Raw genomic sequence first — 66,026 nt, 5'->3', positions numbered from 1 at the left:
TCACCTCTGCCCATTCACCTCTACCTTGTGGGATTGGGCGGCCTCAGTCTTTAGGAAAATGACAGGTGTTAAGGGAAATGTTCCCTAGGGCTTTTGGGTTGAAACCCTAGCAGACTGAAAGTTGTCTATACAGAGAAACACACATTCACACAACCATTATGCTATTATAAGCAAATTCTATGATAAGGGGGAGTACCTTAGGTCCTACGTTTGAGAAGGTCCTTTAGGGTCCAAACCCTTCTTCGAGTTCTCTTGCTCCTTTGTCCTGCAAAACAACAGCACAACAATATATGGACAAAACCTTTAAAGAAACCATTTTCATGTTATAAAGAAAAAGTAGTTAGTTATGAAATATAACAACCATTCACATATGAATTCTAACATGAATATCATAAACATAAAGAAGATTTATATCAGGAACCAAGACATATGTTTCTTTTATTATAGACAAATAAAGTACAGAAAAGGAATAATTTCACCTGAGTCCTTTTACAGACTCCAAGCAAAGCTTCCTTCGGGATTCGTCCAGCCTCAAGCCTTTAACAAACTCCTTCCATGACTTACTCCATGATGTCACAAGTAGTGGATGAACATCAACACACAAGGAAACAAGGGTTTCCTGTACAAATGGTGGAAGTGCAGAAGGCACAAGGGTCTTCAGACCTGGTCAGGGGAAAAATCTCATCATAATAACCTTTCTCTCTCTTCTCTCCTCCTTTAGGCCTTCCCATTGAGGTCTTTTTATACCTCTCCCAAAGTAGTTTTTTAGTTGGGAGTTGGTTGGGAACAGTTGGGCCACGGGCACTAATAGGTGATCAGCAGGTAAAACCCGCGATCTCCGCCCGAAATTAAGGAGCTTTATATTTTTTTAAGTGTTTTAATACATACATGCGGGTTGGGTATATGCCTACCTGCGTATACATGCGTTTAACTCAGGGCAATGTCGCGTATAAGGGATAAAACACTGTTTTTAAAATTTTGTGGACCAGGTCTGGAAGGAGGGGTTGCCCTAGGCCATGAGTGCAGCATCACAAACCATAAGAGTGAGATTTGGGCTAAACAGATGCCCCTAATATATGAGGTCAGAAGGGGTACATGATGGCCGAAATGTATTAAGCAAGTACATGGAAAGGAAATCTGTCAAAAACCGAGGAGGACTTCACCAGAATTCAGCCTGCCAAGCCACAAAAGGAGATCAGAAAGAAACACTGTCTGAGGCGGGCATACCCATGCTCAGAAAAAGTAAAGCATGTCCGCATATCAAGTACAAGCGGATCCACTAAGTATACAAGTATAAATGACTGGAAAATACATAATGGATCATCTGATCATGATCGAACAAGTACATGTCTAAATATCACATATAAGACTGTCAATGATGCTGAAAGATGCAATGGATCACTGATATCAAAGACTGATCCCAAAAGGTACCAACTGAACATGATGGAATAGGATGGTACTACACTGCAAACTCAGGTGCCAGCATATAGAATGTCGCCATGACTGACTGCAACATATAAGGTGGAGTGGTATCAACTAGCAGCAACAGGAGCAACTGTCAAGTGAACCAATGAATGCTGATATAACCTGAGGTCTTCACCGACCGCCGTGGTACATTTCTACACCATGGAATAAATGATCTGAAGTCGACCATGTGAGAAATCGTTTGATTACCGGTCATTGATGTATACCGTTAACAAACGCGAGACTACTCACCGATAATGATAATGAGCGTCAAGGTACCCAGTACAATCTAACAAGTGTGAATAGATGAGCTGGAGTCGAACACCTGTAAGAATCTATCGATCAGGAGACAATGATGGTTTCCCATTGTTGATAGCGAAGGATATGCCACTAATGACTGCAAACCCCAAGGTACTGCCAAATGGACTCTAGATCTTTGCCCCAGAGCAATGAGTCGGAGTCGATAGGGAAAGATCCACTAGAAGGAAGGCATTAAGGCATCCTTTATCAATCTAGCGCGAGTGTAACCCGTAGGCCAGTAATGTGGAAGGAATCAGACGAAAGAGATGTAGTAACCCAACCGAAGTACGGTTTCAGCGTACACAAGATGTGGCTAGCGCACGACAGAAACCCTCTGAACCAATCAATAATGGATGCTGACACAGAAGTATCCACCGATAGGGTCAAATGGAAACCAAGGTACTGCACGAATCCCAATGTGTGATAATGTAAGCTAATGTCGAACACAAGGGAAACCACTCAGTCAAAGACCCATGATACTGATCGATGCTGAGCACAAGGTGACCTATCAATAATGAAAATAGGGCCAGGGTGCAGCTCTAGGCCTGTCCTCAGAGCAAGATGTCGTCGTCGATAAGGACAAGACCCGCCAGCAAGAAGTCAATGGAGACCTTCTCAAACCGGCACGAGTAAAGGACCAATATAGCTGATGTGATGATAGACATGATACTGACAACCAGGGATGGCCGACTGAAAAATGAGTCAAGAGACACCGCAGAGAGGCCGACTCAGGCTAACTTCCCTTGAACAAAAGCACGACTCAATGTGACTATGTGGCAGCATATGATGACTCTGTATAAGTTCATCATGCAGGAGGCACGAACGAACCCTCCATATGATTGGAAGAGATAACCAATCGGGGAAGAACTGACTCAATAACAAGGTTAAGGCGTACCTAAGTCAAACTAAATCTCGCCAAAACGGAGGGGACTTTGCTTTGAGTGCTATGTTCAAGGGCGACACGACTGACTCTAGCTACCAACAATAAATGGAAATATTGTCCCGTTCCCGCTCTTTTTGGAATATTTAATTTTTTTGTCTTTTTCTGTTAAGCTTGAAAAAGAATAAAAGAATGCTATGGTATAGTGGAAAGAACGAGTGTCGGTGAAACAGATGATCTAGTTCCTGGGAATGGAACATTCCTATGCTCAATGCAGGGAGGTGAAAACTGGTCAGTGACACTCAAAGGTGCGTTCCTTCCATGGGTCAAGGGGTGTCAAGCTGCAGAAGTCGAAGGTATGCAAGGTTGATTTTGCAGTCGTCATGGTCAAAAGTTGGCTTAAACACGAGTCCAAGTGAAGCTGGCTCTAGGCCAAAAGGTGCAAGTGGTCAACATGCAATGCAGTAGTACAACTCAACACAAAGGAGCCTCTAGGGTATAAGGCCAGAACGAAGCGAAGAAGCGAAGAGGAATGAGTCTTCAACGCATAAGTCATGGCGGGACTACAGAGGACTCCCGAGCCTACTCAAATCGGAGCAGCATGGGCAACAAATGTCAGTGAGGTGCTAACTACGATGCCCATGTAAAGGATGGCTCTACCATCGTGTCATGATTTAAAGATTCGGCGAGTGAATATGGCTTACGAACCATAACACGATGGGGTCGACCCTATGGCAGATGTATCGACAAATGGAGGCTAGTATGCATAATGCAATGGAAAAATGGTGTCCCTAACCTATATGCCAGTGAGAAAACGATACCTGCCATGACAGGTCAGCAGTCATGGAACCGTCTCGAAACTATCGAAAAAACGTCCAAAATGTCCTGAAAATCAAACCATTCTCGACATTCCAAGCTCCCAAGTTAAAAGTCACATGAGGCCAAACAAAATAAAATTTTGAAAATTTTTTGCATTTTCAAAACCTATAAAAGAGCTTTTGGACTCACCATTTTCACCATTTGAGTTTGAGAGCAAAGAATTGGAGCAAAAGGAGCAAACTTCCCATACGCCAAATTCAACCGTTCAGATTCTTCAAAAACCTCCAGGTAACTCTTATACTTAGCTTGCAATTGATTGTGACTGGTTTTAAGATTTTTAATTAATGTTTCACCATTGAATTTTTTGCCAAAAATTTCACCGCGGCGTATACGCGGGTTGGTAATATGAAACCCGCATACACGCGGGACATATACGCGACTGTGTGCACAGGGACCTGCGTATACGCCGCGAACATTTTTAACCAAAAAACTAATGGTTGAAAATCATTTTTTGCTCAGAATGTCGGTCACCTGGCGAGAAAGAGAGCATGCAGCGGTGGATAATGAAGTCATGAACGATCCTTATGCTTTGGAAGCCCTACGGGGATGCGGTTTGCTTAAATTCTTCAAACTGCCGAATATGAAAGCAAACACACGTCTGCTTGAGATGCTCATTGATTATTGGGATGTCGAGGAGGATGTCTTTATGATTGACCAGATGCCACTCAGGATAGAAGTGGAGGATATCTATTTTATCACGGGCCTTTCCCAAAGGGGAGAGGTAGTACATTCCCGGGGCAGGACACAGAGCAGTCTCACGATCGAGGACTACGTACAGATATATTGCCCGAGACATCCCAAGAAGGTTGAGAGCTCCATCACACATGTGGCGAGTTTATCACTGAGGATAATCCTGTTCACCATAGCTCGAGTGAACGGATCAACCTCTCTGCATCAGGCATCACGGCTAACCATGAGTGTTGCAGTTGATTGTCTCACCACTGTATTTGACTGGTGTACTCCTCTTCTGGCCAACATGAAGAGCCAACTCACTTCTATCAAGAGGGGACATACCAAAAACTTTGGATATGGGACTATCCTGTGTTCTTTCTTTTTCGAGAAGGTTCCCGCACTCCGCCCTAGGGTAGCAGTTTCCATCAGCACCCCACGAGATCCACGCATGGGCCGGTGGGCTGACCTGATGAAACGTCTAGGGGGTGGGGAGGTCCCAAGGACTGCCTTTGACGATGACTTCTTCACCTGGTGGGATCAGCAGATCATCGCCGTAGATGACTACCCCTATGCTGGGTTGGATTTTCGAGGAGATCCTGATCTAGCATTACCACCAAACGCAGCATGGGGCGACATTGGTAAGAATTTTTTGATTTTATGATTTTTTTGGATTTTTCAAATATAATGATGAATTTTGAAAAATATTTTTGATGGGATTCAAATGACTAATATGATGATCATGTTCCAGATATTGGGCCGGTACGACCAGATGGGTTCCCGCGGCATGGACGACGCGGTCGAGGAGCCGAAGAGGTGGCTGCTGATACAGAACGAACTCTACATAACGTCCAACGACACTTGGCGAGACTGAGCTGCCGAGTACCGATGGCTGCCATAGAGGACCTTCCTGAGGATATGCAGCGTCATGTGGTTGGCATGCCACGTGATTGGGTTCGCACTTTTCGGCGTGTGGCCAATGCGATAGTTACCTACTTAGCCGCTCATCCTGAGCCGGGGCATTAGATATGCCGGACATGATTATGGGCATTTGAGTCCAAATTTTGAAGAATTGGAGGAAAGAATTCTCAGGCACTGAAATCATCAACAAATCTTGGACTCTGGTTCCAGGCTTTATTATCTGGGATGTCTGGAAAGAACGCAATGGCAAGATTTTTAAGAACAAAACAGGCTCGACCCAGAACATCATTGCCCAAATATTAAGACAACTCAAAGATACAATTGGAGCCCTTATGTGGAAACTTCCTGAGAACCCTCCTTCACCCCAGAATGCCCGCACACTGCTGTAGTTGGGTCTCCATTCTCTGGTTCCCCAGGGCATAAACAGGGGTGTGAGCCAAACAACTGCTGGTAAAGATATCTAGCAGCCTCCTCCTCATGGTTTTTTGAAAATTAATATAGATGGAGCCTCTAAGGGCAACCCAGGGATGGCTGGATTTGGCGGTGTCATAAGAGATGAGTAGGGGTGCATAAAGGATATATTTCATAGTCATTTGGGGACTACCACTAATGACATGGCGGAGCTCATGGCTTTAGAGTAGTGCCTAGAAATCCTGATTGAGTCAAATTTACACAACACCATCATTGAAGTTGACTCTGAATTGGTCATTAATGCAGCCAAGAAGATATGTAATGGAACGACACCTGGAAAAGTGTCGAAACATTGGAGGCCATCACAGGTCTTTCAACGTATTCATTCCCACTTGTGAACCCTGAGAACTGCCAGCTTCGTTCATGTGCGAAGAAAAGTCAATATGGTAGATGATCGTTTGGCGAATGAAGGAGTGCTTTGTAAGAAGAGTTATATTGTATGCTTGGGATTCGACACCCTCGGGTAAATTGCGTGATGATTATCAATGACAGGTTGCCAAAGACATGGAGTACTTCCAGACCATAAGTAATGAGCAGGAGGAAGACTAGTGGAAGTTGGAGAGAGCGGAAGTAGGAGTAATTCCTAACTGTCGATCCCACATTCAATGCTAAAGTTAGAGCTAACTACAGGGGAGGAGTACATGGTAAACAATGGGCTAGTTGAAGGGCCGTAGACCATAGGTTTTTATGGCCTTCGTTATCAAATGGCTATCGGGTTTGAAAATGATCAGAGGTTAAGTCTACAAGCGGACCCGAAGATTTATAGATCAATGGTTTATAATCTTTATTGGCTCCGTAAAGCGGGTAAATGTCGCGCTAGTTTCCAATGCAATATCATTAAGGATCGTCGAATCAAAAGGGGCTTGATCGAATGGATATCGGGTTTTAAAAGTGATCAGAGGTTAAGCCTTAGAGCGGACCCAGATTTTTATAGACCAAACGCTTATAATCCTTATCGGATCCGTGAAGCGGGTAAGAGTCGTGCATGTTTGCAATGTGATATCATTAAGGACTGTAAGATCAAATGAATTCTTGATCGAAAGGATATCGGGTTTCAAAATTGGCAGAGGTTAAGTCCAAGAGTGGACCCGAAGTTTTATACACCATTAGTTTATTTTCTCTATCGACTCTGTAAAGCGGGTAAGGGTCGTGTAAGTTTCTAATGCGATTTCTTTAAGGATCGTCGGATCATCGGGGCTCTTATCAAATGGCTATCGGGTTGTATAATATTCGGAGGTCTATGTGTAAGGTCTTGGGTTTTGTTGACCCTGTTGACTGATAATCATCAACAGGTCTGTCTTTTGTTGGTCTTTACACTTGTAAAGACGTGTACCATATGTAATCCTTTTATTGGTTAATTGAAGGCTACACTCTTACTTGACCAAAAAAAGAGTAAACTATACAATTCAAACATGCAATTCCAATAAATATCTACTCTGTTTAGAACATAATTGGCTAGAAAATATACCCTAACGAGAACCAAAACATAGAACAATTAATCTATGCCTTAATTTTATACCTTTTTTATTTAATTAACTGAAAAAAAATACCCCATTCCCAAATAATTACTAGCCCGACCATAAAAATGACAGGAATCCATAATAAGCATCAAAACAATACATGATACATGTCAAGTTGCTAAAATTTAAAAAATTATAAAAACTAATAGAATTCTAACTTTATTTTAAATTATTATGATTATTATTAATTTTAAAAAGAATTAATATATAAGGTAAACATATATACATTTAAAGAAACATGTAACATAATTAGTAATCATGGAGATTTACCCCCATCTTATCATGGATATTCTTAATGTGTAAGTAGACTTTGTTACAATACAACTTATAAATTATAAAAACTAATAGAATTATAACTTCATTTTAAATTATTATGATCATTATTAATTTTAAAAAGAATTAATATATAAGGTAAACATATATACATTTAAAGAAACATGGGACATAATTAGTAATCATGGAAATTTACCCCAATCTTATCATGGATATTCTTAATGTGTAAATAGACTTTGTTACAATACAACTTATTAATACCACATCCACAAAAACCTATAACTCACTTCATGTGACACTTGTTCATATGACTACTTTTTTTAATTAATCAATTTAATTAAAAGGGCAAAAATGACATAATTACTTTGGAGATAAGTCTTAATCTTTGATCTTTGTATAGTACTAAGAATATTTTAGAATATTCCATGGAGGTTAAATCTACCATCCACCTAATATTATTAATTAAAATTCTAAAAATCCTATTTCAAAATGGAATCGGCCAAAAGTGTTCGGAATCTGGGCAAAAAAATTTCAAAAAATCTTGTAGATGGAGTGTTTGAATCATGTTTTTGATGGTGGAAATAGATTCAACACCATCAAAAACGTCTAGGGCACCTAAAATTATGAATTTTGACAGCTTTTACTTGGATTTACAAAAATCCCTCTCGTTTTTTTCAAAATATGACCGGAATTTCCATAACTTTAAGGGCAAATAAGCATAATTTTTAGACTACGACTTTCAAAATAATTAATCTCCATTCCTTACTTATTTTTACTATTTCAATTTTCTATTTTAAAACGTTTTAATAATTCTTTCCTTACCTTATTTTAATTATATATTAATTGTCCATCATTATTTTATTAATATAAAGAACAATTTCAAAATATTTTAATTTCTACTTAAGGTGTGTAGCACAGAGGGTGACGAGGTGTTCAATTAAGGCACTTTGTAGTGAAAGGGTTACGGGGTTGAAATTTTATAGGCAAAAGTTTAGGGATAATTCTATAAGTAGAAGTTTAGGGATGTGTAACACAGATGGTGATGAGGTGTTCGATTAAGGCACTTTGTAGTGAAAGGGTTAATGGTTTGAAATTCTATGGGCAAAAGTTTAGGGATGCTACGTGTTGATGTGGTTGAGATCCCTAGATGATATTGATGGCCTAAATGCCCCTGGGTATTAACTACTTAACCCACATATTAGGCATCCTAGTCATCTCAAGACACACATAAACTAGTAAAAAAATAAAGAATCTCTAAATCCTATACTTTTAGACTACTAATTTTATTCATATATATATATATATAACTGAAACTATATATTTTATTTTTTGATAATTAGTGTGTCCGAAGTGATGGAATTATAAATATTAAGAAAAGTTAATATTGCATAATTAAGTTAATATTACGTAATTAAATTTGGGTATTGGAGAATACAAAACCATTTTTACATTGAAAATAATAATTTCATTAATTTATTTAATTAAATCAAATATTAATTTGAAATATGAAACCAATAGTGAATAAATGTGAAATATTGAATTTAAAATATAATTGAAATTAATATCAAATATTTTCTAGACTAAATCATATAATTTTTTTTTGGCTGAAATACTTGATATTAATCATGAATCAGAGAAATACGGAAATACTTGATATTAATCATGAATCAGAACACTATCTGAATCTCGATAATGAATCACAGAACACTATCTGAATCTCGATAATAAACCACACTAAATAGTTCAAAACACGTTAAGTGTTAAAAATAATTGATATTAATCCTGAATCACAGATCGTTTAGTGCGGAAATACTTGATATTAATTATTAATTATTTACGTAGGTCAGAGGCGTTGCACTCACTCTTGTTCGGTAACGAACGCGATGACCAAAGTATGTGCAAGAACCTCCGTTGGAAACCGGTATTTGTTGGACAAGATACTCAGGACTATAATATTGATTTGGTTAAATTTGATTATTTAAACATTTAAATTTAAGTATTTCCTTATTAAAAATTGATTAAATTAATAATTTAAATAGTTAATTTAATAATTTTTAAATTTGTTCATTTTGATTTGTTAAAATGAGTAGTTTAATTAATAAATAAATTGATCTTTTCTCTAGAAACAATGATAAGATGAGATTGTGATTTTTTGTTATTTTTAAAATATTTTTTTAATGCATAAATAGATTTATAAATTTGAAAAGCGCCAAAAACACTTGAATGTTACAAATTAAATAGTGTAAATTTATAATTCTAAAATAAAATTAACCAGAAAAATACTAAAAAATAGTCATTTTGTCTAGTGTCTATTAACTAGACTATACTGGGATTAATTTAAGTAGTTATTACATTGTTGATTTGGTTAAAAAAGTTATTTAATTAATTAATTTTAATAATATAATTAATGATGATAATTTTTAATTAAATAAAATAAAAAAATATTTTTTATTTAATTTTGACATTTTGATTAATAAATTTTAATATAATATTTATTAAATAAATAGATAATTATTTTTCAATAAAAATCATTTTCAAACTTTAAAAAAGGAAAAATAAAGATAGGGATTATGTTCATTGTAAACCTAACTTCTCTATTATTAGAGAAATGAAAAATACTTTTCTAAATTTTTAAAAATTCTTAACAAACTTATCAAATTTTTTCACAAATTAATGTTTTTCACTAATAAAATTAAATATTATTAATATAAAATTAACGAAATCTCCCTTACCAAATAACATTATCAACCACTAATATACTAAAAACAAACTTACAAAAAAATTATAGCGAAACTTACCAAAAACACCTTAAAATATCATTTCATTTCATTATTGTCAATGGCAACCATTAAAGCCTGGTTGTCATTAGAACCATAACCATAGTGTGGAATTGTGAGTGGCCCACCCACTAATGATTCCAATGTGGATAACGTTTGCATGGTGTAGGGTCATTGCCATATATGCTACAGATAACGACCTGCGCCAACAAAGGACTATCCTTTTTCGTGATCCACGTGTCCTAACGACAGTGGGTTAAGTGATGTTTATGTGCTTACACTTTTTTGCTTTAATGCCACGTGTCTTTACGTCACTGCTTTAATGGCTAGACTCTGTGAACTTTCTGTTTCATGCCACGTGTTTCGTTGCAAAATTAATATTGTTTAACGCCGATAGCAACCGGGTCTCGCCGGCGACGCTTTCGGCCGTACTTGGTATTAAAATATCCGACATAAAGACCGGACGACGGGCCACGCGCTTCACGCCGACCGTCACTGGCAGTCGCCGGTAACTTAATATTTTTCGGTGGCCCACATGCGGAGTGGTGGGGGCCACTCGGGCTGACGGAATCCTTGAACTTTCTGATAAGATGGGCCGGCGCCGGGCGGTATCTTCTTCTCTCGGCTTTGCGGCTTGAGCACCCTCGCGGATTTCCAGCGTGCCCTGCCGATTTTGGAGTTTTGGTTTCAGTCAGCTTCGGCTTCCCGATCACCGTTTTTTTTTCCCTCTACGTTAAAACCACGATGGACGAGAGTAATAACGCTCGTCGGCACCACCACCACAGCGGAGGAGGCGCGGTTGAAGTCGTCGCCGGCGGCAATACTGGTGGTGGCGGTGGTGCATCAAACGGCCTGAGTCTTTCTTTGCCGCTGCCTTTGCCCGGTTCCTCCTCTGTCAAGCCTAACGCGTCACCACCCCCTCCCCCTCTCCCTCCGCCTCAGACCACCGGAGAGCTCGCCGGGGGGGATCGTGTGGCAGCAGGCGGGGGTAGGGACGATATCTGGAGCCAGACCGCCACTCTGATTCTGATCGATGCTTGGGGAGAGCGTTATCTGGAGCTGAACCGCGGGAATCTGAAGCAGAAGCACTGGAAGGAAGTAGCGGAGGCCGTCAACGGCCGGCCGGGCAATAACAAGCAACCTAAGACAGACGTCCAGTGCAAGAATCGCCTGGATACACTGAAAAAGAAGTATAAGGTGGAGAGGAACAAGATCTTCGCCGGCAGTAACACCAAATGGCCGCTCTACACCAAGATGGACGAACTTATTGGACCCGCTCGCAAACACCACCACCACCCGCAACCGCTTTCCCTCCCGCCACCGCCGGCGTTGAGGCCACGGCGCCACCAGATCGAATCTTCCCCAAACCCCCTCAACACGGTCACTTCCCCTGATATGACCGAGAGCTGTCTCAATGGCTTCAATGGGAACCCTTCTTCGGCCAAACGACGAAAGACAGTGGCGGCGGCGGTGGAGAATCCTGATGGCAGCCCGTTGAAGGAGCTGGCGGGCGCCATCCTGAAGTTCGGGGAGGTGTACGAAAGGACAGAGGTGGTGAAGCATCAACAGATGATGGATCTGGAGAAACATCGCATGGAGTTCGCCAAGGACTTGGAATTGCAGCGAATGCAGTTGTTCGTGCAAACCCAACTGGAACTCGCCAAGATCAAGCACGCCAAGCATGGAAACACAGGTGAAATTTACTGCTTTCTATTGTTTCGGAGAATCCCTAATTTTGTTTGCTCAATGTTCACTTGTGGGATTTGCTCAATTTGGAAAAATTTGGGCAATGGAGCCCGGCAGCAGAGCCGCTCTATAATTTAATTCGCTGCGTTGTTGGTGCATAAAGTCAACGACGCAATTTTTATTTATACCGGAGCCTGTCCACCAGGATTAGAACCTGTGGCATTCTTACAAGTGCTCTAACTTGCACATATCTCACAGCCCTACGGATTATGGTTCATGCATGTTTTTATTTCGTAATTGTTTTTGAAAGGGTTCAATACACATATCACGAAACTTGTGACCACTTTTTTGTCCCATACTGTCTATGGCCTCGTGCACAACTAATAAAAGTCAATCTATCGATTCTGGATGAGGCTTTTCCTTACAAGAGCTTTCCCACAGATTTCAACCCGGGTCATCCATGCAACAAGTGTTCCAATTTGTCTTTAGATCACAGGCCTAAGGACTACAATTTACTCAATACGTCAGGGTTAATTTGAAAGCTCTTACCTGATTTTGGATGCAGTTTTTACTGGAACAAGTTCACTTTGTATATGAACCTGGGTCATCCTTGCAACAAGTGCTTCAATTTCTCTCAAATCACAGCCGTGCAGACCCAAATTTCCTTAATCCTTGAGGGTTTATTAGAAAGTCCATCACCTAATTTTGGTTGCAGTTTTTCTACTGGAGCGTGTTGCTCGAGATTTGAACCTGAAGTCTCCTTACAACAAGTGCTCCAGTTTATCCCTACATCACAGCCCCACTGACTCCAATTTGCTCGATTCCCTGGGCCATATTTGAAAGCACATCAACTGATTTCGGACGTAGTTTTTTCTTCTGGAGCTAGCTAGTGCACAGGGTTTTGAACCTTGGTCCTCCTTACAACAAGTGCTCCATCTAGTCTCCAGTTTACATCCCGTGGACTCCAGTTTGCTCAGTCCCTCAGGGTTTATCTGCACATCACCTGATTTTGGATGCAGTTTTTGTACTGTAACCTGTTCACTGGGATTTGGACCTGGACCATCTGTTTTGAACAAGTGTGCCAACTTGCCCCTAATTCACAGCTCTACGGACTGAATTTAAGGGTCCATTTAAATGCCCCTAATTCACAGCTCTACGGACTGAATTTAAGGGTCCATTTAAATGCGCATGCTCTGATTTTGGATTCAGTTTTTCTGTGGAGGCTTTCACTGAATATGGATCAGCTGTACAACAAGTGCTCCAGGTTGCCCCTAGATCACAGCCCCGTGGACTCCAATAAGCTCAGTTCCTCAAAAATTATTTGCAAGTTGATCACATGATTTGAAATGCAGTTTTTCTACCAGAACTTGTACACTAGGAGTTGAACTTGGATCATTCTAACAACAAACGTTCCAGCTAGCCCCTAAAACATACGAGACTCCTATTTGATCAATTCCTCAGGTCTATCTGAAAGCCCATCACTTGATTTTGGATGCAGTTTTTCTACCATGGGCTGTGGGACAGGGATTTGAACCTGGGCGATCTGTAGACTGAGTCTTCAACTCGCCCCTAGTTCACAGCCCCATGGGATCCAGTTTGCTCACATGACCTGATTAGTAATTTCAGAAGCAGATTTTCTACTGAAGCTTCTCCATTGGTATTTGAAACTGGGTCATTCTTACTACGAGTGCTCCAACCTGCCCCGATATCACAGCTTCACAGGGTTAAATGTCACAGATTCCTCTTTGGAAGCTCATTCCAATGCCTATTTGAATGCATATGGTTGCACTGAGAGAAACACGGTACGCTATAGTTTAAGTGAGTGTGCAAGGGACTTGGGGAGATGTATTCGCGAACATGTATCCCTGTATATAATACTCAAAAAAATAGCAAATGTACAAATCAGTAAAAAGCCAGTAGACATGAAAAGTTGGAAAGAACAGTAGTGCAGATACATTTTAACCTCAGATTTATTAAGTGCCAAGAGGGATTGAAAATTCCCAGGAGCCAACCTTCTAAAGACTATCTAACCACATTGAAATTGGCACCTCAAAATTTTGATCACTTAATGCTTAATATATCTGGGGTTAAGATATATAATAGTATGTTAAAAATCTCATGTGTGCCATTGTGGGAAGGCAATGGTTAACTGATGAGGTTAACAGAGTGTTAAAGCTAAAGCCATTTACCTAAGATCCATAGACTTTGAGCTCTTGGAGTTTTTCAATTCCTCTCAATGCATAACAGATAAGGGGATAAAATGGATTTCTGTTAGTTGATTAAAAATAACTCACGGTTCACCTGTGCCAATTAGGCAGGGCAATGATTCACTGAAGACGTAGACGACTTAAGTGATTCATTGAGGACGTTGACGAAGTCTTCAGCTGTCTACAAGGATTCCATTCTTGCTGTGGTCTCTCTCCCATATGTCTGGTATGAGTTTTCAAGTAAATGAGGCTGGGTGAAATTCCGGGTGATTCTGGCAAGAGTAGTGTATAGTTTGTTTTCTTGTCAGGCAAGAACCGCATAGGCTGTAAACCTTTGGCCAAGGAGCTGCATGGGGTGCTTATTCAGCCAAAATTGTCCACGATTTGCACCTGGGTTCCTCCTATTTGGGACAAACCACCTAGGCTTAGCTAATTATGATATATGACAAAATAACACGACAAATTGGTTGCATTTACACGAAAGCATGTCGCTAGGGGGTTAAGCTCAGGCTTTTGTGAAGAAAGCTCAATTTACGGTAACGTGCTTGACTATTTTAGCAGAATAATTACTCCACAGGAATTTTTACCAGAGCCTTCATGGAGAAAGAAGCTTACTTGATTTATCACTCGACCACAAACTGCTTGAATTTTGGGCAGAGTAGTTACCTGCAGGCTTTTTGTTTGGATTTGTTTTGAGAAACATGCTCGAGATAGGTGGCTGGACTGCAAACTGCCAAAATTGCCCAGGACTTGCACTTGGCTTGGTCCCTTTTTTATACATTCAATTGAGGTAGGGTAGATTGCAGCAAGAATGGAACTCCGGTGGATGGCTTAATATCTTACCAGTGAACCAAGATCCAGTTGGCTAATACTCAAACTTGGCACCTAGTCAAGGAACTTTGGTCTTTGCGATTGGGAAGTTCCGGGATGGATCTTCATGCTTGTAGCACTTTCCCCAAAAAACAAAAAACATTGAGTGTGATAAAGCCTTTTCTTTTTTCAATTTGCTTAGGATTCCAATACACATTTGTTTAGTTTGACCTTACTGATATTTTTGCATGTTATTTTAAGATGGTTTCTTATTGTAATATTTGTTAAATTGGCTCACAGAAAAAATCTGACGGAGAAAGTGGTCTGATTGCTCTAATCCACTCTGCATCTCTTCATACAAGTCCACTGATAATTTAGACGTGTTCAAATACAATAGCTTCAATAACTTTTTTATTTTGAGCTGGTGAATCTCACGGCTTAAATAAAATCCCATGCTCATTAGGCCCCAACATTTCACTGCGGCTTGGGAGGTCTGCACTAGCCAAGTTGCTAACAGACTTTCAATATCATCAGCTCTGTTTACAAGTTTGCTCATAGCAGTCCTAGTAGAGCAGACCGGAAGTAAGTGTAAACAATGTTTACTTTTTCCTAAGTGTCTCAGCTGCCACTTTAAGAACATGGGTGGGACTACTTGCAAATCGATTCTAAATACCAAAACTCCAGAGGCCAAAGTTGGTGATGGGACTTGCATTCATATTGCTTGTATCCTCCTACACTATGGGCATATGGGTGACACCTCCAGAGATTTGAACACGGGTGGGACTACTTGCAAATCGATTCCAAACACCAAAACTCCAGAGGCTAGAGTTGGTGATGGGACTTGCATTCATATTGCTTGTATCCTCCTACACTACAGGCGTATGGGTGACGCCACCTGAGATTTGAACATGGGTGGGACCACTTGCAAATCGATTTCAAACACCAAAACCCCAGAGCCCAGAGTTGGTGATGGGACTTGCATTCATATTGGTTGTATCCTCGTACACTACGGGCATATGGGTGACGCCTCTAGAGATTTGAACACGGGTGGGACCACTTGCAAATCGATTCCAAACACCAAAAGTCCTGTGGCCAGAGTTGGTGATGGGACATGCATTTATATTGCTTGTATCCTCCTACATTACGGGCGTATGGGTGACGCCTCCAGAGATTTGAACACGGGTGGGACTACTTGCAAATCGATTCCAAACACCAAAACTCTAGAGGCCAGAGTTGGTGATGGGACTTGCATTCATATTGCTTGTATCCTTCTACACCACGGGCGTAAGGGTGACGCCTCCAGAGATTTGAACATGGGTGGGAGTACTTGCAAATTGATTCCAAACACCAAAACTCCAGAGGCCAGAGTTGGTGATGGGACTTGCATTCATATTGCTTGTATCCTCCTATACCATGGGTGTAAGGTGGCGCCTCCATAGATTTCAACACTGGTGGGAGTACTTGCAAATCGATTCCAAACACCAAAACTCTAGAGGCTAGAGTTGGTGATGGGACTTGCATTCATATTGCTTGTAGCGAATCCCTAAAAGCTGTATGGTCAATCAAGTTTTGATAGCTTTAATCATGGAAGAATAGGATTTAGCCAAATTTAGTTGAAGATTGACAAAATTTTGTGCGAAATTATTAAATCTCTGATTTGTGCTAGGTAGCCTTAACTAAGGAAAGTCTTAGAGAGCTCTAGGGCTTGAGCTACACCATAGCCCGTGAGAACATTTATGTTAAGAATGAATTTCACCAAGCTTGACTAAATTCTGAAGGTTCTTACGTACTTCTAAGCAAACTTTTCGGATCTTCTTTTTTAAAGTGTGTTTTAATTCATTTCTTCACACTGCATGTTACTGCAAATTATCTGAAGTATATTATGTTTGAGAGAACGTGTTAAATTAAGATTCTCCTAATGGAATGCTATGAGATGCTTTGTGAGCTCACAATTCAAGTGAAATTGTATAACAGTCGAGCTTAAAGGAAACTTTAACAGCCTTTGCATAGTGGCCTGTACCGGGCCTAATTACTTTGTTCTTTGGCTTAGAATAATTTGGCTAACATCCTTTTGTTTCTTCTAGTTATATATTGAAGTGTTTTGACATATTCCTTACGGAATTCTCTTCTTCGAGTCAAATTTGTATTTATCCACTTTGAAGGCATATTATATTTATTCTGAGAGGCACAAGGAATTTGCTTTGATAACTAACTTTGGTCTTCACCTTGCAGAGCATTATCTCTAAGCTTTCCATGTCAAAGAGTCCATTTCATCGACAACCATTCTTGGATAGCTCCACGGAAAAACAAATTCGGCTCAGACTTGGAGCTTTTGGAACAGTTGCAATTGTAGCTTCAAAAGCTCGGGTGATTGAATATATTGAAGGTGTTTTGTGCTAAATATTTACATGGATGGTTGTGGCCAATTGCATGTACTATCTGGCCTGTCTATGTGTACTGATGAACGACAAAAACCTTTAGCCTTTGAGAGTTGCATGAGCCAAACAAATTTACTTGGTCATTGACGATTGGCATAATTCCAAATCAACTTTTTCACTGCTGCCCGGCAAGCTTGTGAATTGCCTTGTAGCAAACTCAACTCTGTATTGTGTCCTCAGATTTGATGGCCAAGGGATTTGCCTTTAGGTGACTTGTCTACGTTGGTAAACCTTGCAGCCTTGATTCTTTCCTTCCATGAAGAATGCTTTACTTCTCAATGGGATAGCCTTTCAGTTCACATGTAGTTACTAAGTTGGTTGGGAGGACTGTCTTCATATCCATATCATGATCTAGGCAAACTTCTGTACTGGAGGATTATTTGTGAAAACCGCCGATGTAAGTAACTTGGCTTTGCTAAAAACATGTGAAATGTTCAAGCGAATGCAATATCTCAAAGATGTTACGGCATTTTTTTTATGGCAAGTATTTTTTATGGCAAACATTGGAAAATTCGTATAACATGAACGAAATCTTAATCATGGAATATACTAATTTAATAGTAAAGATTTGTAATTATAATGGATCTCATATAGATAACTGCAAGTCGAAGAGGGCCCACAAGGCATGACTCTGAAACTTTCTGTGATTACCGGAGAGAGGATGCTGTCACGTCAACTTGGGGACTCCCACGTCAAAGTTAGTTATTGGATTACCGAAGCTTCTGTTGTGAATAACGCCTTTATAAAGCAATTTAGTCTTGCAATTGTTTTGCATGTGGAACAGAATTCACACCCAAACCACATAATTAGGAGAGTTTTAATGTGGAACAGAATCTCAATCATAGGATGTGCCACTGTAGGAGTAATCTTTACAATTATCATTGACATAGAGAGCAACTCTGCATAAATAAATTAAAATTTGTGGGCTTGTATAACAATTACTTTCCGGATATAATCATTGAATTAACCAAGAACTCCGACTTTTGTTTGTTGAGGGGTGGTTCAAGTGTTTTCTTTTAATTTTAAAAACTATGGAATAATGAGCTATCAGACAGACAGCAACCCAATTTCTATCCTGCAACAGTTCCAAATAAATTGCAGTACTTCTGGTTTGGTTTGTGAGATGTATTATAGCTAATTATATTTTATATTTATTAATTTTCTTATGGTTTGTTCCCAATTTTATTGGTTTGCATGTCAGATTAAGTTGGGCATTCAAAATACAATGCTCTTGGGAATCCTCTCCATAGAATAAACTTTGTAAGATATATTGATTTTAGGAATATAATGCTCTTAGTTATCCTGAGTGCTGGGATGATTAGTACCCCTAAGATTGTCAGCAGTTTGGGGCAGGTTGATGTTTCTACCATTGTTGCAAAACTCGGTTTGATGAAAGACTTGCTGAGGTCAGAGAATAAGAGTGACTTAGCAAAAACCTGGTAGATAACTGTGGAAAAAATTGGAGTAGAATGGCTTTTTGGTTCCCTCTGGTAGACAACTGCGGGAAAAAATTGGATAGGATGGATTTTTGGTTCCCTCTAGTTGGGGTTTTGTAAAGGATCCTACAAAGTTGGGGTTTTGTAAAGAATCCTACAAATTTTTCAATGAGCTTGCATGTCAAGCTCTTAGACCCAAGAAAAACTCAGGTCAAATTCTGATCTGCAGCTGCTTACAAGTTTGATTTCCAGGTGATGAGTGAGATTCTTTGGCAATGAGGTTCAATCGCTAAGGGGTCAACTTTGTTTTTATTACGTCTAAAATGGCTGACTCTACAGTTAGTGAAAGTTAGTTTTATAGCAGTGCTTTTTATCATTTCTTTTTTAGGAAAACTTATCATAACTTAATTGTCAAATCAACAGTGGGGATATCTGTCATTGGCTGCTATCTGCTAATGCAGACTGACTCATCATTGTTACTCAAGGAAAACCATGCTCCCTGTTGGTTGTCTGTAAGGGGATAAGTTACTCATCATTGTTATTCAAGCAAAACCATGCTCCCTGTTGGTTGTAAGGGAGTCAACTTTGCTTTTGTTATGTCCAAAATGGTTGACTCTACAGTTAGTGAAAGTTAGTTTTATAGCAGTGTTTTTTATCATTTTCTTTTTAGAAAAACTTATCATAACTTAGTTGTCAAATCAACAGTGGGGATATCTGTTATTGGCTGCTATCTGCTCATACAGATTGACTCATCATTGTTATTCAAGGAAAACCATGCTCCCTGTTGGTTGTCTGTAAGGGGGTGAGTTTTCACTCCTGCGAGATGCCTCAGGTCTTGGCCTGATAAACTGTTTCCTTATTTCTGAGGAAGATAACCTCTTAGTCAAACAAAAACAGTTTAAAGCATATTCTAGAATTTGTTTTTTTTTCTTTTTACCATTTCTTTAATATAGTTTAGATTGTTTTTTATTTTTATTTTTGTAACTTATTTTAAATTCTATTTTAAATATTTTTAAAGCTATTTTGAATTAACAAATCTTACGCTTAAATGACAGTGTATGTTTGTGGAATACTCATGGTCTTGCCGACGTGGAGTCTCTTTGAAGCTTAAATCTCTTTGCTTTAATGATTTAAAAATTGATTTCTTTTATTTTTAAATCCAACAGAAACTGACATATTAAATTAACTGTTTCACACGAGCGTACAACTTTGCACTAAATTAATATGTAAAGAACTTTAATATATTCATTATGTTATGCTTGTCTTTTTTATAGTTTCATTTAATACATTATGGTTAAGAGTGAACATGTTATATTTTTCTTCTTGAAATAGTTTTATAATTTTAATTTATTTGTTCTGGTATGCTATTTTAAAATGATAGTTTAACTATTATATAAATAGTAGTGTTATAATTGTTGTGTAAATTGGATATTTATAAAAGTAGTGACATTTTTATTAATATAAGAGTAAATTGGATACTTATAAAAGTAGCGAAATTCTTATATTAATATAAGAGTAAATTGGTGGTAAGATGAATATGTATATTTATTTTGTGTGATATAGGTAAATAAAAAACAATAAATTAAATATAATAAATGCATTTTATTTGGTATTTTGGTAGAGTTTTTATGAGTTCAATTTTTTTTCCTGAAAAATAATATTTTTGTGTTATGTAGATAACAATGAATTAAATATAATAAATATATTTTGTGTGATATTTTGGAATGATGTCTGTAATTTTAAATCTGGAACTTTTGTACAATTTCAAAACTTACATGGAAGACTCGGCCGATTTTATGTATTATTTGGCCTATTTGTGTGCATTTTGTGAATGATGAAATGCCAATTTCATGTACTATTTGGTCTATTTGTGTGCATTTTGTGAATGAGGAAATGGCAATTTCATGTACTATTTGGCCTATCTGTGTGCATTTTGTGAATGAGGAAATGGCAATTTCATGTACTATTTGGCCTATCTGTGTGCATTTTGTGAATGAGGAAATGGCAATTTCATGTACTATTTGGCCTATCTGTGTGCATTTGTGCATGAGGAAATGGCAATTTCATGTACTATTTAGCCTATTTGTGTGCATTTTGTGGATGAGGAAATGCCAATTTCTTGTACTATTTGCCCTATTTGTGTGCATTTTTTGAATGAGGAAATGCCAATTTCATATACTATTTGGCCTATTTTGATGAATGAGGAAAGACTTTAACAAATTTACTATGTTATTGAGAATTTGACATAATTCAAAATCAATTTATTGTTGCCCAACAAGTTTGTGAATCATTTTCAAAGCGATCAACAATGTATTGTGATGGCCAAGGACTTTACCTTTAGATGACTTATCTACTTTGGTAAACCTTGTGGCCTTGAGTCTTTTCTTTCATGAGGAATGCTTTACTCATCAATGGATAATAGTCTTTAAGTACACATGTGGCTACCAAGTTACTTGGTTGGTAGGGTAGACATTTATTTAGTCAAAGTTCTGTACTACAAGTTTATCTATGAAAATTGGTATTGTAAGTTCTTTCACATGCTAGAAACACGTGAAATGCTCAAGTGCATGCAATACTTCAACGACTCCACAACATTTTTTGGCAAACCTCGGGAATGTTGTTGTATAACATGGAATAAAATTGTGATCGTGGAATGTATGTATTGATCTAACAGTAAAAACATAGCAATACATAATAGGCATCTCACATTATTAGATTGGGAAAGGTTTTTGTGTGGGTGATGCCTCTATAAAACACTTTTTTTCTCACATTTATTTTTTTTCACGTGGGATTATTTATAACACATACACCCAAAGTGCATTTAGAAGGAAATTCTTATTTTGAAACAAAGTGCCAATCATAAGATATGTCAGTAATAAGTCTTGAAATTATCTAAACATTACATGGAGAGCAAATATGTAGAAGTAAATTTCCAATTAGGAACTCATACACATTTTCTTGATATAATCATTTGAATCAATCAATGACACACACTTTTGTTTGTTAGGGTGGTTAAGTGTTTCTCTTTAAATTTCAAATATAAAAACTATATCATAATGTTAAGCTTATGATATTAACAATAGCCTCATTTTTAACTTGCAGTGCTTTTGGTTTGGTTTGTGAAATATATTATAGCTAATTGTTTCAAATTTTATTGGTTTGCATCTTGGGTTAGGTTGGGCACTATAGACATTGGAAATTCAATGCTCTTGGAAATTTGCTTCCAAAGAATAAACTCTGTAAGTATATTGATTTTAGGATTATAATGATTTTAGTTACCATGTATTAATTTTAGGATTATAATGCTTTTAGTTACCATGTATTAGGATGAATACTCTCTAAACTTGTCATCAGTTTGGGGTAGGTTGGTGTTCTACCAATGTTATAGAACTTGGTGAGGTGAGAGAATAAGAGAGGCTTAGTCTGGACAAAAACCCAATAGAAAATTGTGAAGTAAACACGAGTAGATTGGGTTTTTCTGTTACCAAATGTTTGGGTTATGTAAATTGTCTAGACTTTTTCAACAAAGTTGAGGTGAAGCTTGTTTACCCAAGAAAACCTCAACAAGGGCTCATAAGTCAAATTCTGGGGAATGAGATTGGTCTATAGTGAATTCAATTACCAATAGATCAACTCAACACGTGTTGTGTCAAAATGGATTTGACTCTAGAGTAAGTGAAACTCAAGTTTTTAAATCTGTTTAGACATTTTGACGTTTTTATTACAAATCTTTTGCACATTTTAACATTTTTAATGAAAACTATTTTGAGTTGACACAACTTAGGGCTTCAATTGTGTCTTTGTGTTTATTGTACACCCATAACTTATATATATATATATATATATATATATTATAAAAGAGTAACTTATAAATGCATGAATAATAATATTATAATATATATTGATATTATATTAATATATAAGAGAGTTTTACTATAATATTACATATAATATAATATAATATATTGATATTATATTATATAATAATTGTTGGCTAATGTAATACATAATAAGAGATAAAATACAATAAAGGGAAAATATGGAAGCGATGATGATCTAGAGCAATGCTAGGGTTTTGAGCTTGGTTGTGGTAAATCAATTGCTTACTTGGTTGATCCACATCTCTTGCCATCTTTGCCAAGTTTTTGCCAAAGGTACCAACTGCCACACTGAAAAGAGTAAGTTGTCTATGTATTTCCAACTGGTATGCATGGCTAGGGACCATGCACTCCAAGCAATCAATCAATCCAGCTCTGACCTCTCCATCATGCAGATCTCCTAATCGAGCTTTATAATGATACTTTGGGTTCAAAAAATACCCAACTGCATGTATAGGACGATGGAGTTGATTGTTCCATCGGTTATCTTTGATCTCCCATATATGGTCATATTTAGCTAACTTGTCCTTGTAAGCTGCCTGTATCTGCTCCTTTGCCTGATCCATAGCCTCATAAATGTAGCCCATGGCCAATTTTTCCCCATCCACCATCTTTAGCACCTTAACAAGGGGTTTCGAAATTTTCACAAGCTCTGCAAACCTTTTCTAAAAATAATTGTCAAACACTTTCTTTTTGGTGTCTTTGCCGTCTTGTCTACAAGCCCATTGAGATTCAGTGCAATCATCATAAGAAACCATTTTCTGCATGTTTTTATGTTGAGCATTGGGACATTGCAATGTGAGGGAGTGAGTTGCAAATCTCGTAATTGCAAGCCTAATAAGCTCTTTGTCCCTAGTTTTTTTCTCGTTAGGTTCAATACCCATGAGTGGTTGTAAATGTATTTTGTAATGCACTTGGCATGCTCTACAATGTTTTTTACCCACTCCACTTTGCCTATGCCCTCAAGCATGAGGCCTATGCAATGTGTAACACATGGAGTCCAAAATATGGTTCCTATATTTGAACTCAAGCATCTTCCCAGCGAGAACATAGTTTGAGGCATTATCGGTGATGACTTGCACAACATTCTGAATAATGTCATCCAAAAGCTCAAATAGAAGGGTTGCATCCTTCACCTTATTAGATGCATCAATTGATCTCAAAACATGGTTCCTTGAGGGCAAGAAATAAGGAACTTATTGATAGTGTAGTTCTTTCCATCGGCCCATCCATCTGACATGATGGAACACTCTGTTTTGAGCCATGAATCTTTATACTCAGCCAAATACTCATCAATGGAAGAAATCTCTTTTTTCAAAAGAGCTCCTCTCAAGTCATGCATACTAGGGCCTTTGAAGCCCTTTCCTGCAACTATAACAGAGTGCCACATAAATGGTAATAAGGTGAGCGAACAACATTAAATTGGATATCTGCATCATACCACCATCTAGCAATGTATTGATGAGAAGTTTCTTTGCATTGTTTTTTCCAATGTTGATCCAAAGTGGGTTGATGATTTGACTGGGAGGAAGTGGGATTAGAAGAGGCAATGTTGGCAGAGGATGAGAAATAACTTTGGATGTTTGTTCTCTTTGTTCCTTTTGATAGTTGGCCAAAAGAAGGATGAACATAGTGAAAGGGGTCATTGGTGGAAGGGATAGAAGATGAGTCTTGAATCTCATAAACATCATACCCACTCTCTTTCATGGCTTCTAATAATTCCCTCTTCCTTGCAATGCCATCTTGGATGGCCTTCTCCCTAGCCTTATCCTCATGAAAATTTTCAAGCTTGGAAAGATATTCTACCCTAATAGGACCTAACAGTTCATTTGGTGCATCACATGGCTTTACTTGGCCTCTTACCCTAGCGAAGTGTTGTTTCAATCTGAGAATACCTCCACCTCCAATAGGTTTATGACATAATTTGCATATTAGTTTTCCATCAATCACATCACAATGAGCCCATGCATTGTCCTTGCCTTTTGGAGCCATGTTTTCTTGAAATAATTAAAATTTGCAAAGAAATATTCCAATTAAAAGAAATTGCAGCTAAGAAACATGGAAAACCAAATCTAAATTTAGGAAAACAAATGCATATGTAGCTTACAAAATTTGATAGCATAGAACTAGAGATTTGATAGCATAGATGATAGAAGTTAGAAGTTTAGAACACAAAAAAATTTAATGCATGGACAACAATCAAATCAGGAATTTTTAAGTGAAAATCTTTAACTTGGAAATGCAAATTAGCTTCCATAGCCTCCTCTTGAAGATACCAACTCCATTGACAATTCCAAACTATCTCCATAATAGCTCCAACTCCAACTCCAAGCCTCCATGATGACTACTCTAGCAAAAACTCAACACTCTCCAAGCTCCCAATCAAACTCAAAAATACTCCAAATGAGATGTGTGAAACAAATGAGAGGGAAAAGGGCCTTTTAAAGGCTTGGAGAGAGTGTTTTTGGAGGGAAAGAACCCTTACTTTCCCTCCAAAACACCCTAAACACTTGGAAAACAGTGTTGCGTGGGTTCTCCACAGTCGTGGTAGCTAACTGACCGGTTTAGGACGGAACCGACCGGTTAGTACTGGTTTGTCCACTCTTTTGGTGAAATGGAGGGTCAAACCAAGTTTTTCTGCTGGTTTGACCTGATGGGCTAGATAACTGGTCGATTTGATCGGTTACCAGTTCAGACTGACCCGTTTTTAAAGCATTGATCCCAAGTGACCAAGTTCATTTAAGAACATAATAAAGAGAAAAGTCGAACCACAAAACACATCCAATACAAACATCAACATTCTTGGACCTTACATCATGGATCAGACGAATTAGGCCCCAACAATGGAAATAAACCATGCTGAAGTTACCGAATAGTTCTCCACCCTCCAGGATCAAGCAATTATTTGTAGATTTAACAAATTACGGCAAAAATCAGAGGATCTTCATCAATGGGTATGACCTAAAATTGTGAAATACATTTGTGCTCTAGGGGGTTTTTAGTGGTACAATTTGGCACATTGAAGGATTTGCATTTTTCTCTAAATGAAGGGCGATGATTTTGGGGCAGTGCAGACATTGTTATAATCCCATGGTTTCCAGGGTTTGATGCCAATATAATGGTGATTTCCAAAATGTCAATTTGGGTCAGATTACACAACCTTCCTCCTTTTGGCACCACCAAGTTTTAGAAGGAATTGGTAATACTTTGGGGAATTATGAAAAGATGGATCTGGATAGACCTTCAAAGAGAATATTCACCTTTGCCAAAATCTATGTAGAGGTATACCTTAGTAAAGGTTTACCTTAGAAAAGGGTATTTAAGTGTTTTTACACTTAAACCTAATGTAAATATATTTCAACTGTTTTAGTTTCTTTTTTTACAGTTTTTATGGGTCTCAACTATTTGGGTAGGTATGATCGAATACTTTTAAGCATCTGCAGATTGTAATTTTGTTCTATGAATAAAATTACGATTTCTTCCAGGAAAAAAAACACGTAACAAATAATATAATCTTATATTATATTAAACATAGTATTATAATATTATAATATTAAACATAATATAATATTATAATGTTTAAAAATAAAATAAAATATTATATTATGTTTAATATGATGTAGTATTATGTGATGTTGAAGAGAGAGAAAGTAAGGTTTTTAATTATAAAGTCATTAAATCTCAAAATTAAATAAAAATAAGCTACTGAAAATTATTGAAAACTTACTAAATTAAATGAGTATATGTAAGGTCCTAAATCCACTTTTTAGATTACTTTTAACATTAATATTTTGTTGTTTTACTGAAATACGTGCATTGTTTTTAGTGTAGATATTGATTTCAAATTATATTTGATTGATTATACTAATGGATTGATTTTAGTGTAGATGTTTATTTCTAATCCTATTTGATTGATTGCACTTGATGCATTGATCTCGATGTGAATATTTTTTTAAAGCCCAAAAATTCTATTGATCAAATAAAAATAAAATTATATCATTTGCCATCATGCCTCATTTTTTGGCACTATTCTCCCTAGACTAACCATATCTAACTAGAGATGAATGGTATTGAGAGTAGCAAAGCAGACGTAAAGAGATAAAAGAAACAACTAGCATTGATTTCTATTCCAATTTGATTGTTCGCACTAGATGCATTGATTTCAACATAGATGCTAATTCATGATTTGATGTAACTAGATGGATGATGTGCATTAATTTTAAAATAATGAGATTTATTGGGTGCATTGATTTCAAAGTATGTACAAAGTAAGTGTTGATGATGTAGTTTGATTTTTTGAGTTATTAATAAATGTCAACCTAAATCCATATTAAATATAAATGAGCAATAAAGAGCCTAGAACCATCTTAATCTTCATCGAAGATCCATCTTAAATAGAAATAAATAACAAAGAGCAAGTCAATAGGAAAAATAACAAGAAATGACGATTTCATATCAAAATTCATATTAAAAATTTAATTATAATATATTATAATATTAATGTTATTAACTTCAATCCTTGATAGGAGTGCGAGTCGGCCCTAGTGGGCTTGTCCGGGCCCAGAGATTAATGTGGATCATTAAGATCGTCATAACCACCCTCTGCATGTAGCCAACACTTGGAGCGGTGGTGGCAAGCATGCGAGGTTTAATGCATGAGGGTGGCAGAGCTTTAAGGACAATTGGAGGGGGAAACATTCTTTTTTTGTTGAAGAGGGTAGCTTGGGTGCTCACGCTCTTGTGGAACTAGTGTATGAGGGGAATTCGGGGCAGACAGAGACAATCGACGTCCTCAATTATTGGTAGTGATTCCTGGTATGTTATTGGCCTTAACCCTGCAATTTTAGTTAGAATGGAGCAGTGTATTCAACCTCGGGTCAGGGAATTGAATGTGTCTGGGCTATGGGGTGATGGGCTCTAGAAGGGCCATAGGCATGGCCTCGCTGGGTTCCAGGTCAGGTCTGAGTCCATTGTTCTACTTGTCCAATGTCAGTAGAGTTTGGGATATGTCTGTCTCTCTCAGGTGCATGCAAGGTCGGGATGGTAGAGAGTAGGGTATGTGGAAACTCCCCTCACATAGGTCTGGAAGAGCTAAAAGGGGGTTGGTTCTGCGGAGAATTGGGGGGAGGATCTAAATTACCTCGACATAGAGTGATCCAGGGGTTCAGGGAACTCCATATACACCCTTCGGTGGCAGAGGGGCGAAGGTGGAGAAGCCCTGTGGGTTAGTTTATGGGTTAGTCTGGCCCTGTGGACTCGAATATCTCAGGCCGGGAACCTTTGTTTGGATGAACTCAACTCGGGTATCGATGGTGGGTATGGCTTGAAGCTGAGTAATTGAAGCCAGTTATGGACAACAGGGTCTCGATTCCCACAAATTGGGCACTCTGTATGGGGCCGTTTAGCCAAGGGTTGGATGGGCTATGGGCTCAGTTTTTTGGTCGGCTTGAATCCCCTTTCAATTCTTGTTACTATGTTTGGTTGACGAAGTCAATTGTTGTTGGCAACTGTTGCTATAACACTGATGGCCTGACAATAGTTGGCATGACCAGACCGTTCAGACTTTGCACTGGGCCGAGGAAGGCATTTAAAAACAGTGGCACTATAATCCTGTGTTGGCATACAATTACTCGCATTAAGTGGAGTGGGTTCCTTACTCGGCTGGTGTTGTTTGAATTTGAAGTAGGTCTGCAGTGTGGGCGCGACCTCTGGCAATGTCGAGCACCCAAACTGCGGCCCTGGGTTGGTGGAAATTTGGGGGTGGGAAAAGAAAAGCAATTGACAGGCAGCGACAACAGAATGGCTCGAGCAAAGGGAACAAAGAAAAATGGTAGTGGAAGCTGAGGACGGGGGAGGCAGAGAAAGGCAACCTCGTTGCCAAGAAGCCAACCCAACTCTTCCAGTGGGGCAGTTGGGATGGGACGAGGGCGCAAACCAACCTTGCGTATAATTGATGAAGCGACCCAAGCTTACCATGCCAGCAGCTCTAACCCGGTTAGGCAGATGATTGCAAGGTGTGAAGAAGAAATCTGATAGATTGTGGAAGACTTTGATTTGGACATGGATGAGTGGCAAGCAGTGGCCTCGGATCCAGGCCATACTCATGGAAGAGTAATCTAATACAAGTAAACAATGCGCCTATTCTGGATGATGAAAATCATTTTGGCAAAATCTCTAGAACAATTTCCTCCTGACATGCATGTAGTCCCTCGGGGGCAATATGATTTCACCAAAGAACTGCAAAAAATTCAGCTCTAACTGCGACAACAAAGTAGTTGACTAAGCCGAATTGAGCAAGACATCCCTTGCATACCCCACTCAGAGCTGTATGGTTCCACTGTGAAGGACCCAACTTCGGTGGATTCAGCTGATGATGAACAGTGACAACGTACCCATGTTTTTCATTTTGAATGCTTAAGTCCTATAGTTTTAGACTTATTATCAGTGATGTTTATCATTATTTAGAGAATAACAAGTATAAAGACTCTCAGCTATATATAGCATAACTGGACAAAGTTATTATTTTTTGCTTATGGATGACATATTTTGCAGTTAGGTGGCCAACAAACCTGGTTTCCCACTGAAAATATTGAGACCACTTAACTCTCAAACATATGAATGTAACCTGCTTTATTTCTGAAAATTAATAGAAAGGTACCACCAAGACTACAAAAAAATATATTATTAACTTCAATATAATATTAAATTTAATAGTTTTAGATTAATATAATATTGATTTTTTTTTTTGTAAGCTGAGGTGGTACTCTTTCTATTACTGGATAGAAAATAAAACATTACATCATATCAAAAATCTTGCAGACCCGCCCACATGGGGAAACCGGGTGACTAATCCATCTATAGTTTTTGATGGCCGCCCAAAAGTAAAAGGCCCAAAGTCTGATAATCTTAGCCAAATAAACAAGGCAGTCTTGAGATTTCCTAATACTACTAGTCTGCAAGAAATACATATCTCTATTTAAGTCATGCAAAAAACTGTAACCAAAAAGACTATTAGTTTTTCTAAACATATCTCATGTCAAACAGTGTCCATTGCTGGTTGCTGACTTGCTCCTTTCTCTGCATCTTGCTGGTCTCCCTTCAGCAGCTGATGAATTGCGTCCAGCTTCTCCTCTTGCCTCTCCATCGCAATGCGGATGAAGCTTAATTCTCTACGCATGTCAGGGTTTCCCTGGGCCAGCTCGACCATCTCCTTAGCCACTTGCTCTAGAGCCTTTGCCAGCAGCCCCTTCATAACCCAATATATGTGCAAAGACTGTTTAAACAATGACATTCTCCCCCTGGTATGACCTGGATCATGAAGCAGGAACTCCCAATCCTCCATTTCATCTTCAGATTGTTCCTGTAGAGACTCCTCCTCCAGGTACTGCATAATTCTTCTCACTGCTGGGTTGGTGTTACGCTGGTAGGCCCTTTCTGCCCGCCGGACCCTGTGATTCACCGTCCTTCTTGCCTTTTTAGCCGGATTCGTGTCCTGCCTGGAGTTCTCTCCTTCCTCCTGCGTCCTCCTATTCTGTCCCCGGCCCCTTTTCCTGTTCGAGTCCACACCTCTGCCGGGGCCCCTCTCTCGTTTTCTCATGCCATAACGCCGAACCTTCACCTCCTGCGGAGCAGGGTGGTCATCTTCCATCTGCTGGTGCTCGTCGTCTGCTAGCCTGTCCTGAGAGAAAGACCGCACGTTCCCCTCGCCATGGGGTAGCTCCTCCTCAGACTCATCCTCGATGTCCCAGACCTTGATTGGCTGATCATCATTCATAATTCCTTTTCCTTTCCTGCTCTTATTCTCAACAGCTGCATTATACTGCTCCTCTGTCTCCCTAGCTTTCTGCCTTGTTTCCATGTTGCCCGCGGATCTGGCGCAGAGAAATCTCTGGTTCCCGGAAGCTTTTACCTTTAGATGCTGTCTCTCAGCAGCAATGTCCGCACCTCTCCAAATTAGGAAACAGCTGAATAATTGATCTTCCGTCCCCATTTGGGTATATATCGATTTCCTGTCCTCATCGTACATCCTTGGTTCAATTTTCGTTTGCCGCCGGTAGCTTTCCGGGATGACGTTTCCTCCGGCCATCATTCCTTGATTAATTTCCGCTGTCAAGGGGTCTGACAGACCGCTCCAACCTCCTCTAATGTCTCGATCATTTATTGCTTCACCTCGGATGTATTCCTGGGCCGTTCTCCACGCACGCCGCCACTGTACTAGCCTGTATCTTATGATCATATCTTTTCTCTGCCCCGTCTGATCTGGGATCATTACTCGGGACCTCCACGTCCTCTCATTGCTCCAGCTCATTGATCCTCGTGTTCCCGCTTGTAGCTTGATCATGGTCTGAATTAATTATTTCTGCCAGGTCCTTCCACTCCCTGTTCCCGCACACTGCTCTCCATTGATTATCCACCGTGCTGCCACGACCTTTACATCCCCAGTTTGCCATGAAATCGGCCGCCTGATTCCCTTTCCTTCTAACGTGGTTTATTATTTTGTATTCGATTCTTTTCAGAAGGTCTGCGATTTCCTGGATAATTCCTGCCGTACGCCAGCTATTTGTGACCTTCTCCCAATCCCGACCATTACTAAGCTTTTTCAGCGTCTCGACCGCAATCTGAGAGTCTCCAACAATTTCTAAATTGGTGTAACCATTTCTTACAGCAATTCGCAATCCCTGGTGAAGAGCCCAGAACTCTGCCTCGTTATTTGTCATTTCTCCACCCCAGTCTGCGAAAATCCATCTTACCTGCTTGTTACTATCTCGGAAAATGCCTCCAAAACCAGCTTCTCCCGGGTTCCCCTTCGAGGCCCCGTCGAAGTTTAATTTGATAAAGTTTCCTCTGGGGTAGCTGAATTTATCAGGGCTTTGAGTCCGCATATCCAGTTGAGAGTTCTTCTTGTAATGGACCATCTCAAACTTTAGATTTAACTTGTTCAGAATGCCCTCCTCAACCGGGTTGGCCTTCCAATCCTCCCCATCCCACTTTTCAACCAGGATTGTTTCTCGCATTAACTTGACTGCTCGTTCCCAGATTACTTCAGGTTCTTTTGCTATATTCTGGAATACCCTGCGATTCCTCTCCTTCCATATCATCCACAGTACAAACCCTGAGATGAGATTCCACGCTCTTTTGACCACTCTACACTGAAAAACTTCCTTATTCCATTGAAAGACCGTTTCAGTGAATTCGCTGGGGGCTATCTCGGATTTGCCAAATATTCGTTTAGTGTTCATCCACAGATTCTTTGCGAACGGACAATTAATCAGAAGGTGATTTCTGGTCTCCACTTCAGTGTTACATAGACAGCACCTCGATGGACCATTGAAGCCTTTTTTTTGGATTTGATCCCAGGTTAAAATCTTATTCTTAGTTGCAAGCCAAATAAATATGGAGACTTTCGGCCACCAGTTGCTTTCCCATATCATTTTCCAGTCTAAATTCTCTTCACCTCTGGTTTGGGTATCAGTTAAGTAATAAGCCTCTTTGGTGGTGAAGGAGCCTTTCATAGAATTCCCCCACCTAAGGATATCCTTACCTGTGCGAGCTCTAATTTTCCTAGATTCAACCTCTTTCCTGTAAGCTTCTTGATGATCTTGGCTGAGCTCCCTGTCCCACTCAGTCGGGTCAGTCCATACTCTCCAGCTTCCTTCTGGGTCATTAGCTTTCCAGTAGTCTCTGACACATATTCTATCTCCTTCTATTCTATCCCGAATCTGTTGAAGCCTCTGAATTCGGCTCATTCTTTCTTTCTGTTGCCACTTATCCTCCCAGAAGTTGGCTTCTTCTCCCCCTCGGATCTCCCAGAAGGTATGCTTTTCCACCAGATCTCTGTTTTGACGAGCAAGGTCCCATATTGCTGACCCTTTAGGAGTATCTCTCTGTCGTAAAATCTCAACTGTGGAGTCAGGCATATTGTATTTAGTTTTCCATATGACTTTCCAAAGATCATTGCCTTCCCTAAGCCAGCGCCACCAGAGCTTTGCTCCCAATACTCTATTGAGAGTTTCAGGGTCCCTCAGCCCCAAACCTCCGTTCTCTTTTCTCTTTGTTACCTGGTTCCAAGAAACTAAGGCCCACTTTTTCTTCTGGTTAGTCCCTCCCCATATAAAAGTTCTAATGATCTCTCTAATCTTAGCACATACTCCTAAAGGGGCAGCCATTATCGACAAGGGATAAATGGGGATAGCTTGAAGGACAGATTTTGCCAGAACTATCCTTCCTGCTATATTTAAAACTCTGAAGGCCCAATTTGCTACTTTGTTTCTCAGCTTATCCAGGACTCCTTGCCAGTTTTTCATCTTTTTGGAGGTGAAGTCCAATAAATTACCCAAGTATTTCGTAGGTAGTTCTCCCCTCTTGAAGCCCAATAATCTTATAAGGTGGGTTTTGACCTGCTCCACTGTATTAAATATGAATATACAGGATTTATCTCTATTAATTTCCAGACCCGAAGCCTCAGCAAATAAGTCCAGAATTTTTTTAAGCTGTCTTACTTCTTTGACCGTTGGTTCCCCGAATAGCATGATATCATCAACAAATTGCTGATGAGTTAAGGGAAGATTATTTCCCCAGAGCTGAAGACCTTTGATTCTGTTTGCTTCTCTTTCTTTTTTAATAAATCGACCCAGACCTTCGGCTGCTAGAATGAAAAGAAACGGAGATAATGGATCTCCTTGTCTAATCCCTCTAGAAGCATTAAATGTTTTCGAGGGAGTTCCATTGACAAGAATAGAAAAATTTGGAGAGGAAATCAAACTATGTATCCACTTAATCCACCTCCTATTAAAACCAAAACTTTCCAGCACTTCTTCCAAATAATTCCAGTTAAGCCGATCATAAGCCTTCGACAAGTCCAACTTGATCATCATACCCTTTTGCTTCTTTGTTTTTAGAGAGTGAATAACTTCTTGAGTTACAACCAGACCATCAAGGATCTGTCTACCTTCAACAAAACCTGTTTGTTCAGCAGATATTAACTTGCCCAGAAGGGGTTTTAATCTCTTGGCGATCAGGGATGTTATAATCTTGTAAATAACATTACACAAAGCTATGGGTCTAAAACCATTGGCATCTTCTAAATTATCCCCCTTAGGAATTAAAGCATAAAAAGTAGAGTTAATGGCAGGCCATACCTTTTGGTTCATCCTGGATTCTTCTATCAAATCAAGGATCTCTTTTCCCAGGAAGTGCCATCCCGCCTGGTAGAAATCGACTGTGAAGCCATCCGGGCCTGGAGCAGTGCCTTTCTTCATTGCTTTCACAGTTTCCTCTATCTCTTCTAAGGTCACTGCTCTCATTAACGCCATATTTTGGTCCTCTGTGACTAAACGAGGAATAGCTGAGCAAATTTCCTGGATTGCTCTCGTTCTATCAGCTTGAGGTTCAGTTAGGATTCCTTTATGGTGATCTATTAGGACTTGTTCAATCTCAGCTTGTTCAACCACTCGATTCCCATTCCTATCCTTGATGGATAGAATCCTGTTGCTCTGTCTGTGTTTGATCATAGCCTGATGGAAGAATTTGGTATTCCTCTCCCCCTCCCTTAACCACTTTATTCTTGATTTTTGCCGCCAGAGAACTTCTTCCTGCTTTCGTCTTTCTTCTAGTTTTCCAAGGATTACCCCTTCTTCTCTAATGCTTTCCTCTGTTCTGCCTTCCATTATCATCTTTTGTTGAAGAGATTCCATTTCCCCCTCTAGCTTTTGTTTATCTTCCATAATGTTGCCAAATTCTTCCTTGTTCCATTTTTTAATTCTCCCTTTCAGCTCTTTCAGCTTCAACTGGAATGTATGCATTTTTCCTTTGCCCTGCACTGTACTTTGCATCCACCATTCTTCAACTTTCTTTATGAATCCTGGGTCCCTTAACCAGAAGGCTTCAAATCGGAAAGGTCTTTTTCCACGGTTCCTTTTAATATCCACCTCGAGTCTAATCGGCCAATGATCAGAACCCAGGGATGGTATGATCTTTGCTTCAACAAAAACATCCTTATTCATGATAGCTTCTGAAACTAGGAAGCGATCAAGTCTTGAAGCAATTTGGTTTTTGCCCCCCCTCCTGTTGTTCCAGGTGTATATCCCGTTGATAGTCTGGATGTCTACTAATCTTAAATCCTCTATCATTTCATTAAATCTATCCATAAAGTGGTCCACCCTCCTTATCCCACCTTTTTTCTCTTCTAAGGATCTGATTAGATTGAAATCGCCTCCTATGATCCAAGCAGCTTCTGGATATATTCTTCGGATGATTTTCATACTATTTATAAAGTTTTCTTTTTCCCCTGGGGAAGGGGGGCCATAAACCCCTGAGATGACCACCTGTTCCTTCGTTCCTACTATCCTACCCAGGCCAGTAAGGACTCTACTCATGCTGGTCCAGCTTTCTAAAATGATATCATTAGGATTCCACAAAATTGCAATACCTCCCGCAGAGCCGATAGCGTCTTGCCCCATAACTTCATATTGCAGTTTATTTTTGTCCATTATTCTTTCAAGCTGTTGAACTGTAATTTTTGTCTCCTGTAAAATCATAATGCTAGGCTTCTCCTTTTTCAATTTATCTTTCAGATATCTCTGTTTACCCTTACTATTCAGGCCCCTAATATTCCAACTGATAACAATCATTTAAAACTTTTGGTAGGAGGGGAAGAATACCTCTGACAGAGGTATCACTTTACCTGAGTTTATCAACGTTTCTCCCACAGTCTGGATGGTTTCACTCATCGTTTTTCGACCTCTTTTCCTACTATTTTTGCCAGAGCCGTCCATTCCCGCCTGTCCATTCCCCTGTTCATTTCCTATCATTACCTGCTTATCCATGTTCTCCCCTTTTTTTTCCTTGTACTTCTGAAATGCTTCCTTATACAGTTGTTTCTGCTTTTCAGGTATGAATCTGTTATCTAGATATTTCCATTCCTGAATTAGCTGTTTCATGATTCTCTCCTCTTCCACCTCAATTTCTAGTTGGTTTTCCACATCCATCTGCGACTGCATTGCTGTATTTTCTGTCTTTCCTTCCGTCTGAGCCTCAATGATTTTTCTTAAGTTTGCACCTTTTCCTTTATCCTCACTTACAATTTCCATTGGTGTGTTTCCAGGGTCCTCGTCGTCCTCCAGATTTACTTCATAGTCCTCGTTCTCGCTCTGAAGCACTTGAAACTTGTTTTGACTTGTTGTTTGGCTGGGTTTTTCTTGTGAGTGAGATTTTGGTCCCTCCTTGCTCTGCTTCCTTCTCCTTGTGACCTGTTGAAAACCCCTGTCTGTCTCCTCCACTTTTTCTGAATTTTTCTGGTATTCCTCTTGATTTCTTTTTGATTCCTCCTCCTTATTCAGCGGGCACTGCCGGTATAGATGGCCATATTCATGGCACCTGCGGCATCTAAACGGTATATGTTCATAGTCTATTGGCTGTTGCCAGACTTCATCATGATATTCCAGCTCAATATTTTCTGGGAGGGGTTCTGCCAAATTCATGTAGACACAAATCCTTGCGTATGAAGTATATTTGCCTCGTTTCGTATTTTCCGCAATTTTAACAAAACTCCCGATTGAGTTCCCGATTCCTTCTAGGATTTCCGGGTCCCAGAATTCGTTTGACAGCCCAAATAGTCTAACCCAGATTGGGGCGTCTAGCATTTTTTCCTTCTCTGGGTTGTATCTTTCTTCCCAGTATTTCATGAACAGGCCTGCATTGTTCATGAAATATGGGCCTTCTTCGAAGATCCTATTTTTGTCTTCCAGATTCGTGAAGATAGCTGTGAAAAACCCTTTTGCTCCCAATTTCAGATCTATATGGCCTCTTGGTCTCCACCTTTGATCAATCCATCTGTACAACTCTTTCTCTGATGGCCAGTAGCCTATGAATTTACATATCAGGGCATGGTCCTTCATATAGCAGTTATATTCCTCAAGTTTGTTGCAGGGAATGACATATCTTGGTTGTTTTTGTGCCCTAGGTAGGCATTTTCCTCCCATCCTTTTCTGCCATAGGTTACCCATCACTGGGGCAGAGCTTTCCTTCTGATTATGCTGCATTCCACTTGCACTGGTCTCTCCTGCTACCACATTTTTGAAGGAGGGGATCTCTCCCCTCCCCTTTGGATTTTCCATTTACCCCTCAGCGCTTGCCTCAAATTATTTCCCCTGACTTTGCTGCTGAAACCTCGTTGCCTGAGATGTGGGTATTACGAGATTCGACTCCCCGCTCCGTTCTCTTCAGTTTTCCTCAACCTCTCGCCCGCGTTAGGCCCCTGTCAGCCCCGTCTGCTGCGCCGTCTGCAAACCCTAGCAGCGCGCATCCTCCGAGTTTGAGGTGTTTTCTTTTAGCCCTAAATGAACCGTTTTTTCAATATAATATTGATTTTAAAATAATATTAAATTACATATTTTTTCCCTTAATATTATATTTGATATATTATAATATATTAAGATATATATTAATATCATAAAACTAATATCCATATATATTATACATTATTTTTAATATAATAAAATCTCTTCACTTTAAAAGAGGTTTGCATCTCAATACATTTGATTTCTCTCGGCACTTGTAGATCCAATTTAAGATGGATCTACGCTGGTATAATCATTAATTATAATTATAAATATAACTGTAATTATTAATTTTATGTTTTTATTTTATTTTATTTTTATCATGTCAAAATGTTAAAGATTACAACATCTCTACCATACTGGGATCAAATGTTTACATATGAGTTAAGTTTATTTATGAACCTCAAATATAAAGAAATTTTGTAATAAAAAGTGAATTGGAGGAGGGGAAATCTTTGATAAAATATAATATTACAATATTTATTACCACTTCCACCCAAAAAGTGGCCAAGTGGTGGGGGGAAATACCAATTAAAATGTAATATTATTCAAAGCCATCATTTTCTACACTTAATTATGTATCTAAATATAATGAAATGAAATGATATTTTAAGGTCCACTAGACTAAAAATAGTCTATGAGACCATTAGTTCCTTGCTCTTCTCTTTTTGCAATTCAATCATTTTCCTATTCAAATTGATGATGAGCTGGCCAAACCTTCCAAAAATCCCCTCGATAAGAAGACACTGCCAAGAAACTGATGCTAACATGTTCTCATAACTTTCTCTGATGTCTTTGAATGCATCACATTCCAAAATGAAATGTTTTTATGATTCCACAGCCCTAGACGTGCAAAATGTCCTAGGCCTTTTCCACTGTCCTGTTTCACGCCGAAGTTGAGTTGGTCCTTAATTGAACAATAAGAACCTTTTCCCTCCACAAAATGCTAGCTCCAATGAACACTTTTTTTTTGTAGATCACAGGTAGGGTTGAATTCTTCAATGTAATATTTCTTATTTCTACCCAACTCTTTTCCCCATACCTTTTTAGGAAACTGCTCCATAACAAAATCCTTTAGCTTCTTGCTATTTGTGGGACAAACATTGAGGTAGATATTCCCTTTTTGCATCCATGTGTAGTTTTTTGTTTCATCCATGTTTTCTTTCTTTCACTCGTGCCTTCATTGAAGACAACATCAAACTAAGATGGATCTAGGCTACTTTAATTTCCCCCTTAAATAGGTTATATTCCACATGTATACCATGGGTCATTTTATTTTTATTTTTATAAGAATATTTTATTTTTATTTTCACTGAATTAAAATGTTTACATTATGTAAAGTTACACATTTTATCATACTGTAGTGGCTTACATATATCCCTAGAACTAATATATATATATATATATATATATATATATATATATATATCTTTATCTCACTATTTCAATTATTTTATTAATTTTTTTTTAAAGTAACTTGGACAATATCTCTCACATATACATATATTAGAACATCTCCTTATATAAATTTTATTTTTTTAATGTAACATTACATGACGACGTCTCCCCCATATACTGTACAACGTAATAATATAATATTATATTATATATACGTAACTTATAAAGGCAAGAATATTAATATTATATTATATAATAATTGTTGTCTAATATAATATGTAACCAATAATATAATCTTATACTATACTAAAGATAATGTTTTAAAATAAATTATTATATAATATATAATATATAATATATAATATTATATTATATAGTATTATGTGAATTCAACGCTATTAGCCATAGAGAAAAATAAATTAAAGCTTTTACAAAAGGTAAAAGAAATTGGATTTATAGTCATTAAATTTCAAAATTAAATAAAAAAAGATATAAAAAGTTATTGAAATTTTACTAATTAAATGAGTATAAATATATGCATTGATTTCGTTGTAGGTATTAATTTCTAATCTTGTTTTATTTATTATACTTGATGCATTGGTTTCAATGTAGATGTTGATTTCTAAACCTATTTGATTGATTACACTTGATGCGTTGCATAGAATTTTAAACCCGTCAAATGAAAATTTGATGATGTTTTTGAATTTTTCATGCCCTTCATTTTACGTTCTAATCAAATTTGTGAGTGTCAAACCTCCACTTATTTGAAAACTTTCTTTCAAAGACTCTTGCAAATTTGTTCCAGAACTTTCTTGCTAGATTTACTGTGCATATTTTTAGTCTATCAGATTTATACTCCAGATTTATAGTGGGACTATTTAAACAATGAAAACCTTGCAAAACTTATAACACATGGACTATAAATAAAACATCTAGTGGGATTTTTCCAAAGTATAGTATATTTCATTGAAAGTCAAGCATTCTAGAGAAAATACAAAAAAGTTTTGCAATAATAGATCATAATTATACTTCATTTAAAGTCAAAGTTTCTAGAGAAACTACAGAAAAACTTATCAATAGGAATATCTCAGTACATATATCCTTTGTTAAACATAGCCGAGAAGAACTTTCAAAGCTCAAGAATCCTTCTTGACTTTGTATCTGTCCATACCTCATAAACTGCATGCCAATCAACATTAGATGATTCAGGCCCATTCAAAGATACTCTCATTAGAGCATCTAGTGTATCCAACCTTAGCCTCGATTTTCTAATGTCCTTGATGATGTTTTGTTTAGAAAATACCCTCTCACAATCCATTGTACTTGTAGAAATAGTGAGTACAACTTGCCATAATTTTATCATATTAGGATAAGTTTTGTGCCATTGTTTTTTGTTACGAAAGACTTCCCATGCTTCTTTCATAGAAAAACTCTCACAAGCCAAATTTAATAAATCAACAAAAGGGTGCAACTCTCTTTATAAGATTTAACATAAAATAAAGCTACAAATTGAACATCACTTGATATGGTATGTTGCAAACGTTGAAAAAGCTTTAAAAACCAACTTTTTGAATTTTTCTCACGATTACGACTCTCTTCTGGATAATAACAAGGTCTGAACAATTTTGCTCCATTAAAAATATGAAGGTTTGGAACTATTTCATTCAAAGAAACTATGAGAGTCTCTATATAACATTCTGTGAGTTGTTGACAACTCTTTTGTATACCTTCAACACAAGGTTTCATGAATTGTTTCCTTGCTTCATTGGATTCAATGTCCATGACTGAGATAGAGATGTATCGTAATTCATGTCTATCCATAATTGTCCCTTAATCTTTAATATTAATGTATCCATTTTGAGAATCACTGAAATTTTTTTAAAGATAAGTTGTGCCTTCTACAAATGTCTATTTTCTTAAAAACCATCTAGATAATGTGCTTATAATTACTTCAAGAGCCAACCCAATAGTTGTATTGTCTACATTTTCTTTTTGAAAAGTTACATTCAACTTGTTCAATTCCTCTAGCACATCAATAACCATATGTAAACAAAACTGGATAGAATCTATTCGTGTCTTATCATGCCATGATGAAGGTTTTTTTTTGTTTTGTTTTTTTTTCACAAAGTTAAAATTGTTGGCATAAGCTTCACAAGCCTTATAATAGCTTCCCCTTCAGATAACCATATCATTGAATGTATTTGTAGAACATCAATTTGCATGACTCTAAGCAAATCATTAAGTTCATTATTTCTCTTTGGGGAGTTTTGAATCCATGAATACACTTTGTTTGCAATTTTTTCAACAAACAATAACTTGGGTAATTTCTTAGAAGCATCTGTTGTTGCTAAAGACTCACGATGAGCCACACAATGAACTGTAATAAGGTTTGGATTGTTCTTTTTCAAAAATGAAACAAGACCATTTTCATGTCCAATCATTGCTGAAGCCCCATCTGTAGAAACAACTATCAAATCTTTATATTGAAGGCCTCTAACATTTATTAATTGATTGACACTATCATATATTGTTTTTCCTTTTCCATCCACTACATCCTTGAGCTTCATAAACTGAGAGATAGGTGGCTTGAGAACTTTTGAATCTAAATATGTTGCATAAACAATAAAGTGTTTCTCTAAGGTTTGATCAGTGCTTTCATCAACCATCAATGAAAAGAAATGACTTTCCAACATATTCTTTATTTGAATTTTTTCAAGATGTTTTGATATGAAATATATAAAATCATTTGCAGACTTACGATTTGTGTATGAAGAGTACTCTGGAGACTTCGACATATTTGGAGTTTTGGCATCCATTAGAAATTTGCAAAGTTTCTCATAAGTTGATAGAGATAAATCTTCTTGACAAATGAAATATGATACTTTCATTGTAGAAATCACTCTTTCTTTATTGGCATCTCTCACCTGTTTAATATGATATGGAATTGGTTTCATCTTTATGCACCTGTGATTTTTCATGAGTAACGAGAGCATCATGTTGTAATGTTGTGCAAATTTCCCTAAACCCCATGGTCCATTCATCCTATACTTCTCACAATAGATAAACTTCATAGCTATTTTATCATCAAACCTCACATAATTCAATCAAACAAACTTATGTAACCATTCCATGCGAAATTGTCTTTTTGTTTGCACTTTCACTCCTGAATTATTAGCAATCTCTTCTTCAACTTCATTTGTTTCTTCATCTATATAATGATCAAAAGGACTTCCAAAAATTTCATGTAATTGTTGTTTCACACGAGCATTATCAATTTCTTCACATGTTTCTAAATTGCTTTGAGTCTTAAAAGTTTTCCCTTGTGTCCATCCATACATTTCCCCAATTGTAATCTATATTTTTTTCTTTTAAGACATTTAAAAATTTACAACTACATTTATAAAAATATATGTGAAAACTAGAATTCATTATATCATACAAATTGACCCAATTAATACTTTTTAATAATACATATTTATTAATTACTTAAAAAAGCATAACAATGGTACAACATCATTATCAAAACAATTATTGGTTAAAAAAATGTTAAATATAATGAGAATAATAATATTTATACCATATTTCCTTTCTTAACATTGATTAAAGAAAAAAGAGTGAATGTGAAAAATAGAAGAAATATACACGGAAGTTAATCGAGTTTAGGCCTAGACATGAGTTGATACAATAATGGATAAGGGCATTACGATTTCTGGAATTCAAATAAAATCTTGCCACTCTCTGCCTTTATTGATGTCAATTTGATGTCACGTAGAGTCATTGGAAAAAAAAATTATACACTGAAAATCCTGAAGTTAATAGAGAAAAATGAAAATTCACATGTAGATTATAAGATTCTTTGGTAAGAAAACTCTGGTGTAAAAAGGTGAAAGGAAAAATTCATTCCGAGAACTTAAATATATTTTTGAGCTAAGATTTCTGTGATTTATAATATTATTAACAATATTTTTAGGAAAAAATCACATAAGATATATCTGCGTTTTTAACCAACCAGTGTGATTCATATTCATGATAACCATTTTTTAAGAATTATAATAAAACAGGATTCCTTTTTTTGGAATTTTCTACAACAATCCCTGCTATGTTTTTTTGAAAGTTTATTAAAGCAAACCATTTTTTTAAGGAATTTTCCTAAACCGGTATGTCTTTAGGGTTCACTACTTTATATCTTTAACTAACAACTCCTAAATATGGCAGTAATATCAATTTTTAAAGATGATGAAAGCTTAAATTATAACCAAAAATTCCAAAATCATTTTTCTATATTTTAACCATAATTTTAATAAAAAGATCGAAAAGTATAATAATTAGATGAAGCCGACTTGGAGTATGTCTTAAATTTGTTTCTGCTTGGCTAAGAGCTCGTCTTCTTCTGACGCAAGGAAACAGGTTAACGGCCCATGACTCAGAGACATCTGGCAGGAGTGAGATCCTGCTCCCTTGGGACCACCTGAGGGGTTATTCCAGATTGAGAAGCTTTCCTTGATAACAGTGATGAGTCAATCAACAATCATGGATAGCAACCAGAGATGGCTGTCGTCATTGTTGGTTTGATAAACTGAATTGGATAGATTTTCTACTATTTAGAAAAAAAAAAAGATAAAACCTTTAAAAATTATGCAAAACAATAAAAATTCAACTCTGTATTATGTATGTGTTGCAATATTGCACTTCATTATTCCGTTTCGTGGCCACAAAACAACACAAAATCCAGAGGCCTTATGTATCGATCCATATCCTCTTCTATTCTATCCCCGTTGCTTTTCTTCTGGCAAAAACTGATTTGTATTCTAAATATAAATTTACACTGAGGTTGGTATATTTCATGGCTTCATGGCTTTCTATAGGAGCAATAATCGAGATCGATAATATCTTTAAAAATTAGAATCGATTGTATTTTAAAAATTCACTTCTGTACTACCATGACCTTCCTAACCGTTTTGGAACAGTGCTGAATAATATTGTTGTGTATACCTGAAATGCTATAATTTTATTTTATTGGAGTAGTAGTTAAAAGATTTTTCAAGTTGGTTTGTACGTTTCAAGTGGGTTTAATGGTTAAAATCTTTATATACAATTTTCTAAATTTTAACAATTAAATCATAAATAGATTCTTTGCCTCACAAAGAAAATCTCACACACTAATTTGATATCTAATTTAACTATAATTTTAAAATTAAAAAATATATATTTTAATGTAATAAAAAATTTCATATATATATATAATTTAAATAACAATTGAAAATATTTTAAAAACCAAAATCAAAACCAAATCAATATATTCAATATGTCCTTATCACTTGCAAGAAGTAAAGTATTTAATATCTCTATATTACTTACAAAAATTAAACTCTTCTCAATTATTCAAATATATCCAATTCATATTTAATATGACCTTATCACTTGCAAAAATTAAAATATTTAATATTTCTCCATATTACTTATGGAAATTAAACTCTTTCCCACTATTCAAATATATGAAGAAATGTCTTTTGTAATAAAGGAGGTTCCATTATTGAAATGGTTTAGTTATTATGGGGTTTAGTTATTATTGACATGGTTTAGTTATTCGAAATTTTATCTGAGGTAATTTTTTTTAACAGATCCTAGAAGCTTCTAGAAATGGAGGCTTCAAAATTCTCTCTCTTTTTCCCAAATTTCTAGAACCAATGCTGGTGCAGGAGAGAAACATGTAAGTGATCAACGCAGGCCACAATGGAGCAACCTGTAGGTGAATGCTGTCCAGCAAGAGGCTAGGGTGCGTTGGTCCTAAAACTAGCTCAGATAATGCAACTTAGGGAAGAAACTATGGGGAATGAAAGAGTCATGCATAGGGCTTTGTGCAATGATGATGTAAAGGGGGAATAGGATGTTGATTGATCCCATTCGGAGGTCTATTGATCAGATGTGACAAAATGGCCTATAATAGAGTGACCCTAAAGCGAAAAATTATAGATGATGACTGATGATTGAAGTGATTTACCTTGTGACAAGTCAGGATCAAGAAAAACTGGCAAGATTGTCTCCTGTTACAATAAATTTACATCATGAAATCCTTTTGCTGAGGGAGGCATGCCCATACTCAACACATACGCTAACATTACATGTATAATGATCAAAAGACACGTCCACTGATGACTGATGGTGGACCCATGACTGAATGACTGTCAATATGATCATGGCCATCATACATAATGATCTCTGTATAATCTTGAAATCGTAGCCCGAATGGCGGAAACTAAATCTGGGTTCTTCTATCTCATTCACACGACCAACCAACATACAAGTCTAACCATGTGAATAAATGAGTTGAGGTCGAACATGGTAGACACCATTTGATTACCGACCAATGATGTAAGTCGTTAACAGATGCGAGAGAAACCACTGATGATGTTAATGACTCTCAAGGTACTCAAGTACAATCTGTATGGTGTGAATAAATGAGTTGATGTCGAACACCACACAAAATCTTCTCGTCGAAGGACATTGATGTAAACTTGTCTCTGAGAGCGAGGAAACTTTCCATTGATGTATGCAAGCACCAAGGCATTGATGGGTGTTTCTAAGTCAACTTCCTGGATAATGCGCTGATGTCGACAGGAAGTGACTCATCACTGGAGGGCCTTCATGTATCCCCCATCAATGACTCAAAATAGGTATGATGATTGAGACAGAATGATCAAAATGATGTTGATATAGAACTGGATCAGGAAGGAAAACATGGAATGAAGGCTTTAGAGCATTGTAACGGATATAAGCTGAATGACTTCTCTTGAACATAATGACGACATTAAAATAGAGTTGGCAGCATTGATCCAAAACCGAAATGGAGGTTCTGTGAAGGTATGATGAACTGAAAGACAAGAATATTACCCAACCCAACATCCATGGAGATGAAGTGGAAGAGTGTTGTGTTCAAGAGCGACTCATTGCCATTAACAAATGGGGTATTTTGTTTCCCCAATTTCCCCAACTATACTGGTCCGTACCTCTTTATTTTTTAACAAGCATGAGGAGGATAACATATGCTTGATCTGTAAGTCCATCCTTAGGAGGAATCCCTCCAAGTATATTTAACGAACCTTGAGAAGGAGTGGTTCTGATCTAGATATAAACAGGAACGCAACAAATTACAGAGATAACCATAAACACAGAGATGCAGTGGAAATAATACTTCATTTCATTAATGTAAAATACTGAAATATGCTTACAGACAGAAATGGAAATAAACTAGCTAGGGTGATGGTAACTTATCTCTGAGAGGAGATGTGGCGGCTATATGCCTCTGAACTGTGTTACAATGAGGCTCGGAGGCCTATTTATTGTTGAGAAACAATGGAAAACCATAAACATCCAAAAAACTAACCCTAGAATATGAAACGCCAAACCGTGAGCCTCGTTTGGGTAAATTGGTACATCAACTTCCCGGGGTCGTAACTTTGGCATACAATCTTCGTTTGACGTGCACAATATCTCATTAGAAAGATCTATCCAAGAAATAATACTTTGGGAAGAGAAACATTGGTACATGGATCCATGTTGCTCCCAAATTTCCCAAAAAATGTCGTTTAGGGCCTCTAAACAGCTTCGGGAGTTTAGGACTCGAAAAACTGCTAAAAATAGTAAATTGTGCTACACTTAAGGAAACTGAAAAGCAGAAAGAAACAATGGTGGGGGTCCAAGTGGACTTGGTGGGTGGCCACCAATATCCACCTGGATCATTCCTGCCCCCTTAGGAAGCAATGGTCCCCATTGCGTTGAGTTCCTCCATGAGATGAGGAAACTTCTGCTGAACTTGGTCCTTGGTGAGCCACTTGCCCTAGTGAAGGAGTTGGCCTGCTTTGACAACTCGATATAATTATATTCTACTGGAAAGTGTGCTTGATCTATGTGTCCATGATCCGATCAGTTGCAGCTTGTTCCATGCAATCTGGATTTAACTCTGTGGGTGTGAGCTGTTCTACAATGTCGGATGTGTCTAGTAATGGTGGAAAGTATGACTGAAGGCGGTCCACATTGAACACTAGGTGCAAGCCAAGGAATGGGGGAATGCTGAGCTCAAATGCATTGTCTCCCACAGCCTTGGTAATGATGTAAGGAGAATATCATAGTGGTTTGAGTTTCCGATAGGCTCCGGTAAGGCGTTCCTTTTGCAAATGCAACTAGACTTTGTCATCCACCTGAAACTTGTGTGGCACCTGATGTTGATTATGTCACTGCTTGTACTTGGAATTTTATTTCTCAAAAATGTCATGGACCTGCTGGCTTATGTTGGATGTGCTCAATGAAGCTGTTTGCCTTATTTGTTTCAGACTAGACATGAGCCGAATCTACGTGAGTAGCTGTAAATGGCATGGCCACATCAATGGGACATAGTGGCTGGAATCCCATGCCCACCTGAAAAGGGTTGTGGCCAGTCGAGCTATGGAGAGCCCCGTTGTAGCTGTGCCGAACATAGGGGAGGCTCTCGTCCCATGTGCGTGGATGCTTTAAGTTGTACATGCGTAGAATGTGTATGATCATCCTGCTGACAACCTCTGTCTGGCCATCAGTTTGAGGATGGAAGGCTGTGGAATTAGTGATTTTGGTGTCTAGCATCGACCAGAGACTGGACCAAAATGTACTGAGGAACCCGTTGTCCCAATCTGAGATGATAGACCATGGGATCCCAAAGTGTACCCACACTCGTTCAAAGAAGAGTTTAGAAGTGGCTTCTGCTGTGATATTCTTCTTGCAGGCTGCCATAATTTCCATCTTCGAGAACCTGTCGACAACCACAAAAACACAGTCATTTCCATGCTTAGTGGAAGGAAGGCCTGACATGTAATCCATGGAGATGGATTCCCAAGGTCGACTAGGGGTAGGCAGCGGGGTATAGAGGCCTTGCTTCTTGATGGTCAATTTGGCAATGGTGCAGGCAGTGCATGATCTGATGTACTTCTCGACATCCTGTCAAAGATTCAGCCAATAGAAATACTTCTGCAGTACTGCCACCGTTTTCTTGACCTTGAAATGCCCAGCAGCCTGACTGTAGTGTGCTTCCCAAATCATCTTGGCACGCTCGCTTGAAGGAACACAAAGGTGACCCAGGTGGCATAACAGGGCATCTTGGAGGTGAAAATATTCAACATGCTGACCCTCCAAGAGTGTGGTATGTGTGGCCAAATTCTGGGTTGCTTTTGTAGAGAAGTGGCCAATCAGAAGTCTCATGCCCACAATAGTTGAGCATAGTGGTTAACACCATGATCGATGGTCGACTGAGGAAATCTGCAACATTATTGGTGCTGCCCTTCTTACTTGATATTCAAATGGAACTGTTGCAGGTATGTGGACCACTTCTGATGGCGATCATTCTACAATTTCCCTTGGGTTTGTATGAATTGCAGGGGTCGGTGGTCTATGTGGATGACTATCTCCTTCCCCAAAATGCAGTGCTTCCATTGTTGACAGGCTTGCACAATGGAATACATCTCTTTGTCATAAGTGGGATACTTCCGGATTGTGTCTGAAGTGTCTCACTGTGATATTCCACTGGATGCCTGTGTCGAGTAAGGACTGCCCCAATAACATAGTCAGAGGCATCTGTCTCTGCCTCAAATGGTTGTTGCAAGTCTGGTAATGCGAGCACTGGTGCCGAGCAGAGGCAATCTTTCGATTCTGTGAATGCCTTCTGTTGATATTCAGACCAAAATAATTTTTCTTTCACTCATCCCTTAGTGACTTGACTCAAGGGCTAAGTGATATGAGAAAATCCCAACACGAACCTGCGGTAGATGTTGGCAAGACCTAGAAAGCTGCGGAGCTTTGTTAGAGTGGTTGGAGATGGCCAATGTCGAATGACTTAGATCTTGGCTGGATCCACATGCACCCCTTGTTCATCAATAATGTATCCCAGATACTGAACGCGGGTCATGCCAAAAGTGCATTTCTCCAAATTTTCACATAACTTGTGTTGCCACAGTGTCTGGAGAACTTGTCGGATGTGGTGGAGGTTCTCTTCCCAACTCTGGATGAATATCAAGATGTCATCCATTAGCCTCATGAAGGTTGCAGGAGCATTCATCAATCCAAAAGGCATAACCAACCATTCGAAAAGGCCCTCCTTCGCTTTGAAGGCAGTCTTCCACACATCAGAGGGTTCGATTGGTACCTGGTGATATCCTGACTTCAAATCTATCTTGCTGAAATATTTTCCCCCCTTCAGTTGGTCCAGGAGGTCATAAATCTGTGGGATCAGGTATCTATTATGGACAGTGATCTTTTTCAGTGCCCCATAGTCAATACATAGTCTCCAAACCCCACTCTTCTTCTGTATCAACATGATCGGGCTTCCACAGGGTGATGAACTCGGACAGATGTGACCTTTCTGCAACAACTCCTGAATCTGCCTCTTGATTTCATCGTTCTCCAGAACGGAGCACCGATAGACTGGTCCATTCGGTAGCAACGCACCTAGGGTCAGATCGATGGAGTGCTTGACCTAACAATGCAGAGAAACCCCTGCGGGGGAGGTGAAGATGTCCTCGTACTCCTCCACGACCTTGTCCATCTATAGTTGTCGTGCGGAGGGGCCCTGTTTGGAGGTCGTGGCCACCGTCTTCTTCTTTCCTTGAGGGTGTATCATCAGGAAAAAAAATTTCCCGGTTTTGGAAATGAGCTTACTGCATTGTTTTGCAGTAACCAAAGAGATGGCGGTAGGTGGTGCTACCTCCGGTATCCTGTACAACTTATTTCCCAAAGTAACAATAACAACATGGGGCCTTGATTCATAAACAACATGTCGCTTCCACAAGTATGGTTGTCCTAATAATACATCACAAACTTCAAGGGGAGCAATGTCACACAATACCTCATCCGTGAAGGGCTTGATGTTGTATGGAAGGCGACACTACTGGCTCACGCGAAGATCCCATCCTTGGTGAAGCCATCCGATGGTGTATGGATGTGGATGTGCTATGGTCGGTAAGCCCAGTCACTTCACGACCTCTACCGAAGTGAGGTTCTTTTGGCTCCCACTGTCAACAATGAATTGTAGTGGGGAGCCCTTTACCCACATCTGAAAGTGGAAGAGACACTCCTCTTCCTCTGGACCTTCGGGTTCCTCCTTCTAGATCTTCATGGTGGCAACGGTGGCATTGGACTCAGCATCGACAATATGCTTCCCTTTTTCATTCCCCTTGTTGGGTTCTGACTTAGAGTCGGAACATGCATCTGATTCTAAAACCTTTAGTTCAGCCACCAGTGACTGCTTGGCCTGACACTCACTTGTGTTGTGAGTGGAGCTCTTATGGAACTCACACCACTTTCCCGTGTCCTTTTTCAGCTTCACGAATTTTTTCTTTGCTTGTAGCTTTGGTGGGTTATCTTGGGCCGCCCCGCCTTGGCTTTGTCCTTTGTTCTGCGGTTTTGGGGCACCTTTCCCTTGCTTCAGATTCACAGATCCAAAGTCTCGCTTCTTCTGTTTAAACTTTTGCTTGACCTTGATGGCATATCGGTATGCCGTGCTGAGTGAGGAGATGTTTAGGAATTCTATTTCTTCCTGGATGTACTTGTGTAGGAAACCGTGGTATTTGAGTACCAAATGCTACTCCGAATCCTTAATACCCAACTTTGTGTGAAGGGTATGGAAAATATTGGTAAACTCTGGCACATCTTGGTCCCTTCCCTGCCGTAGAGTGGTCCACTTTATGTATTTATCCTCATAGCTTTCGACAGGGTAGTACTGCTCCCTGATGGCATACCGGAATGAATTCCAAGTGGGTGCGGCTAAAAATAGTGAGCCTATACTTTCATCCTTCTGCTCGCAGTAGGTTTCCCACTAGTCCTTGACGTGGGGGACTGCTTTGAGAAGAGAAAAAATAATATTTTCTCGACTGGAAAAATCATGAACATAAAAATAACCCTCTAGCAGATATAACCATTTATCGACAACATCTGCGTCTATTTGACCCTCGAATATGGGGATTTCAAAATTAACTTGTACCTTAAACGGTGTGGCATTTCCAGAGTAGCTATTGGAAGCCGATGTGTCACCCCTGGGTAGATGCTTAAGGATATGGGTAAAGCTATCCATCATCATGTTCCTTTGTTGCTTGATGGCTTCTTCGAGCAAGATTTTGATAGGATCTCCTGCCCCATCATATTTCTTTTCATCCACCATGGGAGGCCATTGAAATTTGCAAGGTTGGTCTTGCAAAGGTTCGACCAGTTCAAGCCTAACTCCTTATATCGCGACCTTGTTGGGGACATGCAAATAAAAACAGAGAAAAAGAACAGACTGCTCTGATACCATTGATCCGGATTTAAACAGGAACACAAAAAATTACAGAGATAACCATAAACACAGAAATGCAGTGGAAATAATACTTCATTTCATTAATGTAAAACACTGAAATATGCTTACAGACATAAATGGAAATAAACTAGCTAGGGTGATGGTAGCTTATCTTTGAGAAGAGATGTGGCGGCTACATGCCTCTAAAATGTGTTACAATGAGGCTCGAAGGCCTATTTATTGTTGACAAACAATGGAGAACCCTAAACATCCAAAAACCTAACCCTAGAAGATGAAACTCCAAACTGTGGTCCCTGTTTTGGGTAAATTGGTAAATCAAATTACCGGGGTCGTAACTTTGGCATACGATCTCCGTTTGATGCACGCAATATTTCGTTAGAAAGATCTATCTGAGAAATAATACTTTGGGAAGAGCAACATCAGTCCATGGACCCATGTTGCTCCCAGGTTTCCCAAAAAACATTGTTTAGGGCCTCAAAACGGCTCTGGGAGTTCAGGACCTGAAAAACTGCTAAAAATAGTAAACTGTGCTACGCTTAAGGAAACTAAAAAGCTGAAAGAAACAATGGTGGGGGTCCAAGTGGACTTGGTAGGTGGCCACCAATATCCACCTGGATTAGGTTTGACCTTATCATGTTCGATAAGTTCATCGCTGTTTGGATGTTTTAATGAGTCCAACGAAGGTAAAACTTGGCATCTTTTTCATGTTTAGAGAGTTTGAAAAAGAGGTGAAAAAGAAAACTCTAGATGTCCCTTTTCGTAGATAGTGTCTCAAGTCTGAAAAGGTAGAAAATAATACTCAAGAGAACCTCTTAGTCTTGTTCGACTAAAGTATTAATTTTTCGTAGTTAGACTATATCAGTCTGAAAAAGGGTTAAAATTATACTGAGTAGATGCCTTTTCATTTACTTTAACATGTTAGAAAATACAAGTGCTCGACAATCTTTTCAGGTTTTGAGAGTCTGAAAAGAGATAAAAGAGGAATCCTCCTAGAGGAATGAGTGGTGTAAAGGGTAGCAACTGGTTCCGGTCATGATGGAACTGCTCAAAACATGTAAAGGTCAAGAATATGGCTAATAATCCCACTCATTGCAGCGGTTCCTCGGGAAAGGGTAAACAACCAAGTGAAAGCGTATGATCAACCAAGCAGATGGTGACGATGGCATGAAAAAACCAAGGCTCATCTGGAAAAAATAGGCAAATAAAAACGACAATCACGAGAGGTAAATATGAGAATGGTTTCATTTTTACACAAGCTTGAAACATGGAAAACTATGCTTGACAATACTTAAAGATGGTTTAATTTTTATACAAGCTTGAAACATGAGAAAAACTATGCTTGAGAGTGGTTTCAGTTTTACACAAGCTTGAAACAGAGAAAAACTATGCTTGAAATAAGTTTTCACGCCCCCAACATAATGACTCAATTCGAGGGACGTGCCCCCCAAGATTCATTTCATGCACCTAAGTAGACTATTGGGTACTAACAGGTGGATGTAATGAAGGTTCATTTACAAGATCAAGTGAAATACTCGACTGAGAATTTATGAGATCTAATCAAAGACTCTAATTGAAAGGGGATTTGTTTCATTTTTTAATCAGCTTGACACAAGAAAATAACTATGCTCATGACACCTTGTTTCAATTTTTAATGAGCTTGACACAAGAAAAATAACTTTTCTCATAGGAACCTATTTCATTTTTTAATGAGGTTGACATGGTAAAAGAACTATCCTCATAAGAACTTGTTTCATTTTTTAACGAGCTTGACATAAGAAAAGAAAATCTGCTTTGATCCTGATCATGGCCTCCAAGAGACCATGGTTTCCAAGAGGTTCTAATCAGATGGAAGAACAATGCTCTGGAAGGAATACATATCAAAGGATCCAATGGATAGATCAGACATCAATGTGGCCAGTAAATGATGCAGTACATCACCTTCTGGGTCTATGTCGAAAGAAGTTGAGAATACAGTGAAAGGCTCATCTTCATCAGTAGGTATGTGAATGGGATAGGTTGCCACATAATTAACCTGTGGTGGGGAAGATACCACTTGCATATAAGGAACATTTAGGGAAGATGGTTGATTGGGAGTCAAATTAGGACCAATGAACGAAAGTTGGTCAATAGTCACAATTCTTCCTTCATGCAGGAAACACATCACACAAAAGAGTGAAGAGACAAGAGCTCCCATGACATAAACATAGTCACACCCAAGGAGTAAATTAAAATCCAAAGGTTCTTGGACTACCATCACATCGATATAGACAATCTTTCCTCCCAAAGTAATAGGAAACTTAGGAATGATCCCTAATGGTTGACTGGAAAATCTATTAAAAGCTAACAAATTCTGGGTAACAGGCACAAGCTGCGTAGAACCTAAAGCTTTCCAAGTAGTTGGGGACAAAATACTAACATATGCACCTCCATATATGATTGTTCTAGGTACGACCACATTATAAGCCCGTACTATGATCTAAAAGGGAACATAAGGAGGAAGACGATATCTTGTTAGTCGACTCCAATCAAAGGAAGTAACCATGCTACTTGGAGGGGGTGCCATGGGAATGGGAGAACTGCCCCCTTGTGGTATGGGAATAGGAGAAATGATCCCTTGTATCATGCGAATGGGAGGATTCCCCCCCAGTGCCATTGGAATGGTAGGATTTCCCCCCAATTCATTGGATTCTGAAGAAATGAGAAGAACATGAGTGGTATGACGTTCACTCTCTATGGGAAAGGTACAATCAAATGAAGGTGGAATTCAGTCAACCATTTTATCAACCAAAGGTTGGTCGGGAATGGACTCATGGGATCCACGTTCAGAGAGAGTTGGATTGATTGGAGATGGATTTTGGTCAATCACTTCATCAACTAGTGGAGGATTGGGAGAAATCTTCTGGTAACCAGCTGGAATTCGTGGTTGATAAGCTGTAAGGTTTTCCAACACTTTTGAGGCTTCATCCATATAAGGACAAAGGTGAATAATATGTTTCCCTTCACACAAATTATAGGGAAATTTGACTTTACCCTTTTTCCCATGTACCTTACTATCACTAGTTAAGGGTTTGTCACCAACAAGATCTCCAAAAGCTGATAACAAAGTCCGATGTTTGCCTATGGACCACACTTATAATACCTTGGGAATACCAGGAAAATATCTAAGAAGGTGGTCACCCTTACATAACATGAAAGGGAATTTAAATTTACGGGGCTGATTGGAATATTTTTCCATACTAGTTGTGTCTGTAGCAATGGTTTCTTGGTTTCCCCTTGCTTATTTTGCTTCTTCTTCTTTGTCCTTTTATTCTTCTTCTTAGTTTCCTGGTTACTAGAATCAAGACTTTCACCTGGAGAAGAGGAAGAAAGGGATGAAGAAACAATAGGTGAAGAAGGAAAAGGGTCAACTTTAGGATCAAAATGAGGTTGATGTTTTTCAGGTGGAGGATAAATCGGTTGAGAAGCAATTTGGACATTCGGAACCATATGGGTTGAAAATAACCAAACTGGAAAACTAATGGTAAATCTAGGAAGGAACAACATTTCCATATAAGGAGCACCAATATTCCAAAAGAAGGGAATGGACCAAGATTCCCGTCAGAGGGGTTCCCTTGATTGGTAGACTCCAGAATTGTTGCCATTAGTTTCAACCTAAGATCCACTAAGGAGTTATTCCATAGGGAGGATGTTATTCCACAGTCAATTAATTGATTTTAGAAATTAAAGACACAAACAAAACAAAGGGGTAACTAGGCATAAGGGTTTACCAAGCAACCATGAACTGCAATATACACCTTGGAAAACCAAGGACTTAACACACGTGTAGACAATCTCCCTAAATTTTGTGCTCGGTGTATCACAGTATACAAGGCGACCGACTCGGTTACCTATGGATGGATAACAACTTATAGGGGACTCCTAAAATATAATCGATAGTACGTGGGAGTGTAGTCCATAGTAGTGTTGTCTAATGCGTAACAATTCGATGAGAGCATTCCCATATACTTTACATGCATGGAGCACCACCAATATACCCAAAGGTACATGGAGAATGATCCTATACACTCACATACGTGCAATGAGATTTCAGCCCCAAGATGCAACACTGGCAAACAATGACAACTCCTTCATTTAAAGACATCGGAACACGTCTCTAGCCTAGACCTCTATGTGTTTGTGTTAATGTTACAAATTCTCCTTAGGTTGATTTAGTAAATTTTAAGTTGATCTTGAATTCAGTTTCAGTTTTAAGGCTCAAAACTTGACGTCACCTAAACACACCTATGATGCAACTAATATGAAGAAAATAACTCTTTTCATTTTCGATGAAAGCCATCTAGTGTAGGGAAGAGGTGAAAACAATGATGCAACAATCAAATATGCAGCCAACAAGAGCTTCATAACTAAATAGTTCAATTTCATTATTCCAATTCAATTCAAAGGATTAAAAGATTCCAAACCATGCAATGTAATATATGCACGATTCCCTTGAAAACGATGCAAATGTAATCTATGCACAATTTCCTTTCCAGCTATGAAAATGAGAATTCTAACTATGAAAATGTGATCTATGCAAAAGAATTATTCAAAACAAACACAAGAGGATTCCAATGAAATCAAACGTATTCTAAGATTTCATGAACAAAGGAATAAAACTGAAATCGAGTGAAAATTTCAAAAATAAAAAAATATGACACTCAAAGGGGATTAACACTCATACACAAATATGCAATTTCACACTAGGGAATTCCAATTTCACACACAAAATCCTAGATGAAAAATGCAAAGATTTTTCTTTTCAACACACTTAATTTTCGAAAATGAGGAAAACTAAGATGTAAAGTCTAATCATTGATTCAAATGCACTCTTCAGAATGAGGACTAGAACAACAATTCATCCAAGCAATCAATGATAAAACAAAACAAGTTTACAAGCAACCTAATGATAAGAAAAAATAAAAATTGAAAACAATTCTTACCAAAGGCAATCGCACACAAATGAAAACTAAATGGAGGCTTTAGAGAGACCATAAGACACTCAAGACTCAAGGAATGTTAGTTGGAAGTAGGCATATCAAATCTACACTTAGTAAACAAGGAAAATTTTGTACAAAAACAGGGTTCAACATAGGTGCAAAAGAGGCACCAATGATTTGCAATGCAGGCACAAAGAGGGCCTAGGTGGGGTGCAACATTCTGTCAGTAGATCAAAGGGTACGTTGGTCCAGGGGAAGAGGATTCTGACACAAAAATTGCAAATAAGACTCAATGAAGTCACTTCCTAGGTCTGTTCTTGGTTGGTTAAAGCAACAAAGGTCTATGAAAGAGGTAAAGAAAACACAATGGACAAAGAAACCACCAAGGGAATACATTGTTCCCCAGCGGAGTCACCAATTTTCTATACAAGATTTATGATTGCAGACATAAATATCTCCCCTAGATTTGGTGGCTAACCTAGAACAACAAAATGACAAAAGACCCAATGTTTTCCTTAAAGTAAGTAGATGATGAGAATAAACCTAATTGGAATCTGTCATATATTTCACTCCTTCTTTGGCTTGAATGCTCCAATCCTAGCTCCAACTACCAAAATTAGAACCCGCACAACCATACAACACAAGCCAAGAAACTACGAGATCTATGTAGAATCATCTATCTACTTTATTCAACAGATTGACATGGTATTGAAATATATGAAATAACGACATCACATATAGGAAAACAAAATAAATATTTGTATTGATATAAATGGAGTGAGTTACAACCACAAATAGGTGCCAATCTTGTATAAGAGCTCTTCCAAGTTGTTGACTTGTCCTTCCTTTTTCATAAATTTTACCTCTAATCACCCTAAATGCATGAAAGAATCACTCTCACAACAACATCATAAGGGTAGAATCACTCTCCAAAAGCCAACCTCTTGCATATGGAAGGCTGTAAATATATAGAGGAGTGGGGTATGTTAGGTCCCTATACTACTAGTGTAACCCATTATTGTTATTAGTGCAAACCCCCTATACTACTAGTGTAACCCCTTATTGTTATTAGTGCAACCCCTTATTGTACTATTGTGCCCATGTAGTCTCCATGTTGTTATTAGAGTGCCCCATAGAATCTCACTATTGTTATTGTTGTGCCCTATAATATTATTGTTATGTAGGCTCTGATTGTATTGGGACCCCTTAGACTCTTATATATAGAAAGGAGGTGTTGTCATTTGTATCATCCAATAATTGTTCATTTGTGTAATGTAAAGGAGGTTTCCCCCTCGAAGAGGCTGATTTTGAAGTCGCTGATCTATATTTTCTTCTATTTTGCGAGCTGGTTGCATAACAACCTACTCCTCACCTCTGCCTTGGAAATTTTACCTCAAGAACGTCAGGCTCGACTAGTCAAACATCTGCATAATCAAATATATTTTGTCAATACTTTTGTTCCACACACAAATATTTAACTTCTTGATCTAGTCATATTAAAATTCATAAAAAACAAATAATTTGAAAATAAAAATATCATTTAGCTATGTAAGCCCATGCAACATTTAAAGGAAGGTCTAGCTCATGGTCCCCTTGAAAGTTGAGACTTGCATATGGGTAATCGCAATGATTTGTTGATCATACCAATGGAATAAATCATCATCAAAAGTGGCACGTGTCACTTTCCATCCTCCTAACTTTCCTATGAGGTCTACCCATCTCGCCATATGAGAGGATGTCATATGTGTGATGCATGTCATAACTATAGGTTGAAGTGTTGTAACAAGCTCAAATAAAAAGGAAAATAAGATGCTCCAGTAGCCAAATTTATTCATCATTCTTTATTTTCATTTGGTCAACTGAATTTTCATGTCAATTAGTAGGGTATTATTCTAGTCATATACGGTCGGTTGGATCCACTCCAATTCCAAATTCATTTGTGATCTAGATGCTTGGTGAAGTGAAGAAGATCCAGGAACTCAAGCAATAGTAAACAAAATGATCTTAAGAGTTAAGCTCTTGATGGTCTTGATCGGTATCTGGGTACCTATTGCGCAATAGATATCAATATAGTGATCGACTGTAAGACCTCCACTAGTCCTAATTTTTAGGCTGATTACCTCTACTTTCCATGAGAGGCTTATAATGAAGTATATGTCCTTTACCTCAACATCTGAGGGTACCCCATCTATCATAATGAAATCCTGATCAGGACTGTAATAATCTACCAAGGTTTGCAGCAAGTGCCTTGATCTAGCTTGTTGGGCATGAGAAATAAATTGAGTAAACTATAATTTTCAATGCATCCATTGTCTCTTGGTCCTCTAAGACCAAATTATCAACTTCTTTAGGCTCACGCTCTCACCAAGTGATTTTCATCCTTAAAATAAATCAAATTTGGGTGTCAATTTTTTTTCTTTTCATTATGGGCATGTTCATATGTGCATATTCTTCTCAACAATCACATTTATACATGAATCTTCTTTTTAAAATTTGTGTATAGGACTATATATATGTGATCCAATAAAATGGGACCCGCTTATGCGTAAACCCCTTTTTAAAATAAAAAATTCTAACTCAAATTTGCTTAAAAATTAAATTGAATTGAATAAAAATGAAGAGAATTAAGTGAAGAATTACCTGAAACTCATGGAATCACTACCAGTAGCCTAGAACATTTGAAATCTGTGGGAAAATTTAGCAAGACCTTTTGGCTCCAAATGCATTCCAAGATTTAAAAATATAATAGAATAGTAATTTATTCAAAATTTTACTATTTATTAATATTTCCAACCCATTTTTGTATATTTTGTCATCATTTTCCCTCATTTTTATGCAGTAAACTAATATTTAAACCTAGTTTTTAATGTTTTACCCAAATTTTTAGGTCATAGTCAACACTCTTCAACCACAATGAGATCCATTGTGGCAAGTATCGTTTTCATAAGCTAGCATATAGGGTAGAATGTAATTCTCCCTCCTACCCCCTTTCACTTTTCCAGGATGATGGGAGGTGTTACTTTTAACTAACCCAACCTCCATGGTCTCATTATGGAAATGGGATTACAAAATTTCTTCTTTCCCAAAGTTGGCAAAAATATCTTTGGATAACACCATTGCATCCAAATCATTGAGAGATTTACATTAATACAATTTTATCTCAAGATGACCTCTTGATTGAGATATATTCCCCTTCAAAGTCTAACCAATCAAGAAGTTCCATCTGGCACCCATGTGGCCAATGGTTAAATCCTTCACAACTCGAAGCCCTCACATGAATGGTATGAATAGATCAATGTCCTATATTAATTGCGGGGACCCCTGCTTCTCTTACAGATAACAAAGGGGGTCCATAATTTGTTTGTTATGTGACTAAACCCCTCACAGTTTCCCCTTACCCTATCTTTTCTACATCGTCACACCGTTATATTGGTGGCCTACATTAATAGTGGGGCCCCCCTACCTTCCTCACAGATAATGAGGGGGCATCCACCATTTTTAATTTATGAGATCATGGTTCCCACCACACTCTTGTAAATGTCATATGTGGCACCACCTTGTCATCTATGTGACATACACGTCACTTAATTTCCATGTCACTCTTCCATCCACATATTGTTGACATCACATTAACATCATGGTGACATCACCTTACCACATGGAATCCTTTGATGGCGCCATGTGTCATCTAAAAATCAGCCTCATGACCACCCAAAAAGGTTATTTCTACTTTCCATGTGTCACTCTAACAATGGGGCATGTTAATAGTATGTCCATGCCAGATGATCCTCGTCCCTCTAGAATCCTTATAGAGCATCCACATAGCTTCACCAAGACCTCATGGTGATTTCCAACTCAACCTGCCAGTGGGTCCCACTGGTTTAACTCCAATAGCGCAATTCATCAATTTCCTTTGTTATTTGATTTAAGGGGTTATCCGAGTGTGCACGAATTTTACACTATGGAAAAATCCCTAGACCCTTGAACCATTGGATGTTTCATATTCCTAAATAAATCCACTTATTTCAAGATGATTTGTTCTAGCACCAAATTTTCACCAAAGGCCCCCATCCCGGATTATATTTGAAATCCAATCTACATGCATATTCGACTCCCTACCTCTAAGATCCCAAAATGGTCCCCACTCCATATATGACTTGTATTGCCATTTTTTGAGACATATCTAGATCAATTTGAATCTAGTACCTCTGCACAAGTGCAAATGAGAAACTGGCCTAGATGTCCAGACTCTTGGATACATCTACCAAGCCCACAATGGACCCTGCCTAGATACAAACCGACATTAAGGACCATCTGACTCCGGATAAAATTTTAGGTCTCTATAGTATGCAGACTTAGAAATTATATGTAATTTCCAATGACTTACCCAAAATTTCCTTACACACAGTTTTATTTAGGATACCAACTCCTATAGGAATGACATCCTCATTTCCACACCAACATTTCAGACATTTCCATAGAAAAAAATGCACTCGAAGAAACTGCTGACATTCCCACAAACAAGCATTGAAACCAACCAAGACATAACACTACTCTATGAACTAAGATACAATAACAACATATTAAACCACATCATAAATCCCACACAATACTATCAGATCCATTGATGAAACATACATTGCAACATAAATACAATCAATAACCTCAACCCATCAAATATCTATGACCATGCCAAAAAATGGAATTCACACACAGTAATAGTTTAATTAAGCACAACAAGCATTCATAAAAAACCATGTAAACAAATTTTTAACTCAAGAATTTATCAACAACCATAAGGTTCTACAAGTCCCAGATAACCATCCACATAACGATCTCATTTTAGACAACCGAGAATAATACATTCCTTCATAAACAATGTTGAAACAATCATTGTTATAACACATAACAACTTCATTCATTATTCACAATGTGATATATATATATATATATATATATATATATATATGTGTGTGTGATTATACTTATTAGATTAACTTAGTGACTAGAAACTAAGGGAGGGACTTCAACTCTCCACCCAACCATAGGCTGACTACACAACAATCTTTCTTAAATATGACCACCCTTGAGCCAGATTCAGGGTTTGAGGAGTTAAGTTCTCAAGGGAGTTCACATCATTACCAATCAATCAGATCACACTGAAATCCAAAGCTCACGGTGTCTTCACCTGCTAAGAAGAATCCACAGCACATGGTGTCTCCTCCTGGTAAATGCTATAAAAAACCATAGATCATAGTGTTTGCACCCACTCAATGGGGATCTAAAGTACATTGTGTTTCCACCTTCCAAACCCCACAAATATCCAAAATCACATAATTTCCACTCTACTATGGAGGGATCTATAACACACAATGTTTCCACCCAAAAAACCAGTGGGTATCCAAGCTATGCTATGTCTCCAGCCACTCTTCTCTAGTCTTCTATTCACCCCACATTCCTCTATGTGCTCCCACTCTTGTGCTAATGTTACTCCCTCGCATTATGCTTCCACAAGTTCTCTTGCAATTACCATATGTCTATCCCCTACATAATTTGCATACCCCCTTACAATTCATGTCTATATTCTTCCGCATAAATCTCTCACAATTTATTTTTTACATTAGAGCATACCACTTCACATACTCAACATATCGTTTGGATCATCCCCTGTTCTCTTTCTTGTTGGCCTTTCTTCCATTGATTCTCATCTCCTATTGCGTGTTGAACACATCAATATGTCCTTCGAGGGTAGTGGTGGTATGGGGCTTATACTTCACTTAAGAAACCCATTCTCAATGTCCCTTCCTATCGTGCAAGCCATTAAACCCACTCAAGAAACTGGTAGCACATTGAATGAAATAGCTTGAGTTTAATCACTTCCCAAGTAACGACCTATGAATCTTTGTACACTCCTCTCAAACCAATCATTGTGTTTACATTTTGACAATATTTACATGAATTACAATTCATAGTAACTTTTACAAGAGGGGTAGAAAAAGGGTTGTCACAGACCCCACCCCCTTATAAGAACATCATCCTCGTTGTTCTATACCTGAACAAAAAATTTAAAAATGTTCTATTCCCAAACAAAAAATTTGATGGTGAGATTTATATACACATAACTCTTTTTACATTTACTCATACAATAAACAAAAATATGTAAGATACCCTCATATGATTTTCCATTTATCAAGTGGCTTCCTCTGGTCCAAAGTGCTTCCATTGCACCTTGTCCTATTTGAGTATTCAATTCTAGAGCATGATCTGCCTCTAATTTCTAGCCATGTTATCCATTATGCTCAATGATCCTTAAGGGAACAATCCAACTCATTACTTCCTGGGACATTCCCAATGCATCTATGATCCAAATGAGTATACACATGATTCCCTAAAAACCATTTTACTTTCCAAGTTCTAGCATACCCTTCCCTGCTTCATCAGTCCCTTAGCTGATATGTTCCTCTTCCATGCAGTCACTCAACTTCCAAGTTTAGGCATCCCCTTTCTAATTCCTCAGTCCCTCGGGCAATACTTCCCTTGGAAAGGCTTCCTTGCATAGGAATAATTTTCTCAACCAAGGCATACCCTTGCCTTGCTTTAATAACATATCACATGTATCATGGTGTATCTCATGGTGATCAACGCATATGACAAGGTTCTAGTGTTACCAAAATGGCCTAGTTCATCAAGTCTTCCACTCTAATGTGTTAATTTTTTGATCATTAATATTATTGAGTTGATGATGTTTTCGTTGTAATTAGCCTCATATATTTGTGTTGGATAGTTTAGTAGCTCTTCTACATCATAAGAACATGAGTCTTATGAGATTCATCATAAATTTTTAGAGGAAACCATACTTTCATCAACAAATTCTTTATGATATCAACAAAAAATTTTCAATTACAACTTAATAGAGAAATTCTTCAAAATGGTAATTGATACTTATCTATATGGTTACTCTTTTCTTCCTTGAATTTGCAATGATTCATTAAGTGGTGTATACACTCCATATTTCCACACAGTATTTACTTTGTCTTTATCGAACAAGATCCACACAATCTATCGCTAAGCACTACAAGAATCTAGAGCACCTCCCAACTTTTTAAGCATTATAGGAATATATAGCATGCCTCCACTTGTTAAGCACTAATGAGTCAAATTATCCACTCAATTTCAAACTAGATCTATCTTTAAATCCAACTCACTCAGTAGTTTCACCACTAAGGGAAATACTCAATGGAATATATAATAGTCCATGTAGTATTTTCCTATAGGTCTAAACAAGCTCCCTCAGCCTCACATCCCAGTGAGCATGGCCATATTTCTTCTCCCACTAGTTACTCACCTATCTAGGCCTAGTAAACTGCCATTCCAGGCAATCTACATATTCAAAGGTTTTCTTGCATGGGCCCCCATTAGCTCCTCACCTATCTAGGCCCTGATAACCCCATTCTGAGCAGTCTACCTATCCCAAGGTTTTCCTGCATGGGGTAGTCATTAGATTTTTACGGTCAAGCACCCTACTGACATGCTCTAATGATGTGTATGGAGTCTCATGGGCAAGTACCCATTTGGCGTGCTCTACTGACTACTCATGGAGTCTTATAGTCAAATACTCGTTACAACTTGCTCCTATGAGATTAAAAAAGTTCCACAAACTGTAATTCCATCACGATAGTCTTCTTCTTGAGCTCTTAACTCCATTATTTCACCCGTTCCACAACATTTAGTTTCTGATGAGGTGTCCTAAAAATTTTCTAACCAAAAATTTCAATTACCCAACTTTGCTTCACCAAGTAGCTTGATATCATAGACATGAGATTTATAGCCATGAAATTTGGATCCCTTGCAGGTATTGTTGATCTGTCATGGTGACTTGGTCTCATACACCATTCAAACACTTTTCTTGCAACCTGACCTTTTAATTATATATATATATATATATATATATAACCTCCTTATTTCATAAATTCACAATAGCCTGAAGTGACTTCAGAATTGTTACACCCATAACAATTCTATCACTCCAACTAAATTCAAATGAATTGAAATGATATTTTCATTGCACTATACATGTGCATCAAATTTATTCCAAGCATTTCATAATGAAATTAAACATTTATTTCAGAAAATAAATGAGTCAAAAATGAGAAATGCATATCTCTAAATTCATTAGAATTTTAGTTCTTCATTTCACTGAGCTAACATTACAAAATTTATTGCAAGGTATCATACTAAAGGCTCCCTGCATTCACCACACCACTTCTTGGCATCCATGCAAATCATGAATTATTTTGAAACAATAGTATTCAAATTCAGCTAAAGGAATTCTTACCCAATTCCTTTCCTTTACCGCTTTTGCCTACGCTTAATGCTTACCTTATTTTCTTAGTTGTCACTACTAGCATTTTCATTTGAAGACTTTTAAAGGGTTCAACTGGTTGATAACATTCCTACTATTGCAATACTTAGCAGACCCTGAAATGATCTCAATATCACACATTAGTCATAAATTCATCAACTCATCCATTCATAAATTTCAATGAAAACCTCATAAAGGTACCTTCATTTGCATTCATTCCAGCATGTCCTCATCCATGCTATGCATAAGTTGTCAATTTCCAACCTTTGTCATTTTCATTCATGCTCCCAACAAGTATTAGGAGCATAAACAAAACATATTAGTAATGATAATTATAAGTAATAGGTCATTCTTTCCCACTTTCCCGATGGTGTTCCCTACAACATGGAATCCATTAAATAACCTCATTGTGTTACCCAAAACATGGTAAGTACAAATTATATTTTCATACCATTCACATAGTGATTATATTTTTAAAGATTAATCACTTATTTTACTACTATGATGGTTCTCAACTAATGGCCTTTCAAATCGATTAGCATCCTCATACCTTTATTTCACTTTCTTATCTTCCTCATGTTCATAGAAGATAGAACACACACACACACATATTAGCCATACACAATTTCAGTTAAGGAAACTTCCTTCTTATGCTATTTTCATAGTTGTCATGTCATTGTTCGTTTTGTTCATGTGGACCCAACCAGGTCCATCTAGTTGGTCCATTATCTTCTTCTTCCATCTACTTCCATTTATATTATGCACAAGGTTTAATCAGGGTCTTGACTTCTAGGAGGGTTTTATTTAGCTCTTCTCCATGAGCTCCTTTTATTTCCTTTCCAACACCCAACAAGCCAATCTAGACCAAACCACAATAGGCAAGAATAAATAATGAAAACAGTGAAAATAACGCGACAATAATATAGGACAACAACACATGGTAGCATGGCCATGCTCAAAGTCAACAAAGAAAAACAACAACTGATATTTGTAGCCAATAATAACTTAAACATGAAAAACATTCCCTCTACACCTCATCCATTAGTCCATGATAACTCAATCTCGTGAGTTATGTTGTTCAATGTGTCCACCACCAATATATGCAAAAAATTTAGTCAGAGTCCTTTCCAAGATTTATAGCAACATCAAAATTCCAGCATCCCTCCAGGAACTTTTTAGTATAGCTTGAGGGGATTCTCTATCATCTCATTTTGTATTACAGATTGCCGGTTCATGTTCCTGGAATTCACATGAACTATTCTTCCTCTTTCATTTTCTATTAGGGCAATGTTTCTTTAGATGTGCCTCTCCACAGTACCAACTTGAAATTGGCTTTATTTTCTCTCCAGCCTTATAATGTTCCTTTATGGCCTTGCCATCATGACATTCCTCTATATCTCCAAAGGTTAATGCTTGTTGCAACAAATATTGTATGTATGATAGGTGTTTTAGCAACATTATGTTCATCCTTTCCTGATATTTTTTTATTTCTAATGAGCCTTTAATTCTTTGCCTTTAAACTCTTCAACTCAACTTTCAAGCTCCTAAACACATTTTCTTTATCACAAGAACTTTCCCTTTCTTTCCCAGGATGGACTTGGTCCATGCCATGTTATACCATAATATTGCCCATCTTTTTATTTCTTATCGTAATTGGGTATTATTATGTTTTGTCCCACACACACAACGGCATAAACAAATTGACTTTTTACCTTTCCATGCCAACACCATACATGCAACCTGATATGTGTTGATCTATTGATGTTCACATATCTAGAACTCATGCCAGCCAAATATTCTAGGAATCAAAAGTGCATATCAACATGTTTACATTCATATCATCACTAAGTTTGAAATCAACCTTTTACTAAGACTAGCAACCATGACATCTGTAGGTTTAAAGGTCATCACACACACACACACACCTAGAAAAACACTTATCATGATAAAAAAATAATCATCTATGTGCGAGCCTCTTTAGGTGCAATGTTGAACTTAGGATTTGATTCTAACTTTCTCTCTCATGGTCCCT

At 38.0% G+C, this 66,026-nt stretch overlaps 2 protein-coding genes across 2 annotated transcripts; one reads left to right on the top strand and one right to left on the bottom strand.

Annotated features, from left to right (window-relative positions):
- Positions 1-10,763: 10,763 nt before the first annotated feature.
- LOC149253590 (trihelix transcription factor ENAP2-like) lies at positions 10,764-17,773 on the top strand. Its single transcript, XM_089459976.1, has 2 exons — positions 10,764-11,847; positions 17,090-17,773. The coding sequence occupies exons 1-2, from the start codon at positions 10,899-10,901 to the stop codon at positions 17,101-17,103; spliced, it is 963 nt and encodes a 320-aa protein (XP_089316102.1). The 5' UTR covers positions 10,764-10,898; the 3' UTR covers positions 17,104-17,773.
- A 22,690-nt stretch (positions 17,774-40,463) lies between these two features.
- On the bottom strand, positions 40,464-41,009 carry LOC149253589 (uncharacterized). The gene has a single exon (XM_089454538.1). It carries the CDS (start codon positions 41,007-41,009, stop codon positions 40,464-40,466), a length of 546 nt encoding a protein of 181 aa, XP_089310664.1.
- Between the last annotated feature and the right edge of the window lie 25,017 nt (positions 41,010-66,026).

This window comes from Pinus tabuliformis, chromosome 7, assembly GCF_031772625.1.
Source record: "Pinus tabuliformis cultivar Carrire ecotype Pingquan chromosome 7, CPIR1, whole genome shotgun sequence".
Taxonomy (NCBI): domain Eukaryota; kingdom Viridiplantae; phylum Streptophyta; class Pinopsida; order Pinales; family Pinaceae; genus Pinus; species Pinus tabuliformis.
This window is presented reverse-complemented; position numbering and strand designations above follow the sequence as displayed.

Bases quoted from the DNA above. Each gene is read 5' to 3' on its own strand.
- LOC149253589 (XM_089454538.1), bottom strand. From the start codon at position 41,009: ATGGTTGATGAAAGCACTGATCAAACCTTAGAGAAACACTTTATTGTT.
- LOC149253590 (XM_089459976.1), top strand. From the start codon at position 10,899: ATGGACGAGAGTAATAACGCTCGTCGGCACCACCACCACAGCGGAGGA.